Below are 55,129 nucleotides of genomic sequence, written 5' to 3'. Positions count from 1 at the left end.
AGGTCTTGCTAAAAGTGTGTCAACTAAATTAGTCCGTTCCACAGGTGGTAATATGGTATAGAAGGACGTAAAGGTCTAAGAAAACCTGGGAATAATACCGGGGGTGATAATACAGGAACAGGAGGTGGGGTAGGGGGTCTCACAAATTGTACATCTGGAGGAAATGGAAAAATAAGTCTCATGGGTACTCGGATGGGGATAGGGTAAGCTCGTGGGCCTGAGCCATTTCTATCTAACAAAAAGGTAATAGAGCCAGTGTGGGTGAATCGTTGTTGCTCCCAGTCGTGCACCCATGTTCCCTCAGGATCATATCTGATCGAGACGCTGAATTGGTACGGTGGTCGAGCCATCAATGTTCTCACCTAATAAACATATTCACACACAACACACATAGCAATAAAAGGGTGAGACAATTTAATTCAATCTCCAACAGCAAAAGACATATAAGGGTTTCAATCACACAATTAATTATCAACACCCATAATCTATCAAGCAAATGCATATGCCATGAATGAGAAGTGATGCAAGTCCATTATTATAACTTAGTACATTTTGACACATGCATGTGGGCCCAAAACCATCAATATGTTTCTTTTACTCAGGGAAGGATCAGGAGTTTCACTGATACTTATCTGCCAACTTTGTTCATCTCATAATACAGTAACAGCTCTACTAATACAAGAATCTCTCGGGACCAGTCAGGATAGTAAAGTTTTGCAGTGAGAGTTTACAGCACAAGATGGCGAGCCTTGGCCACTGTCAGATTCAATCACACGTCACTATCCCCAAGACTACCATGGAGCCGCCCCTAGATTTCTTATACTTCCCTGTCCACTCATCACACTATCACATGTTCATGATGCATGTCCTCACTCCTAATTAATGTAATTAGAGTAAAACTTTAATTTTTCTTTTTTGTTAAGTACAATCCTTAACTTTTTCTTTTCTCAATAAAATTCGACAGAGTCTCCTCTGTAAATCAGATATTCCAAAATTTTCTTCTTCTTGTAAAACAACCAGAAAAATCCAGAATACTTCTAATTCATTAAATTCCACCTCCATCATCTCAAAATCCATGGAAATCGTATCTTCCCCTCTTTCTTTAAATATGTTTTTATGCTTAAAAATTTAAAACTTAATCATTTTTAAAAATGATTCAAGCCTTCCAAATATCCAATACTACTTTCTCAGTAATATAATTTATTTATTTATTTTTATTAAATCTATTTTCAAAAGAAGTCAAAAGATACTTGTACTATATATAAAATACATAATTATATATATATATATATATACCTTAAAAACATATTTTCTTCTTTCCAACAAGTCTTAATGGACATTTAGATTATATCAATCTATATGCTCACACCACATGAAACTATATTACTTCCAATCTTTACTATTATATGGCATTCCTACCAACAAGAATATCTACACAAGCACATAATGAGTTATAAAGAAATATTTCAATACAGCACTTCAACCATAAATCATTCCAATACATTAATTTAAATACACAAAAGACCTTACATATAAGGGAGAGTCCTTTTTCAATCAATTTCCTGATCTAAGGCAACCTTTCACACATGTCAAGTGCTATAACAAAATCTTCTAAAAATTATGGGATAGCTCTAAAACAACCCAAATTCATTTTATTTGATTAGAACAATAGAGAATCATTCCCTTATGGTTCTTAATGCCACCTATTGAAATAAAATTATCCCACCCCTTACCTTACGGATATTCTTTGATGAAGATATAGATGAATTTTTTCTGATTCTTTAGAAAACTCGAACAATCCAATCTTCGAAACGATCAACCTAATCAATTAATCATGCCTAAACATAATTAATACTAAGGAGATGCTAATTTTATACTCTTATATGTATATGTAAAAATTGAAATTTTCTAACTTTTGCTATAAAAGTCCGATTAACACAAAATTAGTTTCTATGATCTAACTAATATAAAGGAATAAAATGGAATTGAAAAACACTCACTTCACCTTCTCTAAAACTACATGGCAGCCAACCCTTGTGAGAGTTTAGTGCTTTTTAATCACATTTTTGAAAAACTAATTATGTAAACAATATAAGTCATGCATAGTCTACATATAGTACAAAAGAAAGTAAGTTTAAAAACCAATAATTTTGAAGTAAAGTAAGACCCATTTTTACTGTTCATGACAGCCAAAAATAGAAAAAATTTAAAATTTTAATCGGATGAAATGATAATTAACAACTAATTAAGCTTAATTAAGGATATATATTAAAAACATACCTTAAAACAAGCTTAAATGAGTGGAAGAAAATGAAAATGGTGAAAGGGAGAAGAAGGGGTTATGGACTTGGAGAAGAAGAAGATTTACGTAAGAAAATGGTCAATTTAGTCAAATAGATAAAGAAATAATAATATAATAATCAATTATTTTACTATTTTAATGTAATTAAATAAAATAATTATGAATAAAACTCAAAAATAAAAATAATTTATGCCAAACAATTAAAATAATTATAACATAATTTTTGACATCAATATCTCTTTGGTTATCACTTAAAAAGAAAAGAAAAGGAAAAAAAAATAATCACACAATTCCTGTGAACACATAAAACAGTATTAACCAAAAATTCAAAAATAAGCAATAATTACCAAAATAATTATTTTTACACTCCAAATATTATTTCTAATTAAAATATAATTTTTTATTATTTAAAATAATTCTTCTAGATTAAAAATGCTATTTTTATCCTCATAGAGCAATTTTAACCGGTATAAACGAGCATTTTTTTTTTCCAAAAATTGAAGAATTATAATCTAAATTATAACTATATTAACAAATTAACTGTTTAGGAAAAACGAGGATGTTACATATTGATTGTAACAGTGCTACTGTGATGTCTGGTCAATTTATGTGCACATATGAATTTGGACTTGAAGAAGGTCAAAGTTCCCAACTCAATCGGCAATTTAACTTTGACTTAAATATAGATGCAACTGTAGAAGAAGAACAAGTACATAAGAAGGATGTGTATCGACCACTACCAGTGACACCAGAGTATGGGCCTGTACCACAGGGAATATTCTCACCCGATGATCAATGGTCTATGCCAATGATGTCATGGGATGTCACGCAACAAGATAGCACATTCACCCTAACATCTGGTCATATGGAGGAACAAGTGCATAAGCAGGAGGAGGAGCATGAGCACGAGAAGGAGCAGGGTGTAGGTGATGATGCAAATAGAGGAGGAAGACAAAGGGGATTTTTTACACGTCTGTTACGTCCTTTTAGTCAACCCCCTGATAGATATAGTCCGTCATTAATCAAAAAGAAAAAAGACAAAGAAGGATAGTCAGGTTGTTAGTACTATTGTTGTTTACTTATTTCTTTGTATAATGTAATCGCATGTTATCTGTTCTTTGAATTTGTTTGAGTACTTAACTTTGTTATGTATTGTTAGTTTGACTAATTAAAACAACCATGTTTATAACATCACAAGCAAATCACATTGATAACTGCTACAAATATTTAGAACAACTCCAAACAAATAAAATTAATACTACACGACATCATCACAACTACAAATCACATACTTGGTCCTAGAGCATGAGGACATTCTTGTCGACTATGGTTCCCGGCTCGACAAAGACTACACCGTTTTGGTCTTCTCATTTCACACATATCCATTTCATTCAGAAAACGAGTTGATTTAGGACGACCTTTACCTGTGCGCTTCAAGCTAGGATTAGGACAAAGTTTTGGTCCTCTATAACGACGCCATGTGTTTTCATTCCCAATTACCGCAAACTCCTTCTTATAAACTTTGCATACTTTATTAATCGTATAAACATCATAAACATAAGCACGCCAATTAATGTTTTTACTACAACATGCAGCAATCACATGATGACACGGATATCTATCAGTATGAATATCACCACAGTCACAATACCTTTGCCTCAGATCAACTCTATATTCTTGCCTGTTAGATAAATCCTGAACATGGAAACTCTCACTTCGTCTATCAAATTGAGTAATACGCAAGTTTCTGGCGCCTACCTCATTTGATTAAAGTCGGGTTGTCACAAATTCAGAGAAAATATGTCCAGCCTTTCTTCATGCATATGCTTCACTCCCTTTCTGAGCAAATAACTCAGTCAATCGAAAGTAAGTTGCTCTTAATAGGGCAGTGATTGGAAGATTTCGGGCACCTTTTAACACTGAATTAATGCACTCAACCAAATTTGTCGTCATGTGACCCCACCTATGTCCTCCATCAAATGCTAGAACCCATTTCTCTTGAGAAATTTCATTAAGCCAGTTTGAGTAAACCTCTTTACGTTCCCGTAGACACTCATAATGAATATTATATTCATGTTCAGTTCTTGAATAACTTGAAAAAAAATACAAGGATTCATATTAGTACATTAAATAATATATATTTATTTGTTTAACATTTTTATTAGAAGTACAATAAGGTTATGAAACATACCCATGCGAACAACAAGTTTATGCAAGTATGGAGCCTTGAATCTTCGTAAAAAATTTGCCGCAATATGCCTAATACAATACATGCGAAAAGATCTTGGTGGTTTCCACTCTCTATTACTTCTTCTTATTGTTGTATTAATTGACTCGTGTCGATCAGAAATTATGCCAACACCATTTTAGGTGACAACGTGTCTGCGTAAATTATGAAAGAAAAAAAATCAAGCATCTGTTGTCTCACCCTCAACAATAGCAAAAACAATTGGCAAAATATTCTGATTACCATCTTGTGCAACAGCCACCAATAGAACTTCCTTGTATTTTCCATATAAATGTGTCACATCAACTTGCACAAGTGGTTTGCAATGTCTAAATGCTCTGATACAAGGACCAAAAGTCCAAAACACTTGGCAAAATATTTTAACATTAGGAACTAACTCATCAACACGATAGGCATCTACAACATCCAACTGAACAACGGAACCTCGAACACAGTCACACATTGCTGCACACCATTGCGGCAAAGCTTCAAACGAGGCTTCCCATTGACCATAAACTTTTTCAATTGCCTTTTGTTTTTCCATCCATGCTTTCCTATATGTTATCGTGTACCCATATCGAGACTGAATTTCACCAATAACGAGTTTTATCTTAAAGGAAGGGTCAGATTCAACCATTGGCTTTATACATTCTGCAATTGTGTCGGAATCCAATTTGGTGTGATCCTGAGAAATTCTTCCTCTTGTACATGTGTGCGGACCGTTGTACTTTCTAATCTCCCAAATAAACTCGTTTTTTCTAAAAGTAGCACGAAGAAGCCATCCATAATCAATTTCATACCTCACATATTTACAATAAAATATACTTGGTTCTGACTCAACCACTTTATAGTCCACTCCATTTGCTATACTATAACACTTAATTGCTCGTATAACAGTTTTTCTGTTAGCAAATTGCTTTCCAACATACAAGTCTCCGTCTAAATCAAAATGACCTATCAAATGTAAACACAAGTATACTAAATTAAAAAACTATATTTTTATTCCTCAACAACATTGTTAAAAATAACACATACCTAAATTTGCATAATCTGAAAACTCAGAGGCATGCATAGAATTGAGATTTAATGAACGCATGAAAGGTGGCTCCACAAATGGATGTTGTCCAATCACTGTGTTTGACAATTAGACCTCGTCATCACCATCGTCATCTACATCTTCATCTTCACTCAATTCACCACTTCCATATTCTCCTTCAGAGTCACCACTTTCATTGTTGACATTTATCCATTCTACCTCTCTGTTTGGGACAGTGCTTGCATATGCATCCTCATCTTCTTCGTCAATGTTAATTGCAATTTCTTTAAAAACAACATATAACTCAATAGCAAGAGTTGGTGGATGATATTGGTGATGTATTTGAAACATCTGTGCAACATCAGCATCGTTTATTATTGGAACTGTATAATATTGCGTGAAACCACCAAATATAGATATTGGACACCTATAAACAATACTTTCCACTATTTTTGGAAACTCAAATTCAATATTTTGAGTAAGCCAATAACACAGTTCGCCAAATGACATATTGTCTCTCATGTACACACATGTTGGTTTTTCACACCTAAATAACACACCTTCACGAGTGTTTGTAAAAATCTCGCCATTAAAATATATCAAAAGGAGTACACTCATTTTTTTCTCTATAATGATCTCTCCCTCTCTCTATATCTAAAAATTTAGATCTACTCACTTGCAATGTCAATGAAAAAGAACTCGGTATTTATAGGCAAATATTTTAAAAATCACCAATAGCGACTTTTAAAATTTTTAGATTAATTAATATTATTTAAAAGTCGCCAATGGCGGTTTTTTATTTTTTTCCTACTTCCAAAAATTGTCACTGGCGATTTTACATGTATATTTTTTAATTATAACATCAAGAGTCGCCAATGGCAATTTTTGCCATGAATAAATTATTATTATTTTTAAATCTCGTCATTGGTAAGTTTTCATTGTGATTTGATATATAAGATCAAAAAAAATCGTCATTGGTGACTTTTACGAAAATTCCATATTCACGTAATATAGTAAAAATTCTCATATTTTTTGTATTTTAAAAATAAAAAACCATACAAAAATAAAGTAGCCCTAAAAATATTGTATTAAAAATTGTGTTGAAAGTATTTATATTTTTATTATATAATCAAGAACTTAATTATTTTATAAGCAAGATAGCTTGAACAAAATTTAAGATGAATGGGGTCTTTCATCCCACCTATGTTAGGAAGGGTACCAATGGGTTTGCAGAGCAGAGTCATGCTCCCTGATCAACCATGGTATATGTCAACTTTCAAAGTTGTATTAATTATTTATATTTTGAGACAAGGTTGAGTCAATCTCAAATGGCACTTGAAGCACCAGAGTCCACAAAACGCCCTTAATGGGACAAAGAAGGGACTTATCTACAGCATTTGTGATTTCAATTTCATATACTACTATGACTCAAGAGTTGCGACTTTGACCAATATTCATAACAATGGTCCCACAATCAAAAAGAGTGTGAGCTGAGGGATATCCTGACCTTGAACTAGATGCAACCATAGTAGTAGGCATTATAGGCCTCACTGCTGATGACAAGTTTCTTAATTTTGCCCAAATTTAGGCTTATAGATTTTTGTTTTCAGATATTGTAATTAGTGTTTTTTAATCTCAAGTAAATTATTATTATCCTAATTTATTTATGTTTTTTAGTTATTAAGAATAATAATAATTATAATTTTTATGATTTTATTTATTATTTAATGATATAATCTAATTTTAAAATATAAAACAGAGGGATAGTTGAATTTTGCCTTTGCTTCAATTTCTTTTTGAAAGTGCCCCATGAGTAACCCAATCACAGCCCATTTAATTAGTGGGCTCTCTGGACGAAGGACTTAAAAGTCTCACTATAATATGGGTCATAAATCACCGGACCGAGCAGGGTCACATGGGCTTTACTATGGGTTAGGGCCTACTAATAACCAATTAAAAATAAATACATCTTGGAGTCTAAATAAATAATTCCCATCATTTCACGACCCAAAAAAAAAAAAGTGCCACCATTTTCAATAAGATGAAATGCTGGAAATTATGCACAATAAGCACCTGTGTAGTGATAGAAATATAATATAAATCATACATGTCATTTTAGCCGATAGTTAAATTCTTAGGATGGTTTGTAACATGATATGTATAAGAACTCACACGATTAAGTGGAATATAGTTAAATTATTTTTTAGCTATTTCTTTGTTAGAAACCATCATATTCATGTCAAAATCACAAGTTAAATTATAATAATTCTTATCAATTGATCCAGGTCTTGGGTGGCGACAGAGTTCAATTATTATCAGCAACATTTTTTTTAATAATAAAGAAAATAATTGCAGCATAAAGTAGGCCACCTATGTTTTGTTTACGTTTTGAGTACGAAGAACTCGAAATATAAAACCAATCTTCTGTGTGTCTTTACCAAATGAGTTTATGTGCTAAGTGTGTGTGTGTGCGCATATATATATATATATATATATATGGGATGAGGTCTCCCAGTTTGTGTAATAGGACTAATATAAAAATGCGACCAATAAGGCCCAATTAATCAAAAGCATGAAGAGACGACACGAGCAATAGCTGATTGATAACATATGCAGATTCACTACTGACATTTTGGCCTTAATGTTTTCACGTGAAGATTAAGTACTCAGATTCCACAGAATCCATTGATATTGATTTACACATTATATCATTGCGATCAATTCAAATTCGTAAACCAACCACAATCCAATAATAGCTTGAATCACATATTTTGCACATGTTTAAATGTATATGACTTGTGCTACAAATATGCAGGGGAATATAAGAAAAGGATTAAAGTTTAACTTAAGCATAATCTAAATCATAACAATCAGATTGTGACAGATTAAGTCTACCAACCTTTATCCCTGTGCTGAAAAACGTCTTCAGCTTCTGTATATAGTTTGTTTGACACACTCTTCCACCACTTTTTTCTTTCACTTTCATTCCTTTTCTATTTTTGTCTCTTCCTTGATCGCTTTTTTTAACCATATATTCCTTTTATCAAACGGTTACGGATCTAAAGGGACGTGACATTATGGTTGAGTTGAGTTAGGATTCCAATAGAAATGCAATCTTGGAGTTGTGGGAATCGCTCATTTATAATTTTTTTAAAGATTTTATTTTCAATTCAAACAATACCTTTAGTTCAAACTTCAAAATTATATAAATCAAAGCTTTATGATAATCTTTATCATGTGTTAGACCAATTGGAGTTGAAATCATGTAGCCCAGTTGAATTGTTCTGCCTCTTATGTTATTTGGGTGCAAAGTTACTGGCTAAGAGGAGTAAATTTTATAGTACAAGTACAAACTATATCAAGGTGATAAAATGTGAAATATTTAGATGGATATGGACAAAAAAAAAATATGCCTCATGCACGAGCATGAATCTTATTCTTGAATTAAATCTTGGGTACATTAGATTTACCTTAACAACTAGGCAACTTGTATCGATATAACACATGCAGTGTAGAACAAATATCAGGAATCCTCCGAATTTTTTTTCTACGATCTTATTCTTTTCCTATTATGACACATGAAGAGACAATGCAATCCCACCACTATGACTAAACTTATATATAGCTCTTTAACATTGCCAAGTTTCCACACGGCCAAATTCAGAAAAATTCAGAAACTCTTCATATGCTACATTAATACACAACATTGCTTCATCTATAAAATTTCTAGCTATCATGGACACAATCACAAGCATGGTATATGAAAAGCCTGTGGTGATATTCAGCAAGAGCACGTGTTGCTTGAGCCACTCTATCACATCATTGATACGTAGCTTTGGGGCAAATCTCACTGTTTATGAGCTTGATGAAATGACAAATGGCCAGCAAATTGAAAGAGCACTTGTTCAAATGGGGTGCCAACCAAGTGTTCCAGCTGTGTTCATAGGACAACAATTCATTGGCGGGTCTAAGAGAATTATGAGCCTTCATCTTCGGAATGAGTTAGTACCTATGCTCATTAATGCCAAGGCTATATGGATTTGAAGCAAAATTTATTTCTACAACTACTAAACAAATAAACATTTTGAAACGTGGCTATCTAGTTATACATATCATAGTTCCCTTTCGGACATTAGAATAAGGTCACAATTGTCCATCTAGTAAACAGCTTTAACTTACATTTTCTCTTTTTTGTTTCATATTTTTGTTCTTATAGTGTGTGGATATGCATGTCATGTTAGCATTTATGACTACCCTTTTTAAAAAAGAATATATATCTATATAATGAAATTTTGGCACGTTATTGCTTTGATTCTTTTTTTTATGTCCATTTCTTCCATTTCGCCAAAAAGAAAGTAGTATTACCGTTATAGGAAAGTTACTCACTATAGTTGTATTATGTTATAATTGGCTCATCTCTTGTATATACAATTTCGGAATACAATCACAAAGTGTCTAAAGAAACCATTTAGGTTGGTAAAGCAATGGGCTCCAATTAATGCCGTGTGTTGTAGGGACAGAGAAAGGCTTATTAACATTATGTATTGATGATAGTGTTAACATGGAAACGCAATGAGGTTCAAAATAAGGGCTCATTGATACGTTATCTCAGCCAACAGCTTCGTTACATATCAAAAGTACTTCAAGTAATTTCTGATAATATGATTGTAGGAGTTAAAAATTAAATAATAAAATGAATTAATTTTTTTTTATAAATTAAATTTAACTTGTGCTTTTGTGATTTTCTAATATTTATCAATCGAAAAAAGAAACTGCCTAAATGGGCAATGGATGATCAGACGAGAGAGAGCAGCCTTGAATTATGGACATCGGTTGCATACCATGAAATTTCAAGACGAACTACTAAATGAGAAAAATATTAAATATATTTTATATTTTTAAGATAATAAATATATTTAGTTTTTAGTTAATATTTAATTTGTATAGTAATAAGATTGTTATTAAGGGGATAAGCAAGAAGATATAACAAAGTTCAAAATAATATTTTTTTTTTCATCTTTCTTTCGTTCTTGAATGATGATGTCGCAGTCATTCAAATTAAATACGAACGCATGAACAAAACCTGTGCATAAACGTACGAAGTTTTTCAATACATTGTTGTTAAAATCAAAATGTACTAAGTAGTTAGAAAAGACATGAAATGAGCATCAAAACAACTTTGAGGTTAGAGTCAAAATCTTTTCTGTTTACCAATCTCCTAACCTAGATTTTTTTTAGCTGAGTTGATAATTTTAAGTTGTAGCCTTCTTAATTAACTAAAGTGATTAGGAATTCAGTTCCCACCGCCCCATTCTCACAAAGTAGGTTTCCACTGGGTTACGAAAGACACGTGTTCTCCTTATATTTTAAACGTTTGGAAGAATTAGTTCCTTTCAATGAAGAACACAAATTAATGGATGCTTGTTTTAGTACGAGGAAAGATTGAAAATAAGGAATGAATTGGTGGGTATCATTTCAATCTTTCTCCTGTGAAAGAATATTTTAGATAACTCATTTTTGTGTTGCTGTTGAGACAACGCTCGTTTTACTATATTTTATATTTTTACGTGTTGGTAATTGTTGAAAAATGCTTTCAACTCCCTTTTACGAGGGGAATAATTTATACTCTAGTTTTAACCTTCGTACTTTTTTATTAGTCACTACTATGCATCATCAAGAACCATTTTCTTGCATGAGAAGTCATGCATGTATCAAGGCACTTAGTATTTAATTCCTAAAAACATAGGAAGAAATATTTAGTACTAAATATGTTTGATAACTTAAAAGAGTTACCTTAACATAGGAAGAAATATAACTTGAGCAATATATGAAACTGTCCTCAAGAACCTCAACATGTCTTCAAAACAGAAATTATAAGGAGTAGAATTGAAGTGTGAATCCAAACATGCTATAATCGTATCAACAAGAGTTTTGGCAATCGGTTCACCATCTTTCAAGAGTATATGAACATATACGAATCTTTTATTTAGCAAATTTCGCCAACCAGTATCTAGAATCGTGAAATTTACCGTGTGCTAACAATTATCCATGTTGGGGCCAAAATACTCTGCTTCATTAGCCTCTCAAATTTGAAGACTTCAAAATGTATGAAGCCTACAAGAATTTTCAAAAGTTTCTAATTGAAAAAGGATGTTAAAAATAATTAGAAAATCAAAAGGTTGTTGATTTGCTAATTACTACTACATTTTAAGAGCCATTTTCCTGTCATATGAAAAGTTATGCATGGATCAAAGTGCTTAGCATTTAGTTCCCAAAAATATGGCATTTTGCATTGAATAGTTATTGTAGTACAGTGGCGTAACTGTGAATTGTGTTTGGAAAGGTAAGGATCACCTAAAAATCTAATATAAAAAGGGAATCTACTTTTTTATGAGTGCTAAATAATACCAATCCTCTTACAAATTTTCTCTTCCAAACATTACTGTGGTTTTTCCTACTAAACACTGATTGAACAAATCTCATTTTATGTACCTTGTATTCTGTGTTGCCAAGCACAATCTAAAATCTTATTTAGGATAAAAGAAAAGATACTGTCGTGATTTGATGCTTGTGCACATAGTAGTCTGCAGATAACCGTTTGGATAATTCAAATGACAACATTATGAGGATCAAGTGACCCTTCACTTTATTTTTGAGCCGTTTATACAATTGTGGAACATTTCAAGACACAGAACTTGGGACATGGAGGCACAGGGTTTCTTTCCAAGCTCCCACGTGGAAAATTCTGTTGCTAGAAGAATACGAATAATGTCTACATGTGACAGGGCAATGTAATTTTAATGTTATCTTGCAATGGAATGGCCGAGAAAGAAAGATAATGGTCCACAGTAAACTTTTAGAAGAGTCTTTATATGAAGAAAAAGAAAAAGCAGTATAAAGAATAAATAAAATTCACTGGTGAAATAAGTTGTACTGGATTTTTTTCTCTTATAATTTTTTTTAATCCAAACTAGATCAATATTTGACATGAGACAAATCAAAATTGACATGATAAACTCAATTTTTCTTTCACTCATTTGTTCTTTTTCAAGTGTAACTAAATACCAAATGAATCACTTCTTATTTTGTGTATTCCCATTGACAAATACTAATGCAATAATGACAACAATTGCTGACATTGAGTAGATGACCTCCCCCTCTGGTGTGTTTGGATAATTAACTTAATTACGTACTTAATTATTTTATTTTTTTTTCATATAGGGTTTTACAGCGAGAATTTGATTATAAAACTTATTGAAATAAACTACAAAATATTATTTTGATAAGCTGTATTAAGAAGCATGTTAAAATAAGTTAAAAAAAGCTTTACAAGAGTCATAAATTTATTTTCATAAACTCTTCCAAACAAGCTTAAATCAACCATTTGACATCGTTGTTATCAGATGGTATTTTAATGTTTGCAAAAATCACCAACAAGCATAAGCTCTCTACAAAAATACAAAGTGGCCATAAGTTCCAGATCAAACTTTGCTAAAGTCGTTGTTGTGCTTCTACACTTCGCAATACTCTCAAATCAAATTTGAGCTTTCTTTATTAGACTTTTGTATAAGATTGAAGTCTCCGCTTGATAAGCTTCGAATGATAGGAATCAACAAAAGATGCCTGAGAAAAGGCTATGGATCCGTAAAATAATCAGCGAAGCAAAAATAATGAAAACCAACCCACATGAAATACTTTTGAAATTGTAGCACATAGAATTGATATACTAACTCTATTTATTGCCCAAATAGTCAATGAAATACTAAACACAGAATCGTAGATTGAAAGGAAGACACCAAAGGCTTGTGCAAAGTTTCCACTGTGTGATAAGATTCATATGCTCCGAAGCACAGAACTTCTTCTCGGCATCTTCCACTTATGTAGTACAATGTGGGAAAAACGAAAATTCGGTGGGTACCAAAGGGTAGCGTTTTCTGTTCCCATTTTCTATGTGGTCCCTGCGTGGATTGTAATGATATCTGGGGCCATGATTAACCAAAATTAGCACATGCTATCAGCCATGGATTACCTTTAAATCAACATCGTCTCCCTACAAATATCTCTTTTATCATCTTTCAACTCGGCCTTCAATATTTGGGATTTAAACTTGATGCTTATCTTGTTAAGAGATGAAAGTTGCAATGTTTTCAAACCTAACTTCTCTCCAACTGTCCATTTTCTATGTAAACACAATAAGCCTCTCAGAGTTGTGTCATGTAAAAACAAGGAGTAAAAAACACAAAGGGTGATAAATTTCCCAGCACTTATTTTACCAACATGCCAATGTATAATGATTAAATAACTTCGGAAGATTTAGCCTTATCCTGGGATAATTTTCACAATGCAATCCGCAGTTTAACCTTTTAATATTCCATGCCAAATATTCATTTGCAAATGAGCTTCAATCGTAACATAGCCACGATCATGGGTTGGATACAATGAAGCAGCAATAAGATAAAGCAATCAAATAGCGAATATTGAGAATCCACTGATGACATAACTTTTAGAACGTTTATTCTTTTTCAGATGTTATTCTACATTTACAACTAACTATTCAGTGTCATCTACCGGAATAAACCTGCTGAAGCCAATATAAATAGACCTCAAGTTCAGGAGAACAAAGCAAAGCAACCCAAATTCAAGTCATATATAGCATAGTTTTAAGTCTTACTCTTTTTTATTACTCAGATATTGTAGCAATGGGCATGGTGGCAACATTAACTGCTGATAAGCCAGTGGTGATCTTCAGCAAGAGCACTTGTTGCATTAGCCATTCTGTTAAGGCTCTTATATGCAGCTTTGGTGCCAACCCTACAGTTATAGAAGTTGACAAAATGGAAAATGGTGAGCAAATAGAGAGGGAACTGATTCAGATGGGTTCACATCCAATTGTACCAGCCGTGTTCATTGGACAACAATTTATAGGTGGTGCTGATCAACTCATAATCCTCAACGTCCAAAACAAGCTTGCCCAGTTGCTTTTGAGGGCTAAAGCTATATTTATCTGGAGTTCCTAGCCATGCAACGCATATTCACCTCAGAGGATCAAACAATAGGTTGTAATCTTTTTCAAGCTCTTGACATGTTAGAATATTACTATGTAGTTCCTATGGCTATGTCGACTTTGAGGTTTAATATAGAGCTTCTTCTAGTCTACTTGTACTCTTAATTCTTCGTTTCTTGTTCTTGAGCAGAACTTCATTATTCTTAATTTTGTATAATGCAAGCCACGCCTATGCCTGACATGACCCTGGCATGCACGTATTATCAAATGCAAGACTCGTTTATGAAAGAATTTGAATGAACAATTTAACTTTATATGTGAAAGTTGACAAATAACCCTCCCGGCATAGAAGAAAAAAATCAAAAACTCTGGAAATACTTCTCTTTAACGTATTTATGTCTATCAGCCAAAGTTTATTAAAACAATAAAAATATAAAACAGTGAAACATTAACTTATCAATAATAGGCATGTTATTTTTATAATTTTTTAATAAATTTTAGCCAATAATTTAAAATATGTTAAAAAAAAGTTTGTTATTAGTATTCCTCAAAATAATAATATAATTATTCAGACAAATTTAAAGAGATTATTCCATAATAAAATTGTTTAAAATTGACTAATTGTTGTATTTATTTGTTCAATATATTAAAATAGGTATATCTATTCAACCCAATAGTCATAATTTATTATATTGAAGGAACATGAATTTAAAAATAAATAAAATATTATAAAATTATCAAATATGCTCCGAGAAATTTCAAAATAACATTTTAAGAGTTTTGAAAACGCATCCAAACATGGTATTAGTTTCCTAAACCAAACTTAATACATATTCGTTGATGTATACGAGGGAGATCCTAAGATAGTATGGGCAAAGAGAAAATATAAAGAAATAAATACATAACGTTGACACGTAGATGTTGAGGAATCCAAAGCCCCACTGTGATGCCAAGAACTGATCTCGCACTACCCACTACCGATGGCGATTTTCTTCAAACGCATATGCCATTGTACCTTTCACTAGTTTTGCCCAACAATAATTAAGCTTCATTCGTATTAACATTAACACTTATTTGTGTATTCAGATACTTCATAATATCGAAATTTTACACATTTAATAAGAGCAAAGCAATATCTACACGAGATCAATTGATTAACAATAGATGAGAGAATATGAAACTATCATCAGCTCACCATATCGTCAAAGTTGAGTTTTTAACTCATGCAAACCAGTAATGATATATCTTCTACTTATAAAGAAATTATTCCCTTCCCTTCCCTTCCTTTATTTGTTTATCTTTTAAAAAAAATATTTCTATTTATTTATCCTCTTAAAATCTAAGATATTATCGATTATTAATTATTATCTATACGTTATTTTTAAATATTTTACACACTATAAATGAATAAAAAATACTAATGAAGGTCATATAAAAAAACTTAAAAGTAGTATTAATATGAATGAAAATATTAATTATATTTTTAATTTGAATATTTTTAAGAGGGTACATTTTTAATATGCATTATTAATAACGATTGTTCCATTATATTAAATAGAAATAGATTTAAAAATAAAATTTTGAAAATTAAATCAAATTAGATGGTATTTAAAATGGATAAAAAATAAAAAATACTCAATGCAGAATAAATCGTGTAGTGTAATAAGAATATATAATAATAACTCTTACAAATATTTTTATTCGAACTCATATTTAATATATATATATATATATATATATATATATATATATAAAAGTAAATCGCCTATGACAACAATTATTTTAATTGAAAAAGCTTTATTTTAGTAGTGTAAAAGTGTTTGGATAAATAACTTAGTTAATTGCTTCTTTAATAAACTCTTATTATGTGAGACTTTATACCATAACTTTAATAAATTATACAAAAATAAATTAATAATTTTTTTTATAAACTCAAATAAATTCTCTTCTTAAATTCTTTTAATCTTTTCACGAGACGACGATATAAGCACTTTTTGTTTTCAATGAAATGGATCCAAGTTCAAATCTCAACATGGGTGGAGGGTAAATTATCCAATTAACTAAGGAACACAAAATATGTAAGTATTAAAATATATTTTGTTAATTATTTTCAAATATTTATTTTTACTTTCACAAGAAATGATATTTTCATTATTTATTTAAAGATTGAAAACGATATTAATTATTGTATTTTATTTAAATATAATAAAATGCTATAACTATTTAACAAAAGTCATGCTATCTCAATGGTGTCATATTTCAGACATACCCAAGTGGGAAGAAGGAATAATCATGTCCTTCACAGTGATGAATTTATCAATGTACACACTCCATTTTAGACTATAAATAAGTGAAGGAAAGAGAGATCGAGATTAAAATAATAATAATAAATATTTGTTGATAATTTTTTAGCACCACGAATCCAAAATAACAAAACGACTCCACTGGGGATCGAACCCAGAATCTCTGGTTCCGTAGACCAGCGCCTTATCCATTGGGCCATGGAGTCTCTTTGTCTCATTAATTACTTCTGTATCATCTAAAAGCTAATTATTTTTTTAAAAGGATTCCTAAATTATTTTTGAAAGAAGTAGATTTAAAAATATGATATTTTCTTATTCATTACAAGTTTTAAACAATATTTAAAAGGTAAATATTTTTATTTTATTTTTCTATGACATAAGAATAATGTTATTTTATCATTCAGCTATTAAATTATTCTCAGTTCTTTTTGTCACTAGTTATGTTATTCGAATCACTGAAAATTGACAGCGTATATAACATCGTATGCCATTATTTTTATTTTTTTATGTATACAAGCATCTTAAAAATATACTTAACAATATAAAGGGACATTAAGAGATGTCTACTTTTACTTTTAGTAGTACATCAAACATTTTCCTTTTAACACATTATTTTATTTCAATCATGTAAGTTCAAAACATTTGTGAAAATATAAAATGCAAACTAAACATATTTTAATTAAAAAAACAATTATAATAATTGAATAATTAAAAAGCCATTCTTATAAATATACTCTAAAATAAATACGGCATTAATGATTTTAGGACAGATCATTAGTTGCTAACACTAATCGTTGGATGAATCTTTGGATAAATATAAGCGTTGTGGGCGAAGAAAACTTTTATGTAATTAAAAATATTTGTAACATAAAAATATGAAAATGTTAACATTAACTATTAAGGTTGACTTTAAATACTTAAATGTAATTTTTTAAAATATATATTTATTATATTAAAATACAATTATTTATTAATAAAAATTATTTTTAAAAAATTAACTTTAAAAACTGATGTTAACAAAAGTGTCAAAAATAAGATACAATAACCTGTCGGTGGAGCTCGTAATAAGAATGTGAAAATGATGTTACTACATAATAATATCACTTATAAGTTACTAACTTAGAAAAATTATAAATTCCTTTTTCCTTTATTCCTACAAATTTTTCCTAAATACTAAATAAAAAAGTATTTATTATATTTTATGTTTCCAACTTAATAATACATAAATATTTTCATTTAATACTTTATAAAATCTTTTAAGAAGATTACTAATTAACTCGTGTCTCATTAAACTCTAATGATAGAGCTTTTGAGTTGAATGATGGAATAGAAAGGAAATTGCAGCAGCTCAGCATCATGGAATGTGAGAAAGCAAGCCAAAAATTTGATGTCTCAGAACTGTTAAACTCAAAAAATAAAATAAAATAAAATAAAACTACCCACTAGAAAATAGTGACAATCACGGCATGCATCATATTCATACATACTATACATTATTATATTACAGAGTTTTTTGAGTGTCATGAAACTGAGTGACGCCTTCTCTTAGGAAAAGGGAAGCGAGTCTCAGACGTGGCACCATTTGGCTTGATGCTATTAATCCGAAATAGAGCATTGAGTTTGCATAGTTTTTTGGTGAATGATTTGAAAAGCTTGTTGGCAGGGTGGGACCTTACTAGTTCTTGCTTCATAGAAACATGGTCTTTCTCTAAGTCAGTGAGTCTCATTCTCATTCTTGCAACTTCAAGTTTGAGCTCTCGGTTCTCTCTTCTCACTGATGCATAGTTGTCTCTGGGGGAAATGGCTCCACTTCCTGCACCACTTCCTGAACGTTGAGGGAATTGACCATTTAGTCCTCCAAAGAAGAATTGGTTGTGCCCTCCGTTCATTGCATTTCGAAGCCTTATTTGCTCGAAGTATAGAACTTGAACTGCCATTTGCACTGGTAGTCTTTCATTTTGTGCTGCATGGCTGCATGCTTCTTGAGACAGTTTCTGACAATCTATGGTTTTGCAGAGTCTGTACCTCTCTGAGTCCTTTATGTTTGGATGAACCTAAAGTACAAAAAACCAACCAAATTGGTAACTAGAACTAACAATTAACAACAATGCTATAGTTTAGAAGATACAAGGTTTAATTTAAATTTGGTTTTACATTTAACATTAAATGATGTTTCAGTCTTACATAAAAAAGTTAGTACTATATTAAATTTGAACCGGTACTTAATATTGTTTTTTATTTAAATTTATGCACTTGCATTTCATTTTAGTCCTTCCACAATTTTTTTTTTAAATTTTAGTCTCTACATATAACATATAACATGTAATTTTTTTATTTTAATCCCTACATGAAAAATACACTAATACTATTATAAGCACAAGTCAATTTATAATTTTTCTTTCATATAAGAATTAAAATATAAACTTGTTTATATAAAAATCAAAACAGAGAGCAAAGATTACATATGAGGAATAATGTTATAATTTAGCTTTTTGGGTTTATTTCTTAAAATTTGTAATGAAATGTTGGTAATGGAGAAGCAATTCTCACCTTAAGAAAGATATCAACAGCTCTATAGAGTCCATCACTCACAATACGTGCATGATCTGGAAGTAGTTCAGCAAGTGATATGAACTTTGATGGCAACAAGTTTGAGTCTAGTGCTACTTCAGCAAGATAGTTGTCCATTAATTTAGACACCTTAAGAATTGAGCTTTGTTTTGGAGATCCTGGGCTGTCAAAGTCATAAACCATTTCACTTTCATCTCTCAAGTGACTATCCTCCTCATCCTCCTCATCCAAGTTTAGAAAATTGGAAAATATCCTCAAAATGGAATCTGTGTCATAAATAGTGCCGTGTGTGTTTTGATATGAGTTCATTGGGATTAGGATGTCTTCAAGAATTGCCTGGTCAAGTTGTAAGCCAATCCTTCTCTCCAAATCCGATCTGCAAGAAGTGGATGCTGATGCTGCTATTGCAGCTTTCAACAAACTAGAGAGAAAAGCCATTGGAACAGGGCTTTTCCTTGATTGAGTTGGTAATAAGCTAGCTATGGCTTCAACAATGACCCTTTGTTTCTTTTGCAATTCTAAGTCTGGTGAACTTCCTTTGACTACTTGAGGGTCTCTAACAACCATCCCTTGAAGAGAACTGTGTGCATAGTTTATCAAAATTTTACTGATCATGTCTTGTTTTAGCCCCTTTGATTTCACTGCAGATAGAACTCTTTGGAAGAAATCAAGACTAAGAACGTTGAGAGATTTTCCCCACCATTCTGAGGGTGTTTCAGGTTCCATGTTTGATATGGTTTTAGACGGAAAGTTATGGTCAAGTTTTTGCAAACCAGAGGTAAGTTGTTCTTTGCATGCATTGTTTGCAATTGCATTGATTAGCCTGCTAACAAGGTTGATCTCTTCCGAAATGGGAAGAAGAGTTTCACAACGGTGAAGAACTGATATTGTGCTTGATATATTTGGAAGCACTGTGTCATTTAAATATGCTTCAGCTCTTGTCTCTAAGTTTTTCTCTGCAAACTCTTCTGTCATTTGTAGAAAATGTGCTACACATTTTAGCATAGCAACATTGGAGAGGGTGAACTCAACATTGATCCCATAACAGAATTTGGCAGCAAGCTCAAATGCCTCTGCACCTCCTGGCACATTTGGGAGACTAATGCGTGAAACTTTAGAATCTTTTGCTTCTAACAGTAGTTTCCTAATTCTTCCACTCCGAGAAACCAGTGGAAACTGTAGGGGAAAAAAAATGCAAACAACTTAGGACTTGCAATATTGTCTCTCTCCTTTTTTTTTTCTATTATTTTCTTTTTCAAACTAATGCATGATTCATAAAGCATTATGTACGTTCATGATTTTATTACTGGCTGTTAATGTGTAGTGTACTAATATTGAGCTTGAAATTCTCTTCAAAGGTGTTAGTGTTTTACTTATGTATAAACGATCAATATTCATATATATGATTGGTAGGTAAATTCTGCACGGAAAAATGTCATTTATTTATCAACACCATGCTGAATATGCCAGTAACCTATGAGAAAGGCAACTTGTATTTTATTTACCTTGTGAAGTGAAAAGCTTGAGGCTCCAACTTCAATGGTAAGATCACTGGAGACATCAGATATGGGCCTGTAATTTATAAACCTAGCTGAATAAGACATGGAAATTTCAATATAAACCAACAACAGCAGCTATGCATATTACTACCAAAATGAAATTATCAGAGAACTTGAAAGAGTCTTTTGCTGCAGCATGTATGTGCAATTAAATGTACAAGATGGAATTCAACGTTTGTGTCTTGTACACCACAAACCGAAAGACAATGCAATCTTCCAAGATCAAGTACTTAGTTGAGAATGGCCCCCAACTCAATAAATACAGAATTTGATGAGTGGGACTACTTCAGCAGTACCTCAGACAACACAGTTACACGAGTTTTAGGTCCAATTTAATATTGCAAGATTCGTTATATTGTGGAGCCCATTGATCCAAATCATTAACAAGTGACCACCACATGTAAGAAAGGGAAACCATTTGAGCCACACAAGTATTGTCATGTTGATGTTTAAGTGTGATATGTGTAGCCAAGATGTTTTCATGTAGTCGATGAGCTCTTATTATTATAACATTTCCTACTCATTTAAATCTCTCCAAACATATCCTTAGGTAAAAGCATGAGAATAATTGAAGACAAACATTATTTGGCGCTTTCATACATGACAGATCAGAATTGGACATTCACCATGCAGCACCATATTGTTGTCTAGTGAGTACAGGACTACATCAAAGTCAAGGTTGCATGTTACATAACAGCTTTATCTACCAATCTCAGCGTTTAAATTGTACCGTGAAGGCTAAAAGTGTTGCTTTCTACCATGAGATTGCACAGGTTGTGAACAATGACCAAATGAAATGAGGAGTTGTGGAATATTGAAATTTGAATGAATACAAAAGAGATGAACACACACACGAGCAAGACGACAAGACAAAATGAAAGTGTCCTAGCTGGTGTTCCTTCTCACAAACTGAACTTTCAGAATCCTATAGGAAAAGGACAGTAGACCCAAAAAAATGAAACCTCTAAGAATTAACCTTGGAGTGTCACGAACCATTGTCCCAAAAGCTTAAGCTGATAGGTAAAGACAGATGAATAGTTTTATAATTTTTTTTTTCTGTATTTCATTTATGTGATCAAAACTTAAGATCAAATTATACTTGTAGGTATCTGAAAATGACTCTACAAGGTAAAAGAAAAAAGCTATGTTTTGATGGGTCATTAGATCAATTTCTAGAACTACTGTTTGCCATTTTTCCCATTCATTGAAAGCCTCATCACATTTATTCACTTGCCTAGATGTATCAAAATGCTCTTGTAAACAACACAAAATTCAGCCTAAAATAATGAAAAATATATATACATAACTTTTGATATAGAATAGTACCATTCAGTGGCATGTCTTATGCTTGAACTTGGACGAAAGGTCCTCTTCCCTGAAATGCTGGGCTTCAGTTCTCCAACAGTGACAACTCCCATCTTTACCAAACCTGACAGTTGTGAATTCTGATGCCTTTGCACCCCACTAAAATTGTCACTCTCTCAGTGAAGTTACTATGCTAACAACCTAATCCATGCCATGCTAGTTAATTAAATCAAAGCCACAAGAATACTATGTATATATCATTATTCTCTTGGCAGATTCTTATGTTTCAGTCTCTTCATTCTCTATCCGTGGAAAGTTGTAGCCTTGTAGAGAAGTGAAAGTCACATGAATGATGAATGAACTCGTGCAGTGAGTGATAAACATACTTTATGAGTGTTTATAATAAACTTAATCTAAAGTCAAGGAGAATGCAGGTGTGCTTGCACTTTTCGGTGAAAGGTAGAGAGTAAGTGGACTTTTTCTTTCTTTTACATGGTTTTTGTCTTAAGAAATTGCAGGAATCAGGAAGAGTTGCACTACTTTTGGGAGTTTTAATAATGGCTAGCGAAAGCTACTCACATAAATTTAGCAAAAATTAACTCATATTATGTGTAAAGATCACAAAAGTGGAAATTAAAATGATGAGTTGGATTGCATAATATAATGAGAACCGTGGTTTACTATCAACTCGGATACATGTGTTAAGTTATTGACTTGAGTGATGGAAGTTTTAGCCTGTAGAAATCCCATTACTTTAAAGTGTTTTTGCAAACCTAAATAACTATGACTATGTTAATCCGTGGCAAAGAAATAAAACTTTATACCCCCTTTTTCTTTTATTTTTTCTTTATTTTTTTTATCTGTTTTTCTTTTCTATCTCATCTTTTGTTTTATCTTTTTTTTTTAACTTATTATCTCTCTCTTTCTTCACTCATTTAACACCCAAAAATAGGTGCCAACATATATGTTTCCAACTTTTTTGGGTACAGTCTACAACTTGAGCTGATTGCCTGACTCAGTGGGCTAGCTGTTGCAATTTAGTGCATTGTCTAAGTCACAAAAGAAGGCTAAATGAAGAGTAATTAGAGATACGTGGGGGACACCTTGCCTAATCACCTATTCTCAATTCTTATGAAAAGAACTTTTATTTATGAATATTTTATGTCAACACTTATTTAAATTTTGTTATTATATCACATCACTTGTTACATTTATCACTTTTTTATCTCTTATATTCTTACATCTTTAAGTGTAGACAGACAAATGATGACCATCAAACATTTTTGCTCATGAACAACTCAAAAAGACAATTAAAAGATGTTCCCTTTGATTTTAGGAAAAAAAAAATAATATATATATATATATAAAACAAAAAATACAATATCAACTTTTAGATATTTGAATAATAAAATTATCTTCCATCTCCTTATTCGTCCTTTCCAATTAAAAAATAACATTAAAAAAAAAAAACTAAACAAGAGAGTTATTTACTTATTTCTCAATTATGTGTCACTTTTTAATTGAAGGACTTGAAGAGGAATGGAATTAGAGACAGGTGAACCCATTAGCTCAGTATGGTATTAAATAAATATCAGTTCATGATATAGACACTAATGTGATCGTCACAACTACTCACTGTGACAACTGTTGGAACAATCATGGTATTAGATTGCATCGATCTGGTGATCATGATGAGGCCATCAAATTTTGTTGTATGGTTGAGTAGCCAGGTAGGTCATCAGCAATTTAATACGTTTTGATTAAGTGACCGTGACCTTGATTTCATTCTATCACTTTGCATTTGATATTTTTGTTTGTGGAAAAGATTCAATTTATCTGAACAAGTTACAGGCTTTACAGCTTCTCCTTTCAAAGAATATGTACAATTGTTAGGTGGTCCTATGTTACTCTGCAATTTATTCCTATATAACTAGAGAGAACTAAAAGCATCAAGTAGCATAGAGTCAAATGGTAAAAGTATTGAATGTGCATAACTTTTTATCCTTCCCTTCTTCATGCCATTTCTGCTCCCTTATTATAGGCACTCTGACTTAGAAGTGGACCATGCGTGTCAAAGCTAAAGAGTGATATCCCACGGCACAACTATGATTTAATTAGGCCAAAAATTCTTTTGGAGCATGAAAAAAAATACATTTTGTGCTGTTAAAGTGTCTCTTTGTTTGATGCTATTTTTATCACTCTTATGTTTTGATTTGCAGGTTAAGGCCCAGCAGATTCTTGTATGGAGTCTGGAGACAAGGGAATCACTCTGCATTATTTTCTTTCAATTAGTTTAGAGTTAGACTGAAATTGGAAATGATATGCAGGATGAACCCATTTTGGTTCTTTCAATTTGCATTCCATTAATTTTATAACTATTCATGCAAGCACATTATGTCTAAGTAAATTTTCATACTTTTTTTTTTCAATTCTAAAAGTAGCTTTTGTTGTAAAAGCTAAAGTAGATGAAACTACTTAGGCTTATAGCTTATGGCTTTATCATAAAAAATTTATATTAAAGTTGTAGGTATCAATTATGAAACGGTTGTGTGAAGAATCAATTATGGGTACTCTCTCTTGATTTAAAAGAGAAGATGGTTTCGCTAAAAATTACTAGATCAAAAGCATTGTTTCTCTATGGCAGTCATAAAATGGGAAGAGGCCAAATGGGACAGCCACATCAAAAGAGGTTTTTCTCTTTTCCACACATAAGGATGAAAGAGATTATGAATAATTGAATATCATTAGTGCAGGTGTGAAAAGATGGTGGCCACAATCATGATGTTCAAAAAACATGTGACCCCACCTGTTTTAAATTTGTGGGGTGTGCAAATGCAGACTAAAATTCTACCTTCAATGCCATTGATGAATGCATATACATTAAGGTTTGATGTCTATGCAGCTAACATGGTACTCAATTCAAATTTCAATTATATAACTCTATTTGATGAACATTTGGGTTTCTTATCATTTGTCACTCTCACACGAGAGCTCACTAACATAATTGCACCAATTTGTACTATAAAACATGACTTTCTCTATGATTACATTTTTTTTATATATAGAAAAGCGTGTGAATATCTCACATACACATTTAATGTTGTAATATAAATTCTTTCATTTTTTGAAAAACATATATCGATGAATGTTGCTCACAAATGAATAAGTTTGGGAATTTTGTAATAAAAGTGAGTTTATGTTTATAGGAAAATATTAATATTAGATCTTGGAACTGAGTATAAAGAATTAATAATAACGTTAGTGTTTTGTTAGAAAATATAGTTATTCTACTTTTATAATTTTAATGCAATGAATTTTTGAATAAAATATATATTTTTAGATACTTAAACTTAATTTTAAAAATTAAAGTTAGTAAAAATCATTTTTATATTGAGAAAAATGTTAATATATTAAGTAATTAAAAATGATATATTTTTTATTAAAAATATTAATTATATTCAGAATATAAAATTTTAAAAATTAATTAAAATATATTATTTTTAAATACTTAAAATTTAGTATGCTAATAAATTACTATATTAAATAAATTTTAAAAAAAAAGTTACGCTTTATGGAATGTCATTTACTTTTTGACTTTTATTTAGTGAATGTTGCAATGTATAATCATCCACATCATTTTACAAAACGTAGAAGTTTTGCTTTGTGATCATTATTTATTTTAACTAATTCATGTTTAACAAAGCAATTGGTCGTGGATCATTATTTATTATAACTTAAAAATGATGCTATACCCACAATAAGAAATTTCCTTTACATATTTTCCAAATTTAAAGTATGCATTTAAAGATAAAGAAACAAGTACATATTTGTGTAAACAAATAAAGTGTATGTTTTGAAAATTTATAAGCTATAAAATGTAAATGTCATACTTTTTATCCCTGTCTAGAAAAAACTGTTATTATTCCTTTGAAAAAATAACTCATTACCAATAAAAAAATGAAGAAAAAAACTATTTGAATCATCTTAAACTTATTTTATTTAATAATTTTATATAAACAATAAACTAATAATTAAATTACAAATCTTCAATCAATTTATAAGCTTTCATACAGTTTAAAATGTAATTGATATTCTACTAATTGATTTTTTTTCATATAATATTTTTAAAATATAAATAAATATTGACGATAAGATTATATATTTATGAAAGTTTAATTTATCAAACTTTACGTAATTTTCATCAAAATAATATTAAATAATTTAATAATTAAATTTATTAAATTAATATTTCACGATTATTAAGATTAAATATCCAAAATTTATTACAAAAATAAATATATCCCTTCCCAATAATAAGAGATCTAAGATGAGCTGCGAATCTTCTAATCAAACTTTAACATCATTAAACCCAGGCGATGATCAATGGACCATGAGCAATCATCAAGGCCACCCCAAGACTTACATAAGCCTAAAGAAAACTTTAACTTGAGACCCTTTTAAAAATAGTTTATTAAAATTATTGTAATCTTATTTAACATTTCTGTTTCATTTTTTTTTCTTTTGAAATGTTAAATAATTTTTTTAACTTCTTTATAGATGGTTTTGTTTAAATTTTTTCATTTGGCATTGAAATGAATCACTTTAATTTATGAGACATCATTGATTTTAGGAAATATTTTATTAATATAAGTTTTATTTTTTAAGCAACATTTACTACATGGAATTTTAATGTTATTCCTCCAACAAAGCATCCATTTATCAAGGAATCAACTTTTCTTATAATAATAAATATGTCAATTAGTGTTTAATTTATTTCAAAACTTTTAATTTTAAAAGTAAATTAAGTTTTTTCTATTATTAAAAGACTCACTAAGGTTAAGTTCATCATTTATTTTTAGAAACAACACATTGTTTTGCTATTAAAAATTATGAATAAATGAAAGAAAACGTTTAGATCATAAATATCCTCTGCTGGAAGACTTGAATTCAAGATCTAGATTAAAGTGAAAAAAATTTCTTATCAATTTATGCAATAGTTTTTAGTTTGGCATTTAAAAACATTAAATAATAAAATGCATAACTTAATTAAAATTAATAGTAATAATAAGTTTACTAAAGGTATAAATAACATATTTGTAAAATTCCTGATCAATTAGGGTTATTCGGTTCAAAGACAAATACAAAAGATAATTTAATAGTTAGACCCAAATTATGTACAATTTTTTTCCACTGAAAAACAAAGTTTCAAAGACACATTAATTGAATAAACAATCTATCGGACCATCATTTATTAATGTATACTAAAAAAATGTAATCAATTAATAAATTAATTAGGTATATTTGACTACCTGACTAGGTCGGGCTTATACTCATATTTTAATATATCAAATACTCAATTAATTTGATTTTAAAACCATTTTTTTAATTTAATAAATCTTATGTTGATGCAAAATGAAAATTATGTATAAAAATCAAATAATTGATGATTTATAAACAGCTTTTAGAACTCATCAAAGATACAATTTTATTATTTTTATAAGAATATAATCTTAAACTATATACCCATAAAATATCAACTTATATTATCAAATAATCAATCGTTATTTTCATTTATCATAAAAAAAAAATCCATTGATTATATGCTAAATATTCATATATTTGTGATTACCATAATCATAAAATAGATGTCTATAAACACAATTCAATTATTGTACACATGTTTTAATTGATACATAAAAGCCGTTCGTTAATTTTAAAACCAGTAGCATCTTTTAACATTCTTATTTGATCCCACACTAATTAAAAAGCTGTGGAAGATAAGTATAATTTTGTTTTCAATCAAATAAATTTTTCATGTATTTTTTTATTTTTTTGGCAAATCAATTATACACGTAATTCTTTTTTATCAACTTTTTTTACTCGCATTTAGTCAAAACAGAAGTTTTTAAAAATAAATATTTAAGTGAAGTAACGATTTTGTAATTTTTTTTTCTAGAAAAATTTACCGAAATAAGTTAAACGATGAATGTAGTCAAGTTTATTTAAAGTTAAAAACAATTTTTGGGACCAAAGATTTTGGTAATGATGTGGCAAATTTCATCATTAACCACAACAAAAGATAAAAAGTTCTAGTAAATTAAATATTTTATAATTAACTGAACATTAATATAAGCTGTATATATATATGTTTTAATTATTTAAAATAATATTTTGAATTTGAATTTTATATATGAAAAAAAAGTCGTTGAAAAAGTAATTGTCTTATATTATGAATATTCTTAATTTAAATAATATTACTTCCTAAAGATTCCCGTAAAATAGAAAAAGGAAAGAAAATTTTCGCAGGGAGCGAAAAAGAAATTGATTTGGTTTTGTAATGCTAAAATCCTGATGAACAGAGTGTGTCCAGTGGACCAATGAGAGAGACAAGCATGCCCTTGCAGGCAACAACTGTGCTACATACGGAACCTGTCTTGACCCACCACCCTTTTGTAATTAATAACTACGTTGTTCTCTGATTTGATGGTGCCATTCGTGGTCAGATAACACATCAAAGCCAGATATTATCGTATTAGAAAGAAAAAAATATTAATATATTTTAACATTATTTTTAATATAAATTTACTTTTAATTCTTTCACCAATACTTTTAAAAAGCTCAACAAAAAAATACACCGATATGATATTGTCATTAAATGAATTTCAAATAAGTTTCATTAAATTAAAAGAAAAAACGAAATATACATGATTTAGGTTTTATATGAAAATCATTTAATAATAAAAAATATATTGAAAAATGTTCATAAAATAAGGTACGTGTTCCTAATATTTGTTACTATAACTAAATATATCTAAATCTAATTGATGCTATTCAAAATTCTTATCATCAATGTTACACCATAACTATGTAGTTATTCATCATTGTTTTTGAATCTCGTTAAAATTCACTACCTTAATTTAGTCAGATCTATTTAAGTTTATATCATCATTTTTAAATAATGTGTGCAGTTGTGCATAGTTAAGAATTAATTGTATGAAAAATATTATCACATAACTTTAATGTAAGCTTTCATCATTGTATCAGGTGGAATGTCTTGACATTTATCTCCTTTGCGTGTTCTCATTCTGTCACGCATTTCTCCTTTTGGGGGGAAACAGTGCCAAAATACAATTTCATCTGTCCCTACCGACAACGAGAAATGCAATTTATTATATATATTTATAAATATGAATAAAATTAATAATTTTAATTATTTATTTATTATCTTACAGTTGCCTGCCACTAGCTAAGAATATTAAATAAAATATTTATAAATTAATAAAAATAATTGCTATTAGGTATACTAATTTTTAAATTTATTAAAATTAAGTTTCAAGCATCCTTTTCAATATTTTTAAAAATATTTTATCTAGTTTGTAAAAATATTTATAATCCAATAAACATGAGTGCATGTGTATCCGCTGATAACACCAGCAACCCTGTTTCCATCCAATGTAGTAAGGTAAAAGCCAATTTGCGCATTTTAATACAGCATAGGCCTATTTAGAAGAACTTATAAATAATTTAATAAAAACAATTTATCACTCTAATAAAATATTTTCAGCTTGTTTCAACAAGGTTCTTGGTCTAACTCATAAAAAATTGGTTTTCAATAAATTTCATTTTGAATTCATTATACAAGTCATTATTTAAATAGTTCATTAAACAAGTTATGTATCATGCAGAGGAAAAAAAGGCCAATTATTCCATAAACCTGTTAAGAAGCATGGAAAAAACTGCTGGTACTAAAAAACGTAGCAAAACTAGAACTCGAGCTCTTTCTTCATCTTCGTACAGAGCAGGAGCTAGGATCAGTCTCATAAACATGGCAGACAAGAAATAATAATCATCATCACACAAACACCATAAATCAAGGAAGAATATTGATATTCAATTTCAAAGGAAAGGAAGAAAAGGCAAGTTTTTCTATTGAAGCTTATTTGAGATATAATATAATCAGATGAGATGAGCTTAAAAGAGAATGACCTAGTATAGGCTCTAACAGAATTGGATGATGAATTCTTGACAGCAATAATGAAACTTTGAACAGCTGCCATTAAATACTGAGACTATGGACAAAAGCAATGGAGACTTACGAAATCACATCCAATCTATTGAGGAGTTATTTTTGAGTTTTGCACTACCCAGCTCAACGTGCTTCACCACTTTGTCTGTTTCTGCTACTGTTTAGAGGGGCAGAACTCTGACTTGAGAGTTGCACATCAGATAGTGAGATAGACCCACCTTGTGAGAAAATCAAACCGACAGAAGTACCAGAACTATTTCCAGAAGAAGGTATTCTGGCTGAAAAAGATTCCTTTTTGGATCCTGACATCAGTTCAGGCCGAAGCTCTGAAGATGTTGTTAAAGGAGCCAGACTAGATAGCAAAGACCCAACTGGGTATGGAGTAACTGGCACATCAATGAGAGACGATGCTGATGGACTGTATCTCATAGATCCCAAAGGATGGTCAAATTTGCACGTGGAGCCAAACTTGCAATGCCCATTTTGCAAATAAAATGCACAAGGTTGTACCCCCTGTTTTCTAGAAAACAAACTAACTGAGAAAAAATCCCCAAAGAGAACACATAAATTGCAATGCTGCAACAACAATTAATTATTTCACATGAAATTAATGCTTAAAAGAAATATGTCCTTTAATCATCCACTTAAATCCTAAACACCAGTATAAATGAGAGGAAAAACAAGCATGAATTAATAAGCTATAATCAAAACTGCTACATAATGCGGCTGATTCCATCATGAACGTATTTACCCAAGTTTGCTGACACAAGTCACAAGTGTGCACAACTGCATAGGTTGCTGTATCTCAAGTCTATGCAGGGCTGCCTGAATTCAAATGGAGCAACATAGGCTGTTGTGTATCCAATTACTACACAAATATCATTTTTTCTCAATAAGGGGCAAACAAGCATTGACCACAATCAAAATACTTACAATGTAACTATGAATCCAAAAAAACTTATGCTGTAGTCCCCAGATCAGATCTTAAGTTTCCATCTCATATCCCCCCACCAATGACATAAATCAAACATGCAAAACTCAGGATAGAATGGAAATTACTATGCTACAAATTTATCATGCAGATCATCACTACACTGATACTGAGTTGGAAACTGGAAATCCTTAACCATTACTTCCAAAGCCCAAACTAGGTTCCACCAACACCACGGGTTTTATGCTGAAGAACCATTAAAAGCCCCAAATTTCAGAAACTTGGAATACAGCAGGTGAAATAAATATCACGTGAAATTAAAAAGAAAAATAGAGTGAATAGCAACCTCTTATATATATCACTAATCACCTGCTTTCAATCAACAGGTTAAGCTTAGGAAGGTTGGTCATTGACATGAAACGAGGACTTCAAAGAACAACATCACAAAGGTGAATCTTTGCTACTCCCATTCTAAATAAGAAATTGAGTTCCACATCTCAAGCCCAAAAGGGTCTTGCATGTGGGGGAATGTAAGTATGTATGCAACTGAATCCAGGATATGAGTTAAATGGTAAGCAGGGATACTCATACTATTTGTGCTGAAGCTAATAAATGAGCAGCTTGTCCAGACTACATATAGAATTTGATTCCTAACAAGTAGGAAATGCATGTAGTGTGTAATGAACAGAATAAATATGTCATTCACACATTTTTACATTTAAATGGATGGCATCAGAAATTATAACTGTAAGTGACCACACAACTTAACAATTAATCAAATCTAAGAAAGCTAAACAGACAATTAAAGAAGTATTCAAATCAAGAGAGCACCGCACAACTTAACAATTAATCAAATCTAAGAATGTTAAACAGACAATTAAACAAGTATTCAAATCAAGTGAGCAATCATACATACCGGACGTAAAGGAAGACCAATGGGACTAAGCAGTGGCCGTGCCACAATCTGGTCCCGGGGATGATGATATCGACAAGCTAATCCAAATTTACAGTCCCCTGTTCTCAGATAGTATTGGCATTCAGGTTCGCCAGGTCTTTCTGGAAAAAATTGTTCCTTCAGGCTGCTTCCAGAAGGGCCAGTAGAAGAGGGCAGAGGAGTATATGGTCTAGCAAATGCAGATGTTGATGACGACAACTGGGTCACTCCATATAGAGAAGTAGCTCCAACAGCAGGTTGAGCGCCAGGAGATAACACAGGACTTACAGGTGCCTGCAGCAAACACATCAGGAAAAAAATTAACTACTAAAACAAAGAAAATATTGACTTTTCACCACACAAACATGTCCCTCTCACCGAATAATGACTCCACCCAGGAAATGGAACAACCCCTGGGGAAAGAAGTACAGGACCATAAGCCCCTTGTACATATGAACCAGGCAATATAGGAGGCCTAGCCACTCTCAAGTTTGTAGAAGCTCCTCCATACTGTTCAGCCAAAGGAACCGTAGGAGACTGCACCTGTTGATAAAATTGAGGTGCAGATGACGGCAATGATGTGCCAGCAGGTTGAGGATGATGGAATTTACAAGTTATACCAAATTTGCACTGCCCCGTTTTCAAATAGTAGGAGCATTCTTTCTCACCCTGTTTAAACAAAAGGCACAGACAATTTAACCATTGCATTATTTGCTGCTACTAACTCAAGGGAGAAGACAATTAAAAAGAAGAGTCATACCGGCCGTAACGGATATCCATAAATATTTAGTGGAGCATGGCTTAAATATCCGCCTCCATTTTTTGGATGGTCGAATTTACAGGATGCACCAAATTTACAGTTTCCAGTCTTTAAATAATACTGCAAATCAGAAAAGACCCAGAACTACTATCACCATTTTAAATTGGAAAGATACTAAGAAATTTCTGGAAATTACATTAAGAAGATCAGCTAAAAGGGGATAAAAGAACCAATACCTGACATGGAGGTTCCCCCAATCGTTCTGGGTACTCCCCAGTTGCCCTTACCGCTGCAGCAACCTAAGCAGTATTTGACTCAATTAAGTCAATTCATATTAACACACTTTAGCAGTGAGACAGAATAAAAGAACTAGTCAACTACATTCTCCTAATCCTTTTTTCCTTGCTAAAATAGGTTTATGCAACACAAAAACTAAATTACCCTCTAAACTGGATTCTCACTTTTGAAAGGCCACTCCACTTGCGAAAGTCATAATCCAATTCCCCCCTTCTCGCTAAGAAAACCTTAACTACACAACATTTGTCACTTAGGAATAACACTAGCACCACGGGCTAAAAAAGCAAGTAAACGGTGTCCACTACTAAAACCAACACCAACGAGACACTTCCATGGAATTCTAACCTAATGCAGATATCTCAAAATGATGGAAAGGGTTACCGCAGCACGATCAGGAGGGTGATTGTAACGACACCTGGCACCATATCCACAGAATCCGGTCCGCATGTAATACACACAATTAGGCACGCCGGGTCGCTCCGGGTAAGATTCGCCGCCACCCAGCGTTAAATGCCACATCGATTCTACACACCACCAAAATCAAAACCCTAATTAGCAAGAGATTCCAGAAACAAACCACTCCCAACTTAACCGAACCTAACATCCACATTAAGGAAAGTAAAAAACCCTAGCGGAATGAAAACAAAAACGAAGCAAACCTTCTAGGCCAGTGTCGGTGGTCGGTGAGCGCCATTCGGGTTGATTCACCGGGTTGGATCCATTCCTGGCGGGGCTCCGACCATACAAGTCCATGAAAACGGTCAAGTGTATGGTTGTTTGAACTGAAGATTCAGTTCCTACTAGAGTTTTCTAGAATGTTCTGGAAGATCGAGAGTTGGTCTCGGTTCCTCCTCGCAGAAACGGGCTTTGCACACTTTCACTGTACAGAGAGTGCGTTGGCGCGTGTGTGAATTTTCTTTTAGTTTCTCTCTCTACGACTGTACGGTAACCGGTTTGGTGAGTTGGGGTTTTCAGCTCGATTTTCTTTCTCTTTTCATTTTGGTTTTTCCTTCTTTGCCATTTGGTTCTCTGCGTACCCGCCAAATACCGCTAAATGTTAGGGCTGTTTGCTTTCTCCCTTTAAAACTTGGATTCTAGAAAATATTTTCCTTAATAACATTTTTCATTTTAAAATCTTTTTTTATTACTTTCCAATCATAAGCTAGCTACAGGATTCACAACTTTTAACTTAATAAAAATAATCAAATAAAAAATGTTAAAGTGATTATTTAAAAAATGTTAAAAATAAAAAATATATAAATTTTTTAAGATAAAAAAACTTATTTACGCTAAGAGAATCTAATGTGTTTATATGTGAGTTTTTTTATTAAAAATCAGTGAACTAAATATACTAATTTTTTTTTCTGAAAACAGGAAATACGTTGTCAAAATAAATATTTTTAAAATTTAAACATATGAAAATGGAAATTATTTTTAAGAAATGAACTTAAAAAAATAAACTAATCGTAATAACATTATATTTAGCGAAAAATTATAATATAAAATGAAAAGGGAGTGCTAACTTAACCGGTAGAGATGACAATGAGTAAAGTACCTGATGAGCACTCGCAAAAATTACCCACAATGGGTAGGGCATTTACCCGCTATACGGGTACAGGTATGGGTGTGAGTGTGGGTAAAAACTCGCAAAATTTAATGGGGATGGGTGCCGGTATGGGTATCTAAGTACCTACCCCGCCCATACCCGCATATATATATATATATATATATATATATATACTTAAACTTTATTTTACAATTATGCATTAAATATTTATATTATTATATTACTTATGTGAAGTTATATAAGATTAGTATAAAATATATATTTAATAATAAAGTAAACTAACAAAATTATTTTGGTTTATATTTTTAACAGAAAAATTTATTTATTATTTTATATCATTTAATTAAACTAATACAATTTAATTATTACATAGTTAATATGAGATTAATTTTTTAAAATATTATTTATATATGACACACATAATATATTTTTTACACAATATTTTTGTTAAAAAAATCATATTAATGTTTAAATCATAAAGTGAATGATAAATAATAAATATATTATAAATATTTTATAAATTTTCAATCACCTACTATTACTGTAAACTTATTATTTATTAATAATATTTAAATTTTATTTTTTATATTTTAATTTAAAATAATATTTTTCTATGCAACATATGTATTACAAGTACAACTATAATCTATTAAATCTAAATAATATTATTCTTACTATTTATTCACGTTCAAAGAAGTTTTTGAAAAAATATAAATATAAAAAATTATTGTTAATTTTTATTTGTTAACTTTTCAGATAAAAAAGTATAATTTTTTTAATATACACGTATATTTCTTTATTATAAAATTTTATTGTAACTATTTATCTTTTATTCCAATTCTTTCTTTTAAAATTTATATACATTATAAATATTTAATTCATTAAAATAATTTTTCAAAAATTTCTATTTTTGATAAAATATCTTAGTATAATATATGAGTTAAAAATACTAGTATTAATATATATATATATATATATTAATTATATTATATTATTTTAATTAAATCTATTATTTTTCTTACAATTTCAAATTCAAAAGTTAAAAAAAATATTTTATGTATCCACTTTTTGTTATTAGTATTAAATTTCTCTACTCGAACTCTATTTTTATTCTCAATGTCTGTTTTATTAAAACCTAACAACTATAAAACGTTATTCATTAGAGTTAGTTGTCAATACCGTCACAAAAAGTCACCAAAATAGGGTTATTACTGACAAATAACTTGTGTGTTTAGTTTCGCTTATTGTTTCTAAGAATTTTAGTTTAGAAAATTATTATATTAAGATACATTTAACATTTATGATCTTTGAATATTTATTTTTTATCTATGTTTGTACCTTGTTCGATGACTACAAATTGAATTTTTGTATTATTATGCTACTTATATGAAGTTATATAAACATATTTTTCTTTATAAATATTTTTTTATCAAACAAACGCGGGTAATAGGTACAAGATGGTATGCAGGTATTCAGAGGGTACGAGTACGAGATTAATGTTCATACCCATGCGGGTATAGAGCCAGATACGTGTATTTTTTTAAAACGCGAGTATAGAAATGGGTACTATAGTATCCTACCCATACCCTATCCATTGTCATTCCTATTAACCAGTAACACTCCTCACAAAATGATGCAACTGTCCTTGGCTTTATATCACCTTTCAATGGGGTGGTACCTTTATTGAGCCATTAGTCTTGGATATTTCAGTAATAGATGGAAGAATACTGGGGTAATTTGGTCATTTCGTTTGTGGTGGAGGACTTTTTGATTGGTCATTTAGTTTTTCCTTTTTCTAAAAAAGAAAAATTGGTCGACATATTTTGTTGCTGTGTGTAGGGACAAGAGAAGGGTTGTCAAAGGAATTTGGAATTGTTTGATGTCCTGTCTACAAACTAAAATCAGTAATTATGCAACGATAAGTGCATTTTTGGACTTTTGAGTAATGCTGCATAGTACCAAGAGAAACTGGTACGAAACGGAACTAAAGAACTTTAATATATATCAGCGATTAAATATTAAATTAAAAATAATCAAAATTAGAAAATGATAGAAATCACATAAGTCATTATTATTCGAGCTTCAAAAATTTTCACATTACATATCATTACTCTATATATGGATATCTAAATATATATATATATATAACCTAAAAACACTAATTAGCATTTGACTATTCACAATGTCAAAAAACAATTTACGACAACGTTGCATTAATATTGTTGGTATCGCTAATTATTGAACGAATTAGAATGATAGGAATTATCCACAGAAACATGTTGAAGCCATAAGCAGATGGGCTGAGAAATTAACAGGCCCATCAGACGTCCGTAGTAAGGAAAGTGCATTAATGCAAGAATGATGATAGTCTACTTTCATATAATAAATTTGCAAGGAGATTGCATCAAGCATGATTGATGACAACCACTTTCATATAATAAAATTGTTTTGTCATTATTGAGTTGAATAACACACCAACTTTCATGTAATTTCCCGTCTTCATTTAGAAATTTTTTTATTAAAAGAATCTTTTCGAATTTTTCTTAATATTCTTTATCTCTGCTCAAATATTATTAAATAAGGCATTCACAAATTACCAATAAATTAAATTAAGTTTCACACTTGCATTAAAAAAAATGTTACCTCTCAATCCTAAAGCAACTAGTAATGTTTTTTTTTAATTATTCATTATATTTTTGTATCGTTAATCTAATAAATATTTTCTTTTCTAATATAAACTTATTTTTTATTCTTAAACTTAAACTTAAAGATTGATATTAACAAAACTAATATTTTTATTTTATTAATTAAAATAATCTTTAAATGTTCTTTTTATTTAGTTTTAATATTTATATACATTAAAAAATTTGGGTAAAATGCATAAAATATTTGCAACATAATATGTGCATTATTGCATATGGTTCAACAGCTTAATATAATCATGTCGGGGGAAATACCAGCAATCTCTGTGCAAGAGAGTAAGGTAAATGCCAATTTCCGCATTAGATTTAGAATAGTATATTTATTGAGCGAGATAAAGAGCGATTCTGTATGTAAGTTTTGTCGGAAAAACAAAAGGGCATTTATTCCATAAGCCTGTTAAGAAGCAAGAGGAAAAATGCAAGTTTTCATAAGTAGCAAAACTTAAAATTGAGCCCTCTATTTCTCACAAACATGCAGACATACAATAGACATCACACAAACGCAAAAAATCGACGAAGAATAATAATACTCTGAAGGAAGAAAATACAATAAAAAGTTTTCTATTCAAACTTATTTGAGATAATAATATTATCAGATGAGATGACATAAAAGAGAATGATCACGTATTGGCTCTTAAGAGAATTGGATGAGGAATTCTTGACAGCAATAATGAAACTTTGAACAGTTGCCATTAAATACTGAGACTATAGACAAAAGCAATGGAGGTTTTGTGAAATCACACCCAATCTAATGAGAAGTTATTATCAAGTCTTGCACTGCCCAGGTCAACGTATATCACCGCTTTGTCTGCTGCTTCTACTACTGCTTAGAGGGGCAGAACTCTGACTTGAGAGTTGCACATCAGATGGCGGGATAGACCCACCTTGTGAGAAAATCAAACCGACAGAAGTACCAGAACTATTTCCAGAAGAAGGTATTCTGGTTGAAAAGGATTCCTTTTTGAATCCTGACATCAGTTCAGGCCGATGCTCCGAAGATGTTGTTAAAGGGGCAAGACTAGACAGCAAAGACCCAACTGGGTACGGAGTAACTGGCACATCAATGAGAGACGATGCCGATGGACTGTATCTCATAGATCCCAAAGGATGGTCAAATTTGCACGTGGAGCCAAACTTGCAATGCCCATTTTGCAAATAAAATGCACAAGGTTGTACCCCCTGTTTTCTAGAAACCAAACAAATTGAGAAAAAAATCCCAAAGAAAACACATAAATTGCAATGTTGCAATACAACATGGGAATGTGTTTAAGAGCAATTAATTATTTCACATAAAACTAATGCTGAAAAAAAAAATATAAATCCTTTACTCCTTTAGTCAACCATTGAACTCTTAAACACCAGTATAAATAATAGGAATAACAAATATGTGAATTGGTAAGGTATAATCAATACTGCTACATAATGTGGCCAGCTCCATCGTAAATAAATAATTGTATTTGCCCAAGTTTGCAGTCTTAACTCACAAGTGTGTACTACCCCATTGATTGCTGAATCTCAAATCTATGGAGGGCTGGCTGACTGAATTCAAATCGCGCAACATATGGTGTTGTGTATCCAATTGCTGTGTAAACAGCATTTTTCCTTGATAAGGGGCAAAAAAATCATTGACCGCAACCAAAATTTACTTACAATGTAATAATTAATCAAAATCCTTTCTGCTGTAGCTGCAACTCAGATCTTATTTTTCCATCTTATCCCCCCCACAACATGATATGACATCAAACATGCAAAATTCAAGATAGCATGCTATTAATTTAACATCATGCAGATCTCACTACATTGACATTATGAGTTGGAAATTGGAAAGCTTAAACCATTCAATCATCCAAAACCCAAACTAGGTTTCACCAACACCACGAGTTTTATGCTGAAGAACCATACAAAATTGAGACCCATATAAAATAGTCATGACTCATGAGAAATTAGATTTTATTGCAAAAATATTTCAGACTACCTAAAGAAGTTGATTTAGAAAGTGCAAGTAGTGTGCCCTGAACAGAATGTATGTGTTATTCACACATTTGTATATGTACATGTATACAGATAACATCAGAAATTGTAACTGTGAAGTACCATACAACTTAAAATCTAATTAAATGTAGGAAGTTAAACAGACAACTAAACACGTAATCAAATCAAGTGAGCAACCATACATACCGGACGTAAAGGAAGACCAACGGGGCTGAGAAGTGGCTGTGACACAATATGATCGCAAGGATGATGATATCGACAAGCTAATCCAAATTTACAGTCCCCTGTTCTCAAATAATATTGGCATTCAGGTTCACCAGGTCTTTCAGGAAATAATTGTTCTTTCAAGTTGCTTCCTGAAGGGCCAGTAGAAGAGGGCAGCAGAGTATATGGTCTAGCAAAAGCAGATGTTGATGATGATAACTGGGTCACTCCATATACAGAAGCGGCCCCAACAGCAGGTTGAGCACCAGGAGATAACACAGGACTTACAGGTGCCTGCATAAAAAAGAAAAAAAAAAAAAAGAATCAAGCAACTACTAAAATGAAGAAAAAATTGACTTTTCATCACACACACACACATGTCTATCTCACCGAATAATGACTCCATCCAGGAAATGGAACAACCCCCGGGGAAAGAAGTACAGGACCATAAGCCCCTTGTACATATGAACCAGGCAATATAGGAGGCCTACCCACTCTCATGTTTGTAGAAGCTCCTCCATACTGTTCAGCCAGAGGAACTGTAGGAGACTGCACCTGTTGATAAAATTGAGGTGCAGATGCTGGCAATGATGTGCCAGCAGGTTGAGGATGATGGAATTTACAAGTTATACCAAATTTGCACTGCCCCGTTTTCAAATAGTAGGAGCATTCTTTCTCACCCTGTTTAAACAAAAGGCACAGACAGTTTAACCATTGCACTATTTGCTGCTGATAACGCAAGGGAGAAGAAGAGCAAAAAGAAGAGTCATACAGGGCGTAACGGGTATCCATAAATATTTAGTGGCGCTTGGCTTAAATATCCACCTTCACTTTTCGGATGGTGAAATTTACAGGATGCCCCAAATTTACAAGTTCCAGTCTTTAAATAATACTGCTCATCAAAAAAGACCCAGAATTATTATAACCACTTTAATTTGGACAAATAATAACAAATTTCTATATATCACATTAAGAAGATCACTTAAGTCGGGAAAGAAAAACATATACCTGACACGGAGGTTCCCCTACCCGTTCTGGGTACTCCCCTGTAGCTCTTACTGCAGCAGCAACCTGAGCAGTATTTGACTTAATTAGTGAATTCATATTTATACACTTAAGCAATAAGATGGAACAAAAGAACCAGACATCTACATTCTTCTAACCTTACTAAAATAGGTCTGCAACACAAAACCAATTCTAAACTAATTTCTCACTTTGAAAAGCCACTCCACATTGAGAAAGTCATAAATGTTTCCCACTTTCTCACTAAGAAAACCTTAACCACCCAATAAGTGAACAGTCTAACACAACATTTCCCACTTAGGAACAGCACTGACACCACGGGCTAAAAAAGCAAGTAAACGGTGTCTATATTAAAACCAACACCAACAAGACACTTCCATGGAATTCTAACCTAATGCAGATATCTCAAAATGATGGAAAGGGTTACCGCAGCACGATCAGGAGGGTGACTGTAACGACACCTGGCACCATATCCACAGAACCCGGTCCGCATGTAATAAACACAATTAGGCACGCCGGGTCGCTCCGGGTAAGATTCGCCGCCACCCAGCGTTAAATGCCACATCGATTCTACACACCACCAAAATCAAAACCCTAATTAGAAGAAAGAGATTCCAGAAACAAACCACCCCTAACCTAACCGAACCTAAACATCCACATTAAGAAAAGCAGGAAACCCTAGCGGAATGAAAAGCAAAGCGAAGCAAACCATCGAGTCCAGTGTCGGTGGTCGGCGAGTGCCATTCCGGTTGATTCACCGGGTTGGTTCCATTCCTGGCGGGGCTCCGACCGTACAAGTCCATGAAAACAGGTTAGTGTTTGGTTGCTTGAACTGAAGGTTCCCGTTCGTACTAGAGTGGTCTAGAATGTTCTGGAAGATCGATAGTTCGCCTCGCTTCCACCTCCTAGAATCCGAGAGACAGAGTTCCCACTTTCACTGTACAGAGAGTGCGTTCGTGTGTGTGTGTCGCTCTCTCTATGACTGTACGGTCTCTGTTTTGGTGAGTTGGGGTTTTCAGTTCGATTTTGTGTATTAATTTCGGTTTTCCCTTGTGCGGGATTTGGTTGGGCGCGTACCCGCCAAATAGCGCTAAATGCTACGTTCCCCAATATCATAATTTTAAACGGAAAAATGATTCTAGCTTAACCCGGTAACCGACACTCGTTTCATTTTAAATGACGTAACTGTCCTTGTTTTGGTCATTCTTTGATTGGTCTGTTCAAATTCCACGCGACAAGACAAGAGAAGGTTTTCAACGGAATTTGGAATTGTTCCATGTCCTATTTAGAAACCTAATTATTCAACTTATATCTCTTTGTATAAACAACCATTATTATTATAGTCAATAAATATAAATGCTGCCTCTTATTTTTCCACTTTGCTTCAACGGAGTATTTATTATTGTCATAGGCCGTGAAAGAAGCGAAAAGCGGATCAACAATAGAATGCATTACCTATTTTAATTAACATATTTTAAACTGATAAATATATTTAATACTTCAATAATTCTTGCATCTCCTCCAAAATAAAGCATCACATTATCACACACGTTAACATTAATACATGGATACATTAATGCTCATACTTTAATAATATTTTTTAAAAATTATTTTGAGCTAATTTTATAACTAAAAATGTTATGCGTTAAAATAAAAAATATTTAATACAATTAAATAATTTTAAAATATAATTTATTCTAAAATAATATTTTTATTATACAATGTCAATAAAATTTTGTAATTAAATATTAACAACCAGTATATATTAATAACAACAAATTTAAAAGCTAAACTCTTAAAAACAAAATTAAAATTAAAATTAAAATAATTGTAATTTATACCTTATTTTTTAAATAATTTTAATTTTAAAATACACATGTGGTTAACTGTGATGAAAAATAACTCCATGAACACTTTTAAAATAATAAATTATTATTTATACTGTAAAAATCAATTGATAAATGATAATTTGCATAACGTTGAAATGGTTTTTTGTTTGCTAATTATTAAGTGGATTAAAAGTTGAATGTTATTGGAAAGAAAGAAAAAACGGAAAATATAGCATAACAGGATTTATTAAACTCGGATAAAAAGTATTTAAGTAACAAGTAGCTTTAAAAACTTAACTTATTGCGATTGTTAGATGCATACAATGGTTAGGAACTTAGAATTATTGACGGAGCTGCTGAAGCCAATTTTTGGAAGAATATTTCAAAAAGAGAAAAGAAACAATAGAATGTAAAAATTTGACTAGTAATTTTTTAAAAAAATACTTTAAAATTTTAGTTAAATTTTTTATAATAAATATAAAAATTTTAAACAACATATTATTAAAAAAAATATCTTTCATTGTATTTAAAATTTTTATAATTATCATTCATAATTACTTTTTGGTATTTGAATTATCTTCCCTCGCTATCAATATAAAATTCTCACGAATTCTAAAATCCCTGGTCTACACGTAACCTAAGAGATGACCCTAGCTAGCGTCACTAATTTCCTCGTGTTAACAACTGCAGTCTTTGATTTTCATATATATATTTTTTTCATATGTTCAGTATTTTAACAAGTTTTTTTTTAATTTATATTAATAATTTTTCATAAATTTTATTAAAATATATTATTTTATAAAGCTTACTTCATATAATTAGTTATGCGCATGGTTGATTATTAAAATAATTTAATTTTTAGTTAATTCAAATGCACATTTATTAAATTAATGCATAATTAAATAATTTATAAAAAATCATCTTAAAGATATATTGAATAAGAATTTAACTCATCTAGAAAAAAAAATATTTATCTTTAATTAGATATAATATGCTTAATTAATCTGTTATCCGAAGTTAGTCTTAATCAAAATTACGCAGAGAGCAGATTCGATTGGCACGTGGCGAGGGTGTTGTGATTTCCGTGGCTGGTGACACGCGTCGTACCTCGCACATTTGCGTTAGATCAACGTGAAGATAGAAATGGAACTTGGGATTGTGCAGTTGAAGTGTTAAGATGATACCATTCGGTGTGGCTGCAGCTATAGCATAACTAAGGAGAACAAATTGAAAGTGAAGGAAACCCTAGTTAGAATCTAGAGTTGGTAGAAAAAGAGCATGGGATTTAGATTCAGAAATCTGAATCCCGTATATAGAACATGCATCACAAGGCTTTCCCCATCAAAATTTGTTCCTCCTGTGTTGGAGCCACTCAATTTGCATCCACCAGAGTTTTGTTTCACTTCCTCTGAAAATCCAGCATTTAAAATCCATAGGAGATGGCATTTGGGTCATTCTCATCACGACGACTATGATCATCACCACCATCACCTCCCTCAGAATCAGAAGGAGGGAGAGAACATTTTCCGGCTGGGTCTCGCCGCCGACATTGGTTTGGCTACCGGAAAAGCCTTCACCGGTTATCTCTCTGGAAGCACTGCCATTATTGCCGATGCTGCTCATTCCATATCGGATGTGGTAACTCTCACACCCTCGCATGTGCAATTTGTTGTTTCTCGTGGAAGCATATTTCATACTTACTGTCTGTGTTGCAGGTTCTTAGTGGCATAGCTTTGTTGTCTTTTAAAGTTGCCAAGGCGCCTAGAGATAAAGAACACCCATATGGTCACTTGATTTGTATCTACACGCTACTCCATTTATCTCTTGTTCATCTAGTTACTGTTTATTAGTGTTCTGGATGCTCACATTTCATTTTTCATTCATCGCTGAATAATGTAGGCCAGGAGTTATTTTAATATAATTGGATGTTTTATCTGTTAGTTTACATATAATAATAATGATAATCGCTTCATGATCTTCTCCTTGTATTTTGATATGATTACTCGGTAATTTTATGCTTGCCAATTCTATGTTTTTTTACTATAAGGTTTCTGTGTCATTTACGATTATATTTCTGTCATTATATCGCAGGACATGGTAAATTTGAGACTCTGGGGGCTCTTGGAATCTCTTGCATGCTTTTGGCGACTGGGGGTGGCATTGCATGGCACGCAGTAGACCTTTTGATGGTATTGAAATTCAAACTTCAATCTATTTATTGCTTTACTCATTCCCATGAACATAATCTAAAGAAACGTTGACTGAGCATTTTGTTAGATTATGTAAAATAGATATTGCGTCATATTTTTAATTGTGAAAGTTATTGTTATACACATGCAGGGATTGTTCTCAACTGGTCCTGAAATGGTTGGCCAGGCATTGGCACACGAGCATGTGCATAGTCATGGACATGGCGGGCATCACCATGGAATTGACATGGATCATCCCATCCTTGCTTTGAATATGACTATTGTGTCAATATGTGTTAAAGAAGGGTACGGCTATTACTTAATATTTACATATTGGGGTGAGGGGGTCCTAGTATTCCGGATGCCTATTCTAGTCACTTATGTCGCATGTCACTGTTTTAAATATGGTGAATTTGATGAATCGTTCATTGGGGGCATTTGATGCTTTCCCTCCATGAGTTTAAGAAACAAATCAATAAAGTTTGATGCAATCTCAAGTCAAGAGTCAGATGCAAAAGAACAATCACTAAAATATGAAACCTTCATTGAATAAATTTTAATTGAATGAATCCCTGAAAAGATTTATTTAGCTATTGTTATAGTTATGTTAGCTCAAGCGCTTTACTGTCTTAGGGAATGCATCGCCATGGCCTTAACTCCTTGCCTTTCCTCATCTGACAAGGTGTAAATTGAATCTCTTAACTTTTGGTTGGGCTTGAGACATGAGAACCTTGTAATTTAAGCTCCTTTCCTTTGTTTCTGTCTTTTGTTGATGGCCTCTTTTATTTGGTTAATATGTCCACTACTAGGTTTTGTGTTTTTTTGGTGAGATAGCATATTGTCTCTTATCCAAGATTTCAGTATCTATATTTGCTTTGTGAATATTTAGACTTTACTGGATAACAAAACAAGCTGGTGAGAAGCAAGGTAGTGGACTAATGAAAGCAAATGCATGGCATCATCGTGCAGATGCAATTTCATCAGTAGTTGCTCTTGTTGGAGTTGGTAAGGAACTTAGTTTTTTGAAAGTTTATTAGGTCTCGTTTTCTGTATAATGTCTTATAAATTTATAATACTGGCTTTCATTTCAAGTTATGCCATCAATCAGGTTTTCTTGCTTACAAGTCATTAATAGGTGTGTTGTTGACTTGTGTTATGATTATTGATTAATGATCAATTTGAATCACGTATGAACTTTATTTTTGAAAAAAGTGGTTATTTTTACGTCAATTGCCTGTGGTATAATTGATAAAAAAAAATGAGTGACCCAGTGTAGGAGGCTTGCACATAGTGGTGTTTAGCGAGGGTATGCAGCCTTACCCACTCCGCAAGTGGATAGGTTGTTGTTGGGATTTGAACCTCCAAGTCATAAGGCAGTATTCTCTCCATTGTGTCAACAATTGTCCTTTCCAGTGACATATTTGATATGACAACTTTTATTGTGTATTTTGATGTATGAATTCATGAGTTGTTTTTGTTCATTTATTTGTTGGTTACACTACTAATGAACTTTCTAATGTTATTGTTAGAGAAAAACTAAACAAGCACCTTAAATTTTGTGCCTTTTGCAAATAGGAACCTTTAACTTTCATTTCATCCTAAATAATCCTTAAATTCCTATAACCTTTAACTTTCATTTCATCCTAAATAATCCTTAAATTCCTATTTTTGTTACTATAGAGCCTTCCATAGGATTTATTGTGATAGACTGAAAGCTCAAGATGTCTATTTGCAAAAGACACAGTTTAAGGGGGTGGTATACTTTTTCCTAATAAAAATGAAAGTCCAGATTTGCTTAGTGCTAGTAACATAATCCCAAGTTAAGAGAAGAATCTTTTATAACATTAATTAAGAGTTTAAGATTTGATTGGGATGAAATGAAAGTTCAAAATGTCTATTTGCAAAAAGACACAGTTTAAGGAGGTGGTATACTTTTTCCCAATAAAAATGAAAGTACAGATTTGCTTAGTAGGATGTTCTTTTCCCTTGCCTTGTGTCTACATTGACTACATTCACTAACCATAGATTTTCATCTCCATGTTAGGAGGGTCTATTCTTGGGGTGAAATTTCTAGATCCGCTTGCTGGACTTCTAGTCTCAGTCATGATTTTAAAAGCTGGAGCTGAAACTGGTTACCAAAGGTACCTTTTTCATTGTTATCTACTTCTCCACAATTTATGAATGCTTGCAACTTGCATGTTTAACTGATTGTTTTGAATGATATTGAAACTGTTTCCTTTACCCCCAATGTATCAATGTCAAGCACATTTTGGAAACTAAGTTAAACATATACCCGGTGTGATCCTCTGACAACAATAAAAAAAAATATTGAACGCATTGTGGACATAGACATGACCTATAAATTAGATCGTATTTATCTCATAATTGAAAGGTTACATACATCAACATAGTGAATGTGGCATTCAAATGTAACAAGTTTATTCATTTTTCCTTCAACATAGAGGGACTTGATACGTGTAAAAGCTTTGTCAGTTTTAGACCTATCTCTTAGTGATGCATGCATGACATATGTTACTATGTAAATTGATGGTTGTTTCTTTACTGCGTATTAAATATGATGGCTATTGTAATTATTTAATACTTTTAGGCATAAAATTTATTACCTCTTTGTCCATGCTTAATCAATATTGCAACTTGGGAAATTATTAAGGTAACTGAGAATACAAATGGTTGCAAAAGTGAGTCAAAATGTGCAACTGTTGGGGTAAACTGATTACTTCTGCCTAAATCAAGGGGATCAGGAAATTATAGGCAATTTTGACTTTGTCTAAACTTCTACCTCTAATTTTCTTTTTTCTTTTTATCAATTGTCAGTGTCTTGGAATTGGTGGATGCTGCGATCCCAGCACAGCATTTGGATCCTATTAAACAGACAATATTGCAAGTTGATGGTGTTAAGGTGTCTTTTTTATCTGATATCCTTTTTAAAATATTATTTTGGCAACATTGGACATTGCATATGGTTTCAATTCCAGTGTCATTCTTTTCCTAGAAAAAATGTTTCAAGTTCTACAAATTTTTGCATGCACTTTTAACCAGATGTTCATTATTGCTGTTTTGCATATGAATATATGATGATCTTAAATTATATTCTTAGCAATTTGTGTACAGGGGTGTCATCGCTTAAGAGGAAGGAGAGCTGGTTCATCTTTGTATCTTGATGTAAATATTGAGGTCAGTTATCCCGAATTTTATATTCTTTATGTTACAATTCACATGCATTGTGTCATGAACTCATTATTGGACTGCATTATGTGTCAGTTTTCAGGATTTACTTGTTAGCTATACCTTGCAGGTTGATCCTTTTTCTAGTGTCAGTGCTGCACATGACATTGGTGAAAGTGTTCGTCATCAAATTCACAAGTCCCACCCTACGGTAGCTGAAATTTTTATACACATAGGTCTGTTGTGTAGTTTTATAAATTTCTTACATTGGCTAATGCATAATCTTAGTTATTCATGCAGCCTTTACCTTGCCGCTAGATTCACTTATTCCCAGTGATTTACTGTAATGAGGTTTCCGGGAATCTAAATTACTTTTTCAATGTGGATGCCATGTGTTCTGCTATGTTGTATCTTTTTAACTCTAATTTTTTTATATTCTTAATTCTCTTGTAGATCCTGCAATGTCTCATGTTTCTTCCAGCACAACAGATCAGCAAGATAGTTGGAGTGGAGAAATGGACCAGAACAATATTGCTCCTGCTGGGGATACTAACATCGAAGGAATTGTTTCTGATATCATCTCATCAAACTTTCCACAGGTAACATCTTTATTGAAAACCATAAAACAATTAAAATAAGCTTCAGTTTGGAATTTGATGTGGGTCTTTCATCTATTGGGGGGATTCTTTGATTTTATTGGTTAGAAGTGAACAAATTATTTCTTAGCCATAAAATTTGCGGAATTAAGTTGTTGCTAATTTGCTATTTTCTTACTGGTTTGAGTGTCATCAATTTTATCTGTTTAAATATTAATTGAAGGTGGTAGAAAGGAAGATGATTCCATTGTGAATGGAAGTACTTTTAAAGTTAGGATAGAATTACTTGTGTTTTCAATCTTTAACTGTCTCTAGCTGGTTTTCAGATGTCAGTTGAGCGCATAACACGCCACATGTTTCAAAGCAAGCTTGTTCTTCAAATTGAGGTTTCCATGCCACCTGATATACCAATTCGGTAAATATTATTGTCTAACCTTAGTGAGTTTGATTGTAAATTGGGTCAGTCCCTCGTGGCAACTTATGTTTATTGTTCCACAGACGTGCAATGGAAATAGCAGAGCAAGCAGAAAACGAGATTTTGAAAGCTGTCTCGAATATAATTCATGTTGGCATTCAGCTACGTTTGGGGCAACCATTCCCACAGATCAATCATAGTTAGAACCATCCACGGGGAGTGGAAAACCGATTTTTTTCACAAATCCATGCATTCTTTCAGTGTGATTTAAGTTAAATTGATTATTACAATATCACTCTGCTGCAACTCGTATCTAGTCTGATACAACTCCATAGCCAATGACTTAAAAGGTTCGCAGGAGGCGGAAAGGTAAGGAGTCCTGAATAAACATATTTGCGCCCATTGGACGTTTCATCCACTGCAGAGTTCCTTCATAGACCTGTAAAATTGCTGAATATGACTAAATAATGAACTTCATGGAGTCAACAAATTTTGACGACAGATTTATTTCTTTGTTAGTACCTTGTAATTTCAAAGTTTCATCAAAACCGAAAACATTTTTCCCCCGCTTCATTGATTGGTATTTAATATTTTTGCTTCCCCTCTACCCCCAATGTTGTCTTTCAAGTAATGAGATGGCTAAAAATGTAAAGAATCACACGCCCTTTACATTTATACAAATCACAAATGGCATTCTCGTATTAACCAAACTAATTTAGTCACTTCATTGTTAACTAAAAACTCATTAATAATTTAAACCATTAGTTTTTTTTTTAATGTATACATACGTTGAGGGTATTTTTCAGCTGACAAAGACTACAAATTAATAACTTGTTTTAAAATGATATAATTTTTTCTCTTGTTAACATTGGCTTACATTTAAAATTAGTGAAATTTTATTAGAAAATATTTATTATATTTAGTATTTTTAATAAAATTTTATTATTTTAGGTACTTTAATTAACCTTATGGACATAACATTTTTCTAAACTCTTAAAAGAATGAAATAATGATAAAAAAAAAGGAGTGCAAATAGTATATTAATAATACTTTCTTCTTATATGTGTATTCTTTAGGATAGGTTAGATCTCAAATGATTAATAGCCCTAAGTATGTGTCTTATTCTTCAAGCGGTTTGTTATCTGATATTAGCATTATGATTAATAGATCTCATATGAAATTTTATTGTGTCTTTAAACGTTTTAAAAAAATTAATCGACACCAAAAATCATATGCCTACAAACATAGCCAAGCGCTTCTCGATTTTGACACCAAAAATCGAGTCAAAGTGAATTAGGTTTTAAAATAACTTCTTGCTGACGTAGTTTTCTTTTTTATTAAGAAATCAAGTAAATGGATCAAGTTTTACAAACTTAATTAAAATTTTTCGTCTGATTAATTTTCTCAGCTCAAAGCAGTCCAAAATATTAAAAATAAAAACCAAAATTAAACTATTACACGGAAATTGAAAAAAAAAACTCCAACGTCATGTCAACGAAAGTTTAAAAAGTATTGATTTTTCAAAACGAAAATCAGGAAGGTGGTTTCTTCAATTTTCGTTGGAGAAATAATGGAAGAGAACCATTGATCAGATAATTGTAGTCTGATTTATTAACTCAACATTTATAAAATTCAGATGAAAATATCATCACTTCAATGGCACTCTGTTTCGCTTCCGCCACACCGCACTTCAATTATCTTATCAATTGTGACAAATTGAACCAACATTTAAATTCAAAAAAAAAAAAAAGAATGGAAGGCTCAGAAGGATCCATTGGTAGTTTGATAATCATAAGGGAAAATTCTCTGTTCCCTCATAAAATAGGTAGTTCATACCATCATTGCCTCCAAAATGTCAAAATCATATTTGAGAGAAAGAAAAAAAAAATTGCAAAAAAATTAGTGACGAAAAGAAGAATAACAGCGATCTTCGGCAATGCAGAGAGACAAAGAACGATTCTGCTGTATATATAGAAAGAAGTGATCAAATTAGGGTTAGGGTTTTTGGCCCGCTGCGAACCGCGTAGAACGGAGGCGCATGTTAAATGACAGGACTGCTCTTCTTGGGCCTCATACATGTGAGCCTTACTTCAACATGCTGATTGGGCCTCAATTAAGTATAACTTGGACCCTCAACGACATATTTGAAGTCGAGTTTTGTTTTGCTTTTATTGGGCCAGACATTGTTATATACAGACTTTTTTTCACATGACCAAAAACACATTATTTTTAATATATTGTTGGAGTAAAACTTTTTTATATTAATATTGAATCTATAATTGACACCTTATTTAATAAACGTTAAATTTTTTGAATAATATGGTATATTGATGCAAGTTTTTTTTACAAAAATTAAATTCATATGCAAAACACTTTACACAGTGTTTTAGTAATGGTTTGACTGCTTCAACCAATTAAATTCATGGTTAAGCCTTTGTTAAACTACAATTTAACTAATATTTAAACTAATAACATAAATAGTTGATCATTCAACTGGTTGAATTGGCTGTTAGGCTTGGCTTTCTAATACATTTCTTCACATTAAAACAAATTCACTTTTGATATTGAAAAGATAGGCGCATTGCATTATTGAGAATAATTGATGGAGAGTAGTAACAATTATTCCGACATTTTAGTTTCAAAGTTTCAAAAGCTCATTAAAGGAAACATTCTCTTTTCTTTTAGTCTGAACTGGACATCCTTTGTGTCGGCTCTCAAATATCCCAAATGGATTTCTCCATAGCTGAATCCCCATGTGGAAGGTGGTGGTGAAAGTGATTCATAATTTGCATTCTCTGGTGGGTTAATGCTTCCAACTCCAATCTTTGTTGCTGCTGTTTCTGTGGTTCATGCAAACTCACTGCCCTTGAAGTTGAACCTCCAATACCCAAAAAGTCATGAACCGTTGTCGTGTCACTACCTCCAAACCTTGATGCCCCCGTTTGGTTTCCTTCTGCCACATTTCTTCTGTGAATCAAACTAGTACTACCACTACCAACCTCTTGTTCAACATTCTTCATCAAACCCGGGTTGTGTTCACTTCCGATGAACATTGTGCTGAACATTCCCATATCATTCATTGTAGTGTTGGAATCAAATATTAGAGACATATCTTGTTGCCCTTTGTGAAAATTTTGGTTGGTGAAGGCTCCACCTCCACAAACACCAGCCATGTGAGATTGATCAGGCTGTGTATGGAAATGGTCATAGGAAGAATTGTTGTGGTGCATGGCAGCAGAATATAGTGGTCTAGGAGAAGAGACATGGTCAGGGCCAGTCATGCTACAAACAAAGCTTTTCTGCATCATGGGAGAGTTAATGCTATTGCTTGCAGTGGCACCCATTTGGGCTGCTTTCTGTAATAAAGCTGTTGCAGACATGTGAGCTGAGGCAGTACCGTCTTTGCTATCTTGGAAGTAATTGAAAGCAGGTGAGTTGTTGGAGCTGAGTTGAAGGCTTGAAGAAGAGGGAGGCATGTTTTTTGGACCACCAAAAAGTGTACCAGAAGTGGTGGAGAACATGCCCCCACCCATGCTCATTGGCTTGAATGGCATTGGGATAAGTTCTTGTGAGAGGGGTTTGAGTGTGTTCTTAGGGTCATAGTTGTTGTTGAATTCAGATGCAGTGTTGGTACTAGTGCTTGGTGGCATTGTAGCCATAAGGTCTGGCAATTCGTTTTGCATGTTTGGTGTCATGCCACTCGTTAATCCTTGGCTCACTCGGTTGTTTTCTTCAGTTAATGCGTCACAAAAAGCTCTGTGGGTGATAAAGCTGTCTCTCCTGCAAGATTCAGATGAATGTGTTGAACGTTGACATGTTTGAAGGCACTTTAATGCTAACTAACATTTAAGAGACAGAATGCCACCATTTTGAAAAGTTACAAAATTTTTAATGTGTTAGTATTTTTTTAATTCAGTGGATAAGACATGTAAAAGAGACAAGTGATTTCATTCTATGGTTAATTTAACAACTCCTGTCACCTAAATTAAAAACCAAAAAAGTAAAGCCACCTCAGCTAAATGTTGTTGTCATCATGTATCTTGTAGAAATGAGAATGTAAAGAGTTGTGCTTTGATATATTACTCAAAATTCAACTTTATTAAGCGCTAAAAAAGTGGGACTTATAAGAAAGAATGGACCACCCCATATGAATAATAATGGAGAGTAAATGTTATCTGTCAAATCCAGTATTTATTTTGTTTATGAGCACAAACTTTCATGAAACATAATCTAATGAAAAATATATATACGGGGGCCGTATCAAAAATTTTTCCGGTTTCTCAGCAACAAGCAATGTAAATAATACATGCCACTGATATATATTTTGAACCCACAAATAATGCAAATTAACGTTTAATTAAAACCTAACATTGGTTTTAATTAGTGTTAATTAATCTAGAAAAAATGTACCTGGAAAATATGGTGCCACAATCACATTTGTATTCCCTGGTACCACAAGTTTTTTGGTGGGCCTTCCAATCAGATTGGACTGCATATTTTTTTGAGCATTTGTCGCATTTCCATTTCTTCTCACCATGTTTTCGGCTGTAATGTTTTTTTATGCCAGTGAGGTCTCCTAATGCACGAGCTGGATTGTGGTGAACGCATGATGGCTCAGGACACACATACACTCGTTTCTTGACTTCACTGCTTGCTCGCTGCCTCAGTTTCCATGGAAGATTGTGACCCCTGCGGTGCAACTGAAGGTTTTGGTCCCTCTGAAACCCTTTGTTGCAGATCTCACAGACGAATCTATTTGTTGCCATTAATGTGGTTGGTGACAAAGCAATTACTTCAGCATTTGGATCTGTTACATAAAATTCATCCATCACCATGACTTATCAATTTGCCACAATAAATAATGTATTAATGTGTTACTAAACAAATAATACTCAGGGTACTTTGTTAATGATTCAAAGATAAAAAAATGTTACATAAAAAATTTAAATTGTTAAGTTCTTAATATATCAAATTTTCTTTTGTTTATTTTTTAAACCCTTGTGATGGAAGTGTTTTTAGCTAACTCATTGGTGCAACCTTAATTTATATCATGTCATGTTACTCAGAATCATTGTTGCATAAATAGGTTCCAACAGCATTGAAACAAAGAATAATACTAAAGTTAATAAAACAACAGTTCTTTAAACTTTTAAAATTATCACTAATAGTTCACAGCAAGTCAGCAACCAAACGTTCTACCGAACTATAATTCAACGATTAAGCTTGAAAAAGACTACCAAGTACCAAGAGTTTGACCAGTAGAGCTAGCATACAGCATTAACATTACGAAGCAAAACTGAACTTGGCAAATGCACTTGGACTTCCTTAGTTTCTAGCTAGTAACTACCTTAATCACACCACCAGTGAATTTAGAATTTTCCCTATACTGAAACTAATTCGAATATAATTAAAATCCAAAATTTTTGGGCTTAATTAAGTTATATGTGCATGGGCAGAAACTAAAGTTCAGGATTGAATATTTGCCTGGAGTTCCAGGTAGGTTTCTTTTCTTCTTGGTTGCTTGTTGTTGTTGTAGACTAGTAGAACTATTGCTGTTGCAAACACCAACGCTTGAGCCATGAGGGTGATTTTGCTGTTGTTGCTGCTCGTTTTCTTGATGAACTTCTTCATCAGTGTTTGCTGAGGAGAAACTCCCTTCATCACCTGAAATATTTGACATTTGAACAAAAATACTATAAAAGTTAATAGAAGCTTCTCTGATCTTCTTGGTAGTGCTGGACTTTACTATAAAGCTGGGTCTTTTTTATTTTTTAATGAACTCTAAGCAAGGAAATTAGACTACTCTCACACTAAAGGAAGACAAAAACTGAGGGATGGAGTTATCCTTGGTTTCTGTTGAGGAATTAGCAAGCTATTGTTGTGATGATACTAACATTGGAAGCTGGTCTTCTTTGGCCTTATGTCAATATATATAATGCCCATATGAAGACAACTACTAGGAAAATGCCCCCAGCATCTTGGTCTTATGGTAATATCCTAAACAACAACTAATTTCTCTCTTGTACATTTGTCTCCTTTTACATGCAATTCTTACTTTTCAAGGAAATGTTTCTTTTACTCTTCAAATACTACATACATAAATAAATATTCTATAAAAGATATCTATTAACAGACAACCAATGCTAAACATTATAGTTGTCTTTAGTGGTA

The 55,129-nt window shown here is 32.0% G+C and overlaps 8 protein-coding genes and 3 non-coding genes across 17 annotated transcripts; 3 read left to right on the top strand and 8 right to left on the bottom strand.

The window, feature by feature from the left end:
• Positions 1–4,710: 4,710 nt before the first annotated feature.
• On the bottom strand, positions 4,711–6,087 carry LOC113873840. The gene is made up of 3 exons (XM_027512182.1): positions 5,691–6,087; positions 5,565–5,579; positions 4,711–5,483 (listed from the first exon to the last, which is right to left on the bottom strand). The coding sequence occupies exons 1-3, from the start codon at positions 6,085–6,087 to the stop codon at positions 4,711–4,713; spliced, it is 1,185 nt and encodes a 394-aa protein (XP_027367983.1).
• Positions 6,088–9,300: 3,213 nt separating this feature from the next.
• LOC113873666 (monothiol glutaredoxin-S6-like) lies at positions 9,301–9,609 on the top strand. Its single transcript, XM_027511903.1, has one exon. The coding sequence runs from the start codon at positions 9,301–9,303 to the stop codon at positions 9,607–9,609; it is 309 nt and encodes a 102-aa protein (XP_027367704.1).
• A 4,587-nt stretch (positions 9,610–14,196) lies between these two features.
• On the top strand, positions 14,197–14,582 carry LOC113873838 (monothiol glutaredoxin-S1-like). The gene has a single exon (XM_027512181.1). It carries the CDS (start codon positions 14,265–14,267, stop codon positions 14,580–14,582), a length of 318 nt encoding a protein of 105 aa, XP_027367982.1. The 5' UTR covers positions 14,197–14,264.
• A 2,423-nt stretch (positions 14,583–17,005) lies between these two features.
• TRNAR-ACG lies at positions 17,006–17,078 on the bottom strand. Its single transcript has one exon. It is a non-coding gene; the product is annotated as a tRNA-Arg (tRNA).
• A 1,189-nt stretch (positions 17,079–18,267) lies between these two features.
• On the bottom strand, positions 18,268–22,420 carry LOC113872735 (BTB/POZ domain-containing protein At1g03010-like). The gene is made up of 4 exons (XM_027510522.1): positions 22,329–22,420; positions 20,949–21,015; positions 19,423–20,619; positions 18,268–18,926 (listed from the first exon to the last, which is right to left on the bottom strand). The coding sequence occupies exons 1-4, from the start codon at positions 22,418–22,420 to the stop codon at positions 18,393–18,395; spliced, it is 1,890 nt and encodes a 629-aa protein (XP_027366323.1). The 3' UTR covers positions 18,268–18,392.
• A 7,478-nt stretch (positions 22,421–29,898) lies between these two features.
• On the bottom strand, positions 29,899–34,310 carry LOC113871016 (zinc finger CCCH domain-containing protein 32). 4 transcript variants are annotated; one of them, XM_027507678.1, is made up of 7 exons: positions 33,915–34,272; positions 33,637–33,779; positions 33,195–33,257; positions 32,959–33,078; positions 32,577–32,867; positions 32,181–32,492; positions 29,899–30,846 (listed from the first exon to the last, which is right to left on the bottom strand). In XM_027507678.1, exons 1-7 carry the CDS (start codon positions 34,006–34,008, stop codon positions 30,457–30,459), a joined length of 1,413 nt encoding a protein of 470 aa, XP_027363479.1. In that variant the 5' UTR covers positions 34,009–34,272; the 3' UTR covers positions 29,899–30,456. The 4 variants fall into 4 exon arrangements, with proteins under 4 accessions (XP_027363479.1, XP_027363482.1, XP_027363480.1 ...); XM_027507681.1 differs by having other exon boundaries at positions 30,023–30,853; positions 33,915–34,310; XM_027507679.1 differs by having other exon boundaries at positions 30,023–30,801.
• Positions 34,311–38,029: 3,719 nt separating this feature from the next.
• On the bottom strand, positions 38,030–41,835 carry LOC113871015 (zinc finger CCCH domain-containing protein 32-like). 4 transcript variants are annotated; one of them, XM_027507677.1, is made up of 8 exons: positions 41,453–41,785; positions 41,171–41,313; positions 40,729–40,791; positions 40,493–40,612; positions 40,111–40,401; positions 39,703–40,014; positions 39,175–39,235; positions 38,609–38,710 (listed from the first exon to the last, which is right to left on the bottom strand). In XM_027507677.1, the coding sequence occupies exons 1-7, from the start codon at positions 41,544–41,546 to the stop codon at positions 39,224–39,226; spliced, it is 1,035 nt and encodes a 344-aa protein (XP_027363478.1). In that variant the 5' UTR covers positions 41,547–41,785; the 3' UTR covers positions 38,609–38,710; positions 39,175–39,223. The 4 variants fall into 4 exon arrangements, with proteins under 4 accessions (XP_027363475.1, XP_027363476.1, XP_027363477.1 ...); XM_027507674.1 differs by lacking the exon at positions 39,175–39,235 and having other exon boundaries at positions 38,030–38,703; positions 41,453–41,799; XM_027507675.1 differs by lacking the exon at positions 39,175–39,235 and having other exon boundaries at positions 38,072–38,710; positions 41,453–41,835.
• Positions 41,836–43,607: 1,772 nt separating this feature from the next.
• On the top strand, positions 43,608–49,529 carry LOC113871338 (metal tolerance protein 2). Its single transcript, XM_027508397.1, has 12 exons — positions 43,608–44,210; positions 44,288–44,357; positions 44,664–44,761; positions 44,913–45,067; positions 45,651–45,766; positions 46,806–46,902; positions 47,597–47,681; positions 47,894–47,956; positions 48,078–48,183; positions 48,401–48,546; positions 48,870–48,958; positions 49,042–49,529. Exons 1-12 carry the CDS (start codon positions 43,851–43,853, stop codon positions 49,160–49,162), a joined length of 1,506 nt encoding a protein of 501 aa, XP_027364198.1. The 5' UTR covers positions 43,608–43,850; the 3' UTR covers positions 49,163–49,529.
• A 1,011-nt stretch (positions 49,530–50,540) lies between these two features.
• LOC113873961 lies at positions 50,541–50,617 on the bottom strand. The gene has a single exon (XR_003506026.1). It is a non-coding gene; the product is annotated as a small nucleolar RNA Z155 (small nucleolar RNA).
• A 94-nt stretch (positions 50,618–50,711) lies between these two features.
• Positions 50,712–50,809, bottom strand: LOC113873960. Its single transcript, XR_003506025.1, has one exon. It is a non-coding gene; the product is annotated as a small nucleolar RNA R41 (small nucleolar RNA).
• Positions 50,810–51,672: 863 nt separating this feature from the next.
• LOC113871337 (zinc finger protein GAI-ASSOCIATED FACTOR 1-like) lies at positions 51,673–54,638 on the bottom strand. The gene is made up of 3 exons (XM_027508395.1): positions 54,443–54,638; positions 53,369–53,765; positions 51,673–52,738 (listed from the first exon to the last, which is right to left on the bottom strand). Exons 1-3 carry the CDS (start codon positions 54,636–54,638, stop codon positions 51,673–51,675), a joined length of 1,659 nt encoding a protein of 552 aa, XP_027364196.1.
• Positions 54,639–55,129: the final 491 nt, after the last annotated feature.

Source organism: Abrus precatorius, unplaced genomic scaffold, assembly GCF_003935025.1.
Source record: "Abrus precatorius isolate BTA unplaced genomic scaffold, Abrus_2018 Scaffold7, whole genome shotgun sequence".
Taxonomy (NCBI): Eukaryota; Viridiplantae; Streptophyta; class Magnoliopsida; order Fabales; family Fabaceae; genus Abrus; species Abrus precatorius.
The sequence above is the reverse complement of the archived record's forward strand: the minus strand, read 5'-3'. Positions and strand labels throughout refer to the sequence as shown.

Excerpts from the sequence above, each read along its gene's own strand:
- LOC113873840 (XM_027512182.1), bottom strand. The coding sequence starts at position 6,087 with ATGAGAGACAATATGTCATTTGGCGAACTGTGTTATTGGCTTACTCAA.
- LOC113873666 (XM_027511903.1), top strand. The coding sequence starts at position 9,301 with ATGGACACAATCACAAGCATGGTATATGAAAAGCCTGTGGTGATATTC.
- LOC113873838 (XM_027512181.1), top strand. The coding sequence starts at position 14,265 with ATGGGCATGGTGGCAACATTAACTGCTGATAAGCCAGTGGTGATCTTC.
- LOC113872735 (XM_027510522.1), bottom strand. The coding sequence starts at position 22,420 with ATGGGAGTTGTCACTGTTGGAGAACTGAAGCCCAGCATTTCAGGGAAG. Across the intron at positions 21,016-22,328 it reads ATAAGACATGCCACTGAATG|GCCCATATCTGATGTCTCCA; the intron begins GTACTATTCTAT and ends TATAAATTACAG. Across the intron at positions 18,927-19,422 it reads CTGTTGATATCTTTCTTAAG|GTTCATCCAAACATAAAGGA; the intron begins GTGAGAATTGCT and ends TTTGTACTTTAG.
- LOC113871016 (XM_027507678.1), bottom strand. The coding sequence starts at position 34,008 with ATGGACTTGTATGGTCGGAGCCCCGCCAGGAATGGATCCAACCCGGTG. Across the intron at positions 33,258-33,636 it reads ACCCTCCTGATCGTGCTGCG|GTTGCTGCAGCGGTAAGGGC; the intron begins GTAACCCTTTCC and ends AATACTGCTTAG. Across the intron at positions 30,847-32,180 it reads TTGGTCTTCCTTTACGTCCG|GGGGTACAACCTTGTGCATT; the intron begins GTATGTATGATT and ends TCTAGAAAACAG.
- LOC113871015 (XM_027507674.1), bottom strand. The coding sequence starts at position 41,546 with ATGGACTTGTACGGTCGGAGCCCCGCCAGGAATGGAACCAACCCGGTG. Across the intron at positions 40,792-41,170 it reads ACCCTCCTGATCGTGCTGCG|GTTGCTGCTGCAGTAAGAGC; the intron begins GTAACCCTTTCC and ends AATACTGCTCAG. Across the intron at positions 40,613-40,728 it reads TAGGGGAACCTCCGTGTCAG|TATTATTTAAAGACTGGAAC; the intron begins GTATATGTTTTT and ends TTTGATGAGCAG.
- LOC113871338 (XM_027508397.1), top strand. The coding sequence starts at position 43,851 with ATGGGATTTAGATTCAGAAATCTGAATCCCGTATATAGAACATGCATC. Across the intron at positions 46,903-47,596 it reads GCTGAAACTGGTTACCAAAG|TGTCTTGGAATTGGTGGATG; the intron begins GTACCTTTTTCA and ends ATCAATTGTCAG. Across the intron at positions 47,957-48,077 it reads ATCTTGATGTAAATATTGAG|GTTGATCCTTTTTCTAGTGT; the intron begins GTCAGTTATCCC and ends TATACCTTGCAG.
- LOC113871337 (XM_027508395.1), bottom strand. The coding sequence starts at position 54,638 with ATGTCAAATATTTCAGGTGATGAAGGGAGTTTCTCCTCAGCAAACACT. Across the intron at positions 53,766-54,442 it reads AAACCTACCTGGAACTCCAG|ATCCAAATGCTGAAGTAATT; the intron begins GCAAATATTCAA and ends TTTATGTAACAG. Across the intron at positions 52,739-53,368 it reads TGTGGCACCATATTTTCCAG|GAGAGACAGCTTTATCACCC; the intron begins GTACATTTTTTC and ends TGAATCTTGCAG.